A 72,089-nucleotide genomic window follows, 5' to 3' on the forward strand; every position below is an offset into this window, starting at 1 on the left:
CTGTAGACTGACGAAAGCGCCGCCATGTTGAAGACGATTGGAAACTTAACCGCCATTTTTTGCAGCATCATACTGGGTGATACTAGTTGCCTGCCAACACGGAAAATATGGTTTTGTTGCTGTTATACAGCATTTGCCGCTGCCTTGCCTGCACGATGTAATTCGGCAAATAATTCACAATATTAAGTGGTTTTTTCAAGCGTGATGTTCACGAAATGCGGGATCTGTATTACTTCAGGTGACTTAATTATAAATACGTGCATTTTTGCAACTGCCGGTGTATCGTTGCCTACAGACACTGGTGAATTTGTTTGTGACATTTACTTACGGTTGTCACGCATTTGCATTGAATGACGTTTCTCGTCTTTGATGTTCGGGAGTTGTGTTGTGACCAGGCGGAACTATACTACTGGCCATTAAAATTGTTACACCACGAAGATGACGTGCTACAGACGCGAAATTTAACTGACAGGAAGAAGATGCTGTGAAAGATGCTGTGATATGCAAATGATTAGCTTTTCAGAGCATTCACACAAAGTTGGCGCCGGTTGCGACGACCTACATCGTACTGACATGAGGAAAGTTTCCAACCGATTTCTCATACACAAGCAGCAGTTGACCGGCGTTGCCTGGTGAAACGTTGTTGTGATGCCTCGTGTAAGGAGGAGAAATGCGTACCATCACGTTTCCGGCTTTTATAAAGGTCGGATTGTAGCCTATCGCGATTGTGGTTTATCGTATCGCGACATTGCTGCTCGCGTTGGTCGAGATCCATTGACTGCTATCAGAACATGGAATAGGTGGCTTCATGAGGGTAATACGGAACGTCGTGCTGGATCGCAACGGCCTCGTATCGCTAGCAGTCGAGATGACAGGCATCTCATCCGCATGGCTGTAACGGACAGTGCAGTCGAAAGATGGGGACGTTTGCAAGACAACAACCATCTGCACGAACAGTTCGACGACGTTTGCAGCAGCATGGACTATCAGCTCGGAGACCATGCCTGCGGTTACCCTTGACGCTGCATCACAAACAGGAGCGCCTGCGATGGTGTTCTCAACGACGAACCTGGGTGCACTAATGGCAAAACGTCATTTTTTCGGATGAATCCAGGTTCTGTTTACAGTATCATGATGGTCCAATTCGTGTTTGGCAACATCGCGGTGAACGCACATTGGAAGCGTGTATTCGTCATCGTCATTCTGGCGTATCACCCGGTGTGATGGTATGGGGTCCCATTGGTTAGACGTCTCGGTCACCTCTTGTTCGCATTGACGCACTTCGAACAGTGGACGTTACATTTCATATGTGTTACGACCCTTCATTTGATCCCTGCGAAACCCTACATTTCTGCAGGATAATGCACGACCGCATGTTACAGGTCCTGTACGGGCCTTTCTGGATACAGAAAATGTTCGACTGCTGCCCTGGCCAGCACATTCTCCAGATCTCTCACCAATTGAAAACGTCTGGTCAATGGTGGCCGAGCAACTGGCTCGTCACAATACGCCAGTCACTATTCTTGACGAACTGTGGTATCATGTTGAAGCTGCATGGCCAGCTGTACCTGTACACGCCATCCAAGCTCTGACTCAATGCCCAGGCGTATCAAGGCCGTTATTACGGCCAGAGGTGGTTGTCCTGGGTACTGATTTCTCAGGATGTATGCACGCAAATTGCGTGGAAATGTAATCATATATCAGTTCTAGTGTGACATATTTGTCCAATGAATGCCCGTTTATCATCTGCATTTCTTCTTGGTGTAGCAATTTTAATGGCCAATAGTGTACTTTCGTCCTTCCACAACTGTGGGTTCGTTAACTGCGCTGCTAGCAGTCTCATCATACTAGAACACATGAATATTATTTCACTTTATTATACAGATGAATAAAAGATTTACTTAACTTTGACACAGTTCTTTGCCATAGGAGCAGTAGATAATTTACAACTGTCATGGACTAGCAAAGAGTCCGTTCATGCACTATTCTCTTACAGCACAAAATACAAAATTTACAGTACATTACATCAGAAACTTTACAGCTGTCACTGTCCCATTCGATGGTGTTGACTGCTGTAGCTGTGATCTCGAACTGTGGCTGAGCTCTTGGACGTTCAACACTATACTGACCTCGGTGCGACGGCGCTAGTGTTGCTGAGAGGGATGCGCGGTCTTCAGGAGCGCCTCCTGTACGTCGTTGCACATTGCAGCGAGCCCTTGCAAATGTCTGTGGAATCGATCCGCGTTGCCGACTTTAAAGTGACATCGGGATCGCTAGACAATACCACAAGTTCTGTCTTATACAGTCTATTTTTTCAAACAGATATATTTATTATGTCTTTGATATTAATAGAGAAAGGAAACGATAGTAGACATAAATAAAAATTTTTGTGGTATCGATAGCAACGATGCCACGGCTTAGGTGCAAGTTATTAAGTTTCCACTACTACAGACACCGACGACAGCGCCCTCTAGCCGGTGCCGTGGAGCTCTACGAGCTCCGCTGCAGATTCTGCCCATTTCATCGCTTCGACCTCAGCTTGCTATTGAGACTATGTACTACTTACAACGGGAATACGGTTTTGCACCTATGGGCTCTTCAGTTGTAAAGTTACGTATGTCATTGAGTAATAATTAAATGTACTTTCAAGTAAAAAGCTGTACCGAGGGTCTTACCTCACCTGTTGCTGTTCACTTCCTACATTCGGCCTACCCATTCAGTTTACAGGAACAGATCCATGCACCGCCTTCTAGGCGGGATACGAAAATTTTAATATCTGGTTCGAAGGCTCAATTATCGTTTCTTTTAGAAGAAATCCTAGCCACTTTTTTGCAGCTTTTAACGGCTCTAAAGGAACACAGGACTGTCGTGTTTCATGACATATTGCGTTAGGATATTTGCTGCTTGGAAAAGAGCAATTAGCAGAACCCCTAAGATGAGAAGAGTCGGTTTAACTATGCTGAGTAGGCCGCTACTTCTTCGTGCTTTATACTGGTTACCCATCATTGTGTTAGATCTTCAGTTTGCAATGAAATTCTCTCAAAAAAGACTACTTCAATTAAACCGTTTACATACATCCATAACCTATGAGCTTATTGTAGTTGTTTGACACACAATTTCACTCTGGACAAACAGATGTATTGAATACACATTGAAGAACACTAAATGAGAGATGGTTCAAATGGCTCTGAACACTATGGGACTTAACTGCAGAGGTCATCAGTCCCGTAGAACGTAGAACTACATAAACCTACCTAACCTAAGGACACATCCATGCCCCAGGCAGGATTCGAATCTGCGTCCGTAGCAGTCGCGCGGTGCTAGACTGAAGCGCCTAGAACCGCTCAGCCTAAATAAGAGAGCTATACTTTAATAAAGAGCTATACTCTAATAGTTGTGGATTTGACATTTCAGACTACCGTAAACATCCAGGAAATGCAATATAGAAATTGCCAAAGAAGACAGTTGGTGTAAGGATTGCTAAAAGTGAGCCGGCCAGAGTGGCCGATCGGTTCTAGGCGCTTCATTCTGGAAGCGCGCGACCTCTACGGTCGCAAGTTAGAATCCTGCCTCGGGCATGGATGTGTATGATGTCCTTAGGTTAGTTAGGTTTAAGTAGTTCCAAGTTCTAGGGGATTGATGACCTCAGATGTTAAGTCCCATAGTGCTCATAGCCATTTGAACAATTTTTTATAAAAGCGAAAACGCGCAGATTCTTAGCCAAAGTACAACATTACATCTGTATTTTTTCCACGATTAGTACAATTGAACCCTGAATACACACTGGGCTTGATTTATGATCAAGAAAAATATTTTTAAACTATATTTCGACCTCAAAAACAAATATTTTTCCAGCATCTGTTGCATCTGTTTGGATCTTACGCTTCACCCACTGTTGACACCTTCCCAACAAGATTTGCCGCCTTCAGCCTACTGGTCTTTATACAATGAGAAATAATACCAATGCTCACGCCACGGCATCTAGTTGTGCTTAGGAAATAACTTCACTCATTACTCCTAATAAAATACGAGAATCGTGCATCTCACAAATTTCACAGAACTTCCGTCACAGGAAAAATTCGTATCGCAACTGCAGGAATGTTTCATGGATTTTGTGTTCGTTGTTAACATCAAGATCTACAGCTGTAATAAGGTGATTACTCTTGGATTTTCTGAGAAGCTGAGCCTTCACAAAGGGTTTTAGTTCTTGAACTTGAGAGGATGTGATAAATTTCGTGTGGAACCTATTGCAATTGTTGATAAACTACAAGGAGAACTAAAAAAGCGGGAATCTTCATATTTTGCACTTCCTTTCGTCGTCGTATGCTTTTTATATGCTATTTTGCATATATTTGTTAGTTTTCTCGATTCGAGAGAACACATCACCCCAGAAAACAACCAGCATTGCTGTCTCCAGTTTTTTAGTTTTATTTTCTGAAGAGATTCTGCCTCGTTTCTCGTCGCTGCTGTTTCTTCTTTGTTGTCCACAATTTCTTCAAGTTACAAGTAAATGGCATCGAAATTCTGTCGAATTTGCCTCAGGACAGAATACGTTGACTTTATGACACCCTTCTCAACTGAAGAAGCGCATGCATCCAGGCCAGAGAGGGTGCAACGCCATATTGATAAGTGGGCTCTACCGCCCAGTTCTTTGTAAATTTGACTCGATTTTGTGACCACTGAAATAACATCATATACCTTCCCAACCTGTAAAAAGTTCCTTTCCTCGTCTCCGTTACGGTAAATCAACCTTTTTCATCAGGCAACGCATATATATCCCTGTCTATGAGATGCCAGTAATCCGTAACTTTCTTCATGTCTGCCATCTATCTTTTAAGAGGTCGATATCGTTTCTTTTTTCTTATGGGATTCGCTTCCATATCTTCTACAGCCATATAACCATGTATTATAACCCATTCGTTCTAAATGACCATGCCATGAAAACCTCTTCGATTCAACATCTGTGATGTTCCATTCCACACCCATAATTTTCTGGGTCTAATTTTGGTATTCCAACACTGCGTCTGCAACAACCCAGTTCCTGGAAAGCAGTTTTTCTCGCTTATCGAGTGGTCAGCATTTTAGACTCGCATTCAGGAGGACTACGGCTCCGGATACAGGTTTTCCCCCATGTCGCTAAATCCTTAGAAAAGTGCAGGGCCGAATTCCTTCCCCATCCTTTCGTAATCAGAGATTGTGCTCCGTCTCTAATGACCGCGTTGTCGACGGGACGTTAAATTCTATCTTCCTTTCTTCCTTCTTCTGTATTTCTTATTTTCTAAACTTCTGACTCATATATACATATGCTTCATATAACTTTTCGAATTTAATCTTTTCGATTTCATTTGTATTACTGTTATTCCAAAAGATTGAGTTTCATTGTGGGGTAACACGTTTCTCTTGTCTAACGTTATTTTTAATATCATATATACTCTTTCCATTTGCAGGTATAGTTACACCTTGATACTTCAAAATTCGCTTATACGCAATAAACGTGTCAGGAATTAAGAAATAACAATAATAAAATATTTTGAAAGGCTAAAATTAGGCAACATGATAGTCTTTTAAAATACAAGAGAAGTAGCTTGAACAAGAAATCTGAGCCAAAAGCACCACAACATGCAGTAAGCGAGCCAAAGTGAACAATCATGTCACGCTGAGCACTGTCGGATGGCACGTTCATCCAATTCAGTGTAAGCTTCAACAGACCTGAGGAGTATCCACGGAATAGGAGGGTTTCACTACGGCTGTCGCATGCTGAGGTCACACGAACCAATGCACAGACGGTGCCCGTCCACTCCAATCAGACGTTCCGCTGCTCCTGGCATGTCTCCACCAGGTACATCCCGTCGCTGCCTCTTGGACTCTGGTGGCGCTTGCTGCCCTCTCATCGGCAGCGATGAATCTGCCTCCTAGTTTAGCGCCATCTGCTGTGGGACGGAACCTCTACTCAGCTGCGATTGCTACGGCACAAAATGAGGAACAATATTCAATACTAAAATTCTTAGCATCTAAAGGATGCTGTTCGTCAGTACCATCATATAGCTCATATTTTTAATTCCTACTTATCCTCTTCCTCAGGTTCCTTAATGTATAGCTAAGTCGTCACTATTCTTTCAAGGCCGTTTTGTCAGAAATCTAACATGTAATGATTAAATTTCAAAAAATTAATAAATCCAGCTAATCTAAATTGACCCCAAGCTGGAAACGACTTTACAAGTATGACTTAAGTTAAGGTCAGTAATTTCCACTGCAGTTACTACTAAATTTCTGTATTAAATTCTTCTTCTGGAGGTCTTTCTAAATATAGGCGGATATCTTACTGCGCACGCGTTGGGAAGAGGCCTGCCAAGGACGGGAGGCAGCTAGTATCCAGTCATTAAGAGGAAGGAACACCACCAGGGAGAGGAGGAGGCAGGTACAGTTCGGAACAGAATAGCGTGTGTGAGCTTAACTCCACCAAAGAAGCACCGTCTGTGTTGTGTCCGAAACCAAAGCAGACCATTGTATCGTATCACATAGGCAGTTCACAGAGCCGGCCGCTTTTGCCGAGCGGTTTTAGGCGCTTCAGTCTGGAACAGCGCGCCGCTACGGTCGCAGGTTCGAACCCTGCCTCGGGCATGGATGTGTGTGATGTCCTTAGGTTAGTTAGGTTTAAGTAGTTCTAAGTTCTAGGGGACTGATGACAGATGTTAAGTCCCATAGACACTGATGAGATATGCAACAAGCAGACTACAGAAAGCAAGCAGTCTGGGGAACGCTAGACCAGAAACAATACAAAGATGCACTGAAGTGGAGTGAGATTGGGGATCATCCGGCACTTTTGTTTTTAAGAACGTGGGACCTGCAGCCGTCAAGGTGTTGCCAGGTCGTTGATATGTTGTTAATTCTGTTAAGAAATAGTAAGAGCATCCATTAAAATCAAGAGTGGTACAAGAGATGCCGCTATGTGTATGTCGATAAGACTCGTTGGATAAGATGCAAGGTAGGACATATGGTGGAAGTCAGGTGTTGCTTTTTTCTGAACTCCAGCACCACAAACTCACACTGATGACTAATTACGTTTGAATTGAGTATGGAAGGGTGACTGTTGCAATATTAGAATGGACCTGACTGATCGGCTCTAGGGACACTCTCTGTCATTCGTGCACAAAATCATGCAAACGTAAATGGTCAATCTAGTGTCCCGCCCGGGGGCGCACACAAGGTCTGCCGCGTCGACTTAACGCCGCCCCGGATCAGCTCAGACTCAGCTCGGACCTGACCTTTGCAAGGTGCTGTTATTATGATTGTAATCGTATTAATACTCTGTGAATGTAATGATTTCATGTCCATGTGTATTTGTATTTGATCTCAACTCCACAACATATGTAATAAATAGTGTTTCATAGTGACCATTGTTTCATTCACTACTTTGATGAAAATCCCTATTGTATCCTCTTGTGAGTTACTGCAACCATGTTTCACAAATTCTAGGGCCACTCCTGTTTAATAAATTAAACCCATTAAGTTACCCATAGCATTACACTTGCAGTTAAATTCGTATGTTTCTTTGGGAAACAAATTGGTAATCGAGAAGGACACCCGGTAAAACTCCTTGTGATATCCACAGGGGTATGTCGATCGCTCATCAGTAACCTAACACGATCTTCAGTAATTATCATTTGGTCGTCGGTAAATAGGAGAGAATATAGCTTATCATTTCCCTCTGACTTTCCAATATGACTACATTTACTTATCCATGCCTTTAATACTTCTGTTGCGTACATTTGAAACATCAGAGAAGCATTGAACAATGTTGTAGAAGTCCTTAGCTAATTTATAATTTCTCTGATAGCAAACTACCCACATTCACTGAGCTGGTGTGTCCACAACTTAAAGAATCTAACTGTATTAATTTTCGTTATTGTGACATAATTCATCACGCTCAGGAACAATTGACGAAATACGATTGGTCAACCGGACTGGAGAAAACTGTCCACAACGTGCGGCGCAAGACTACATTTCGTGCCCGATATGCTGAACAACTGGAAAATTCTAATGGAGTGACATGGCGCGTAGCTCTGTCTTCCTTTCAATGACAGATGCAAAGTCTCAGACTTGACTTGCGTTTAAGGACCAGAAAGTCACTCTAAACAACATTGTCGTGCCTCCTGCTAGTCGTGACAAGATGAGTAACTAACGGTGGCTGTGGGTAAATAAAAACCGGGAATGAGGGTTCTGAGGTGAAGGAGGGAGCTGTGCGTTGTGGCGGTGGATGGTACGTATAGAGAAGTCAATACGCAAGAGCAACGATTGGATTAGTAAGTGGGTATCGTGTCGTTTTGGGAAAGGATGTTCAGCTAAAAGTTCTGTATTTTTTTGTATTCACATCTGTACTTGGCAAGCCAGCTTATGGTGCGAAGAACGGACAGCAGGAAGAACGACTGTTGGCTGTTAGTAGCCGGCCGAAGTGGCCAATCCGTTCTAGGCGCAACAGTCTGGAACCGCGCGACCGCTATGGTCGCAGGTTCGAATCCTGTCTCGGGCATGGATGTGCGTGCCGTTCTTAGGTTAGTTAGGTTTAAGTAGTTCTAAGTTCTAGGGGACTGATGACCTCCGAAGTTAAGTCCCATAGTGCTCAGAACCATTTGAACCATTTGGCTGTTAGTAAAACACAGTATGTGCTCAAATATTTCTAACGTTACTTTTATGATCTATTTTTAAACTATATGTAGCAGGAAGAAAAAGGTTAGTTGTCTCTTATACAACCACATGGCGCCAATATAAAGTCGGATGAACATACCGTGACGCTTCGCATTAGCGAAACGGAGCCGTAACGGAAGAGCCTGCTTCTCTTTGGATTTGGTCTTAAGAGTCCCTGATTGAGCATCAACACCCAAGTTTCAAGCGAGCGAAGAGTACTCTTCCGTACAACTAGTTTTTTGAGCAGTTTTTGCGTGCATTATGTCACAGCTTCCCGAGAATCGTAATGGATTGAGTCATTCATTTTAAATCGATCCGAACGCAAATTCTCAGATATTTAATGGATGCAAATGTTTCCGTATAGTGCTCAAACAATAACGGTTGTTTCCACCTATTTATGCGCGGTATACACTGTGATAGAAAAATGAAATAAATAAAAAAATAAAAAATGACGCACCACAAAGGAATATCCGAATGGGATGGAAATCGGTAGATGTGATGCACATGTACAGATGATTCATTCAACAAAAAGAGCTTCACAAATTGAGCAAGTCAATAACGCTTCGGTCCATCTCTGGCCCTTATGCAAGCAGCTATTTGGTTTGGCGCTGATTCTTAGAGTTGTTAGATGTCCTCATGAGGGACGTCGTGACAAATTGTGTCCAATTTGAGCGTCAGATCGCCAAAAATCCCGAGATGGTTGCAAGGCCGTGCTCATAATGCTCCAAACGTTCACAACTGGGGAAAGATCCGGCGACCTTTGCTGAAATGTAAGTCCAGGATGTCTTGCCATGAAGGGCAGCTAAACAGGGCGTATAATATTGTCGTCGTACCGCTCTGCAGGTGTCCTGATGTGAAATGAAATGACACCCCAGACCATCACTCCTGGTTGTCAAGCCATATGGGGGTGACAGTTAGATTGGTATCTGACCGCTGTCCAGGGCGTCTCCAGACATGGCTTCGGCCTGGAATCACATGACTGAAGTAGAATTTTCCTCAGTGGCGAGTCCCGCTTCGAACTGAACTCCGATGACCAAAGAAGATATATCTGAAGACCCCACAGACAGCGGTGGGATATCAATCTATCGCTAGCCATGCGGCCAGACAACCAGGAGTGATACAATTTCTTCTTATAACAGGGCCCCTTTGGTTGCCACCCTTACAGCACAGCGGTACGTCGACGATATTCTACGCCCCGTTTCGTTGCCCTTCCTGGTAAACCATCCTGTGCTTACATTTCGGCAAGATAATGCCTGACCACATTCGACGAGGGTTTCTACTGCTGGTCTTCGTGCTTGCCAAACCGTGCATTGGACAGCAAGGTCGCCGGATCTCTGTCCCCAAATGAAAACGGTTGAAGCATTATTGACAGGACCCTCCAACCAGCTCTGGATTTTGACAATCTAACGCTGCAGTTCGACAGAATTTGACACGATATACCTCAGGAGGACGTCCAGTCAAGGACAAACCGAATAACTGTTTGCATAAGAGCCAGAGGGAGGCCACTGCGTTGCTCAATTTGTGAAGCCCTCTGTACTGAATATCACATTCACTACAGTTTTCTAGCGTCCTGACTTCTCTGTATGCAACAGCATCATTCGCAAAGCTCATGAAGCTTCAGGAGATATCCTCTAGGTCATTTATACGGGGTGACAACTGTTGAACTATATGAAGAAAAACGTGAAAACACTTTATTCAACTTGTAAACGTCACTACAGATATTCAGATTTAGGATGCGATATGTTCGATGTGCCTGCCGTCATTGGTGCAGGCGAATAGCAAAATTCTAGATCTTGAGGCGCTGAAGTGTCGGAATATCGATGCTGTCGATGACCTCCTGAATGACTGTTTTCAGCTCAGCAAAGGTTTTGGGGTTCTTACTGTACGCCTTGTCTTTAGTATAGCCCCCAAAAAAGGAGTCGCATGTGTTCAGACCTGGAGAATGCAGCGGTCAATCGAGGCCTATACTAGTGGCCTCTCGGCATCCCAGAACCAGAATGTGGTCGCCAAAGTTCTCCTCTAGGACATCAAATACCCTCCTGCTCGAACTCCGTCTTGTTGAAATCAGGCTCACTGGGCAATGCGGATGAAATCATCTTCCAATACCTTCATGTACCGTTCAGTAGTGACCGTGCCATCAAGGAATATCGCACCGATTATTCTGTGACTGGATGTTGCACACCACACCGTCACTCGTTGATGATGGAGAGACTTCTCGATCGCAAAATGTCAATTCTCAGTCACTCAAATGAGGCAATTTTGCTAATTGACGGATCCATCCAAATGAAAGTGGGCTACACTAAACAATGTGCACACTAATTCCCGTCATACTACCCAGCCCAACCGTGCAGTTTCAACGTCCTAATCCGAGCCGTTCAGAAATTATGACGATTTTATTTCATACTGTTCAATAATTGTCACACTGTATGTCTCATGAATGTAAATGGTCCTATAACATTCCCTTCAGGAAAACCCAAAGCTTTTTCTTTTTTACTCTGAGAGGACTCTATTTCAGATAGTCAAGGAAATTGGCATAAACCTGGGCATAGGTCTCTACTTTCCTCCGGGTCCCGTGGACGAAAGGTGAGCTGCGATTCCAGAAACTTCATAATACGCAAGCTTGATACATATTCCAAAATACTACGACAGATTTTCGTCAGCGGTATAGGTCGCGCTAGAGTTCATTTGTCTGACGTTTGTCGTTGAAAATGGGAGTGACCAGTGTGTGGTTCCAATCACATGGAACGATTCATTCCTCTCTCGACTGACGACAGATAGTCGCTAAAAGAGGACCAAATTCTTTCACATACTTTATCTACAATCGTGTAGGTATTCGATCTGGAGTGATTTTACACTACTGGTCACTGAAAAGCAACAAGACGGAAGATAGGAAATAACTTTTACGTTTTATGCATATACATTACGTGAGCCATGCACGCTTTCTATATATAATCAGAAGCGCGATTCGGTCTCCTTGCCTGTAGCTAAGCAACGGTCTGCTTAGTCCCACCAGACAACATGAGCGCGGCCTTTCACGTCGACTTCGCGCCGCTCCTGTTTAGATCACTCTCAGTTCTTGCCGACATATAACAGGAGGACGGCCATGTGACGTCAGCGGCCCTGCGCACATGGATGCTGCAAGGAACTGCTGGAATTGGATAGCGCTTTGAGCGAAAGTCTGTATGGCTAATCTGTCCAATTACATGCCTAAGAACAAGACGCTCGAATATGGTGGAAGACGGTCTTGTTATTAACATCTGCTGCTGGCTACCTAAGGAACTACTATGCAAATATTGCATGGACTTCCGTTCCTTCCTCTGTTCATCACGCCCTACAAATAATCGAACGCCATGGACTCCACCTAGGCTTTCGCATCCGCATAACCTCCCCCACCCGCATTCTCTACCAACTCATAAAATTCCCCTCCTTCGTCTTCCTCCTTGAACACTTTGGAATGTCTTACGTGTTCCGTAAATTCGACGCCATCCATCTCCAAGTTTTCTTCTTGCTCACTGCTCAAGGTACTCTGCCGCGCCTCTACCACCACATTCCTCCGACGCTGCACTTCCACTCTCTCCAGTCCCTCTCTCAAAGAAACTTAAATCACCATTCTTACCGGACCATGAAATCCGTTGTAATACACTCCTCGAAATTGAAATAAGAACACCGTGAATTCATTGTCCCAGGAAGGGGAAACTTTATTGACACATTCCTGGGGTCAGATACATCACATGATCACACTGACAGAACCACAGGCACATAGACACAGGCAACAGAGCATGCACAATGTCGGCACTAGTACAGTGTATATCCACCTTTCGCAGCAATGCAGGCTGCTATTCTCCCATGGAGACGATCGTAGAGATGCTGGATGTAGTCCTGTGGAACGGCTTGCCATGCCATTTCCACCTGGCGCCTCAGTTGGACCAGCGTTCGTGCTGGACGTGCAGACCGCGTGAGACGACGCTTCATCCAGTCCCAAACATGCTCAATGGGGGACAGATCCGGAGATCTTGCTGGCCAGCGTAGTTGACTTACACCTTCTAGAGCACGTTGGGTGGCACGGGATACATGCGGACGTGCATTGTCCTGTTGGAACAGCAAGTTCCCTTGCCGGTCTAGGAATGGTAGAACGATGGGTTCGATGACGGTTTGGATGTACCGTGCACTATTCAGTGTCCCCTCGACGATCACCAGTGGTGTACGGCCAGTGCAGGAGATCGCTCCCCACACCATGATGCCGGGTGTTGGCCCTGTGTGCCTCGGTCGTATGCAGGCCTGATTGTGGCGCTCACCTGCACGGCGCCAAACACGCATACGACCATCATTGGCACCAAGGCAGAAGCGACTCTCATCGCTGAAGACGACACGTCTCCATTCGTCCCTCCATTCACGCCTGTCGCGACACCACTGGAGGCGGGCTGCACGATGTTGGGGCGTGAGCGGAAGACGGCCTAACGGTGTGCGGGACCGTAGCCCAGCTTCATGGAGACGGTTGCGAATGGTCCTCGCCGATACCCCAGGAGCGACAGTGTCCCTAATTTGCTGGGAAGTGGCGGTGCGGTCCCCTACGGCACTGCGTAGGATCCTACGGTCTTGGCGTGCATCCGTGAGTCGCTGCGGTCCGGTCCCAGGTCGACGGGCACGTGCACCTTCCGCCGACCACTGGCGACAACATCGATGTACTGTGGAGACCTCACGCCCCACGTGTTGAGCAATTCGGCGGTACGTCCACCCGGCCTCCCGCATGCCCACTATACGCCCTCGCTCAGAGTCCGTCAACTGCACATACGGTGCACGTCCACGCTGTCGCGGCATGCTACCAGTGTTAAAGACTGCGATGGAGCTCCGTATGCCACGGCAAACTGGCTGACACTGACGGCGGCGGTGCACAAATGCTGCGCAGCTAGCGCCATTCGACGGCCAACACCGCGGTTACTGGTGGTCCGCTGTGCCGTGCGTGTGATCATTGCTTGTACAGCCCTCTCGCAGTGTCCGGAGCAAGTATGGTGGGTCTGACACACCGGTGTCAATGTGTTCTTTTTTCCATTTCCAGGAGTGTATATACCTATCATACCAGATCCAAACAGAACCTGCCTCACCTACCTCAGGCAGGATCCCGTCCTCTCCATTCCTTTCCACCCACATCCTAGGGCTTGAGCCAGAAAGACATCCATTTTCACTCTCCTCAATTCCTCCTGCAAACATCCGCCGGCGGGGGTGGCCGAGCGGTTCTAGGCGCTACAGTCTGGAACCGCGCGACCGCTACGGTCGCAGGTTCGAATCCTGCCTCGGGCATGGATGTGTGTGATGTCGTTAGGTTAGTTAGGTTCAAATAGTTCTAAGTTCTAGGGGACTGATGACCTCAGAAGTTAAGTCCCATAGTAGTCAGAGCCATTTGAACCATTTTGCAAACATCAGCCCACAGAAACACCCTCTTACGCACTGCCCCAACTGATATGTCCCCTTCGTGCTCCCTCTTGTCGGCACTCTAGGACCCCTCATCACTTCACTCATCTATGTATCTATTTTAATCACTCAACACGCTGGCTTTTTACTTTTTTAACTTATAAAACTGTCCCTTTGTATTTTATATTTTGTGAAACATTCATTTCCCATTTCTTATCTGTATCAATTTTTAATTAATCAGCAATACTGCATTTTATATTTTAAATTATGCAACTGAATCTATGTCTTTTTATCATGTCAAACATTCATTTTGTCAACTGTCGTGTCCAGTTTTAAAATATGTTTTGACCTTTCTATTCTGATATGGCTGAACAGCGGCGACTTGTACCCGCTGACAACCCACCCTTGCCCATATGGGGCGAGGGAAACGAAATAACACTAAAGAAGAAAGAAAATATACCTCAATCTACGGGAACAGCAGACAAACTGGAATGGCTAACGGATACAGACTTGCTTGGTGAGCATCGTAATGTGCAGACTGTATGAGAAGCCCGGTGAAGTTATCCTCTGTGTCGTGGGGGGCTCTTCTGCTGCGTTTTCTGTGCTTCAGTTAAGCCCAGTGTTGCTAAGAGGCGTTTTCTGGTAGCTACATTTGTAAATTTTATTTTGCTATTTATTTTCGTCTGTTGCCTTTTTCTCTGTGGATAGTTCTTGAATATTATTAATTGTGTCTGTAATGGGTACTCAGTATAAAGACAAGTTCAGTTTTCCTGTCGTAATTGAAACCGTGTCGGCGTTGTGATTCATGTTATATTTACGCATTTCTATATGAATTTTGTAAAGGGAAGAGCTGTGTACATTCCTGAAGGTTTCTGTCTGTTTATGTGACAAATACTATTATTTATTGGGTTTGAGCCCGATCTACATCTACATCTACGTGATTACTCTGCTATTCACAATAAAGTGCCTGGCAGAGGGTTCAAAGAAGCACCTTCAAGCTGTCTCTCCACCGTTCCACTACTCTCGAACGGCACGTGGGAAAAACGAGCACGTAAAATTCTCTGTGCGAGCCCTGATTTCTCTTATATTATCGTGATGATCATTTCTTGATATGTAGGTGGGTGCCAACATAATGTTTTCGCAATCGGAGGAGAAAACTGGTGATTGAAATTTCATGAGAAGATCCCGTCGAAACGAGAAACGCCTTTGTTTTAATGATTGCCACTCCAATTCATTTATCATGTCTGTGACACTATCTCCCATATTTCGCGATAATACAAAACGAGCTATACTCCAGAATAGGGCGGACAAACGTGGTGTAAGCAGTCTCTTTAGTAGACTTATTGCACCTTCTAAGTGCTCTGCCAATGAATTGCTGTCTTTGGTTTGCTCTACCCACAATATTATCTATGTGACCGTTCCAATTTAGGTTATTTGTAATTGTAATTCCTAAGTATTTAGCTGAATTTACCGATATGTAATTTAGGAGTATTATTTGTGCTGACTTGGGTACACAGATCTGGGCATTACCGTAAATTTATTTGCACATCTTTTATCGTTGCTCATTTATTTTGTCAATTTTCTACTAGAAAGGAAAACAAAAAATGAATTGTGTTTGTAGTGTCTTATTGATAAAAGTTTCATTTCCACGTATTTGTGAAAACATATTTGAAATTAAGAAACAGTCGTACAGAGAAACATGCGTGATGTACAAATGTTTATGTACAGTATCTTGAACAGTTTCTGTACGCTGTGCGCAGTTGCTTCATGTCTCTACAACGCGATTTTGTGAACGTCTCTGTCCCTACACCTCACGCAGCTCTATAGACTGCAATTATTTTCGCCTACGGGCGTTTGCGCTTCAAAGTTGAAAGCTGTCAAAAGCGCTGCCAGGTGTCAGGGAGTCTCTTAAGGTGAGTCGATTCTAGGAATGTCTTAGTAGTAAAGACTATGTATTAAAACTTTGTGCATTATGTGGCATATTTTCACGCATCTCAGTGTTATCATACCTTCAGCGGCATATGTGGATACAGTCAGCAAAATATGTTACGAATAGCTTCAGTAGAAAAGAAATAATAAATATAAACTTCATGCATGATGTGGCAGTTTTTCTAACTCATCTCATTGTTTGTGACGTCATATTTCCTGAACTATGATGAGTAGATGGCTCTTACACTCCCAACGATTGTTGCCTGACGGAGGGGATACGTGTACCAAGTTGGGCAAAATCGCGCTAGTGGTTTAGGACGAAATGTGGAACGTAAGCACACACACACACACACACACACACACACACCATACACACGCATATACATACATATATTTTATAACACGTATTGATTTAATAGTGGCCTGCTCTGAGTTGATAACTAAATGTCCATTCATATTTGTTTATTAGTATACAACATCTGGTTATGGAAATGTTTTTCTCTCTGTTTTAGTTAATACTGTCCTTGTTTATGTTGAAACAGAACCACCAAGTCAGAAGAAGCTTAATAATTAACTGTCTTAAGTTAAATTGTTCGGTTTATAATTCTGAAATTGGGCTGTTCATTTGTCTGCCTTTATTATAGTTTCTCGAAATTACTAATGACCTGCTAAAGAAATAGATAAATATTTTAACTGTCATTTTAAAATAAACAAACAAATTCTCTTTTCTGGTCCATTTATTTTTGCATGTTTTTCTTTCTTTTTTATCCTGGCACTTTACCACTCCTCTCTCCTCGTTAGCTACAGCATATCGTTATAGCTGGAACGATGTATGACTGTAGGCGAGTTGGAGGATGTAGGCCACGATATCAGCACAAAGAGCTGCCGCTTCTGACAGCAGCAATGACTCTACCCCATCTGATTGTCGAGTAGAACTGAGCTATAATGACAGATGCCGTGGTAGGTGTGTCGTTCCACGCTACTTCAGTTCTTAAGCCAGAGTTCATTAATCACAGTGGTTGGTGGGAGATGGCGTTTCAGTCTCATGGCAACTTATCACAACGATATCAAATGATAAAGGATGCAGAGAACGTGATGGGCAGGGCAACAGCCGAACACCCTCTGTATTGTGGTGGGTCAGGAGAGCACAGGCAATATGCGGCCTTGCGTTTTCTTGTTGAAACCTAACTGCACGGATAAATCGAAGATAGGGCCAGTTACCGCCCTAAACACTCCAGGAATGAAATGGTCGTTGTCTAAATTATTAGTGACTACACGAACCAGAGGTGACTGTGTTGTTTATCCAATGACACTTTACACCACCATACGAAAATGAGGAAATCACTGTGCCACCATTCACTCTCCTCAGAGCTTTCGCAGATGAATGTGTCCATCACGACACTGTATTCAGGGACTCATCAATTTTGTGCGAGTCTTATGTTCAGTGTTGTCGTTTGGTGCCTGTCGCTGCTGCTGTATCGATATCGAGGGAGGTCAAATATTTGTAGCCATGCCAACAGCTCATGGTGCTCAAACATCATTATACTGTCCGCATGAATAGTTATCTTGATGCAAACAAGCCCGTTTCCTGACTCAAGATACGTTACTTGACAGTATAATCCTATGCAGCAGAGTGAAGAAGATATTAATATTTCTGTCCCCTTGGATGCCATGTGATTATCTCTACCCACGCAGGTGCTAAGTGAATATGTCTGTCCACTCGAATGCCGGCCGGGGTGGTCGAGCGGTTCTAGGCGCTACAGTGGGGAACCGCGCGAGCGCTACCGTCGCAGGTTCGAATCCTGCCTCGGGCATGGATATGTGTGATGTCCTTAGGTTAGTTAGGTTTAAGTAGTTCTGAGTTCTGGGGACTGATGACCATAGATGTTAAGTCCCATACAGCTCAGAGCCATTTTGAACCATTTTTTCACTCAGATGCTTGGTGAATATGTCTGTCCACTCGGGCACTATGTAAATATATCTGCCCACTCGGGCACTATGTGAATATGTCTGTTCACTAGCACGCTATGTGAATATATCTGTCCACTCAGACGCTACGTGGATACATCTGTCCACTCAGATGCTAGGTGAATACTTCTGTGCACTCGGACACTGTGTCCATATGTCTTTCCACTCGGGTACTAGCCAATATGTCTGTCCGCTCGGGTACTATATCAATATGTTTGTCACTTGGGTGGTATGTCAATATATCTGCCCAGTCGGGTGGTATGCCAATATATCTGTCCACTTGGACACTATGTCAATATGTCTGTCAATTCAGGCAGCATGTGAAAATGTCTGTCCACTCAGGTGGTATGTGGACATGTCTTTCCATTCGGATGTTATGTGAATATGTCTGTTCACTCAGGCGCTATGTAAATATGTATGTGCACTCAGACGCTATGTGAATTTGTCTATTCACTCGTTTGCTATGTGAACATGTCTGTCCGCAGTCATAGGATTCTGGGCAATGGGAACTGCAATAATCGGGAACGATAAACCGCAGGCCTCTGTCCTGACGCTTTTGGATTCTAACACGTCCTTATAGATCGTTATCCCTGTTACAAGAGGCATGACACGATTTTCTCACACATACCCAACATTCAAATTTGATTTCTGAAAGAGCAATTATAGTGCTGCCCAGGAGGAATGGTCAGTGTCCTGGGATATGACAGCAAAGATCATTCGAAGGAAACATGCCGGCCGCTGTGGTCGTGCGGTTCTAGGCGCTCCAGTCCGGAGCCGCGCTGCTGCTACGGCCGCAGGTTCGAATCCTGCCTCGGGCATGGATGTGTGTGATGTCCTTAGGTTAGTTAGGTTTAATTAGTTCTAAGTTCTAGGGGACTGATGACCACAGCAGTTGATTCCCATAGTGCTCAGAGCCATTTGAACCATTTTTTTTAAACATGTCTAGTAAATTTGGGGTCTAAGGCACATACCACAACAGCTACGGGCTCTTGTTCAGTAGCAGAGATGTGTTTTACAGTAGCCAAGATGAAAAACTGCGCACAGTTCTTACAGTAATCACTTTAGCGCCAGTGGTTACTGGACATTTTTTTCTTCTTTTGTTCCTTCCCAGCACTTCCCAGAATATGGAAAGCAAGGAGGTTGCTGTAGAAGAGATTTGTTTCACAGTATCGAAGACGATACTCATAGCTCTTAAGGTATGCGCACAGATCTTACAGTAATCACTTTAGCGGCAGTGTTTACTGGACATTTTTTCTTCTTTTGTTCCTTCCTAGCACTTCCAAAAATATGGAAAGCAAGGAGCTCGCTGTAGAAGAGATTTGTTTCACAGTATCGAAGACGATACTCATAGCTCTTAAGGTAAGCATTTTAGAGCCCATGTTTACCAGACTATTTTCCTTCGAGGTCGTTCCTGTCATATCCCTCACTACAGAGCATTCGTTCTGGGACACCCTGTGTGGAGAATGTAAATGACAGTTATTACTACCTACTTTGTGTAGTCAGGCTGAAGTACTAATCAGTTGCATGTCCAAGCATGCCAACTTGGCGTTTGAGGTTTGACACACGCCTCCTTCATGGTGTTGCGGTTTTAATGGGCAACACTGTACTGTAGTTGCTTTTGTGTCAAGTTATTTTTTGAAAACTGACATACAAAGTACTGAGGATACGGAGCGTTAATTCTGCAGAGTTACGAGCGCAAAGGGAGAACGGAAGGGTGAAAGAATTTGTCGTGAAACTGCAAACGCGCATCGGCGCGTTATTGGAATATTTGACGAACTAGAAAAAAAGAGTGGTCCAGAAGAGTAGACATGAAAGAGTTTCTTCCGTAGACTAATGAGTGAGCTTGTGCGATTGGAGAGGAGAACGTAATTAGTGCAGCGCCCCCGGAGACGGCTGCGGAGCGATTTCCCTCTGCGGTATCGAACCGCGGCCCTGGGCGCTCAGACCTCGCGCGAGGGAGCCCGCAGTGCGGCATAACGAGCGGCGGAGCCCTTCGGGGCCAGCGGAGCGCGCGCTGCACCTCGTTAATACGGCCGCTCCCCTGTCCCTGGGCCCTACCCAGTCCCAGGTCCCTAGTTCCTAGTCCCTTCCGCCCTGCTGGCTTTCTCCCGCTCTGCTGCAGCCTACACGTCGGGCCGCGCTCCAAACGCGTCTGTGAGGGAAGACGAGGAAATGAAAGAGGGAACTAAAAGTACACCGCAGACTGCAGTGAGTGGCGAAAGTGAAAGAGTGAGACAGATGGGGGGGGGGGGGGGGGGGCGTGGAGGGGAGGGAGGGTGAGAGGAACGCGAGTAACTTGGGCGTGCGGCTGCGATATCGACTTATGTTCGTGAATAACGACGACGAACAGAAAATTCCTCTGCCTGGCGTCGTAAACAACTGAATTTTGAACTGTGTCGAATTCCGCTTATAGCTACATAAGCCTTTATTCTGCTACAGAAATTTCAGCGTTACGCTGTTGTAAGGCATCTAGAAGTATACAGCACATCGTATCAGGAAAATACGAGGCGTTTTCGATAAGTAACCGAACACATTTCTTTCTCGGCCAATTTCGGTTGAAGAAAAAGTTCAATTTGATGTGCGACGTGGTGGAATATTCTCACTTCAGCCCCTATACTTTCATGAAGTTCTGACAGGTGGTGGCGCTATACGTAGCTTTTAAAATGACGTCTGCGTTCCAAGCAGAGAGCTGTCATTGGGTAACTTTTGTCGGAAAATCAGAACATCGTAGATTTTCATATGCGCTTGCAGAATGTCTACGAACTCCTGGCAGTGAATATAAACATGATGAGTCGTTGGCCGACGCGTCTGTCACCATAGTAACAAGATCTCGCAGAAACGTCCGATCTTCTCCGTACTGGCCGACCGTACAAGGCTGAGACTCCTGCGATGATGGAACGTGCAAACACTCTCATTCGCGGTGGTCGACGGATCAACCACCAATTAGGGTTCCCAAAGGTGTTCGCCCGCTGGGTTCGTAGCCGCCTTACAAGAGGAGAACCATCTATACGGAACTGCCTGAGCCTTATGAGGCTGATTGAGACTTTTTTTGTCGGACATCGTCACAAGTGATGAAACATGGGTTCATCACTTAGAACCGCAAACAAAACGGCAATCCATCGAGTGGTGTCACACCACCTGTCCCCTGCAAAAAAAAGATCAAAGCCACAGCCTCAGCCGGTAACGTCACGGCAACGCTCTTTTGAGTCTGTGAAGGGGTTTTTCTGTTTCGTGTTCTCTCTCACTGTCCCATGATCAACCCTGAACTGTGTTGTGCTACCCTCTGGAAATAAAAAAAACGGCTTCATCGTGTCCGTCGCCACAAAAATGCAAACGAATTTCCCACATGACCGAGTAAAGCATCACACAATCTGTGCGCCCGAGGGCTCACAATAATCCATTGTTCATTGGACCGTTGTCCTCATCCATACAGCTCGAGTCTCGCAACTCCCGTCTTTCATCTGTTTGGACAGGACATTGTCTCCGACGTCGAACATTAGAGTGGTACCACACGGGCGTTCAGTTCCTCCCAGTAAGACGGCGGAAAGGCCGTCGTTTTGAACGGCGATTTTCTTGAAAATCAGGGTTTTGTAACGAAACGAGTGGGCAACAATATAGCGTATTGGAATCCTCTATAAAATCAAAGTACTTTCAGAGAAACAGAAGTGTTTCATTACTTACTGAACGCCACTCGTATAGTGGGGGGATAAGAAAAGTGTGAACAATAAATTAGGTATCTGCTAACATGCACGTACTTACGTACAGTTCGTGCCATGTTACGGCTCATAAGTTGTAAGTGACGATACTACTGTAGGGTCGTATCGCACTTTAAAGCCTGTTAACAAATCTTAGGTACACTATCTGATCGAGAGCACCGGGATACCTATTACACTACTGGCCATTAAAATTGCTACACCACGAAGATGACGTGCTACAGATTTCTCATACATAAACAACAGTTGGCCGGCGTTGCCTGGTGAAACGTTGTTGTGATGCCTCGTGTAAGGAGGAGAAATCCGTACCATCACGTTTCCGACTTTGATAAAGGTCGGATTGTAGCCTATCGCGATTGCAGTTTATCGTATCGCGACATTGCTGCTCGTGTTCGTCGAGATCCAATGATTGTTAGCAGAATATGGAATCGGTGGGTCCATGAGGGTAATACGGAACGCCGTGCTGGATCCCAACGGCCTCGTATCACTAGCAGTCGAGATGACAGGCATCTTATCACCAGGGCTGTAACGGATCGTGCAGCCACGTCTCGATCCCTGAGTCAACAGATGGGGACGTTTGCAAGACAACAGCCATCTGCACGAACAGTTCGATGACGTTTGCAGCAGCATGGACTATCAGCTTGGAAACCATGGCTACGGTTACCCTTGACACTGCATCACAGACAGGAGCGCCTGCGATGGTGTTCTCAACGACGAACCTGGGTGCATGAATGGCAAAACGTCATTTTTTCGGATGAATCCAGGTTCTGTTTACAGCATCATGATGGCCGCATCCGTGTTTGGCGACATCGCAGTGAACGCACATTGGAAGCGTGTATTCGTCGTCGCCATACTGGCTTATCACCCGGCATGATGGTATGGGGTTCCATTGGTTACACGTCTCGGTCACCTCTTGTTCGCATTGACGGCACTTCGAACAGTGGGCGTTACATTTCAGATGTGTTACGACCTGTGGCTCCACTCTTCATTCGATCCCTGCGAAACCCTACATTTCAGCAGGATAATGCACGACCGGATGTTGCAGGTCCTGTACGGGCCTTTCTGGATACAGAAAATGTTCACTGCTGCCCTGGCCAGCAAATTCTCCAGATCTGTCATCAATTGAAAACATCTGGTCGATGGTGGCCGAGCAACTGGCTCGTCACAATACGCCAGTCACTACTCTTGATGAACTGTGGTATCGTGTTGAACCTGCATGGGCAGCTGTCCCTGTATACGCCATTCAAGCTCTGTTTAACTCAATACCCAGGCGTATCAAGACCGTTACTACGGCCAGGGGTGGTTGGCCTGGGTACTGATTTCTCAGGATCTATGCACGCAAATTGCGTGAAAATGTAATCACATGTCAGTTCTAGTATAATATATTTGTCCAATGAATACCCGTTTATCATCTGCATTTCTTCTTGGTCTAGCAATTTTTATGGCCAGTAGTATAGTTGACATTAATATGCAGTGCGGAAATCCTTCGCCTATTTTGACAGCTTGATCTGTGTTGGCGACACTTTTGATGTGTCGGAGTATCTACGGAGGAATGGACAATTCGGAACTCTGGTCAGGCCGCTCCATTTAAGAAATGTTACTGTGGTGTCGTCCGAAGAACGAGGTCACCCGACAAAGTTAGTGTCCCTCCATAGAACCATAAGTAAGGACAGTCGCTGCCTGATGCAGCAATGAATGACAAGCGTCCCCAATAGGTTCAACGCGCCGCCGCTGTTGGTAAAGTACTTCCGTCAGAGCGCAGTGACACTCAGCCCATTCTCTCATTGCAGCTGCTATCTGTATGAGAATGCTATGAGACGAAGTAGCCATTTGGATGAATTGTACTAACATTCAGGTGTCTTAACGACACCTTTTTATTATCTCCACAATCGCCATAAGTGTCTCAACATTGTCACTTTCAAAGGCTAGTAATAAAACGAAAAACTACTATCAAAAGATATGAAAATATATTTCACTGTTGATTAGAGACATAGTATAATGTGTAGAATATGGTTACCTAACTTACCGATGTTACAACAATCGTATAAAATTGTTCAGTAGATACATTGTATCTCGACAATATTCTGAATCACGACACAAGTGCAAACTGGTACCAAGGAACAAACTGGCAACCAAGTGGATTAAACCGCTAAAGGCAATGGATACGTGGTACACGCTGCATTTGTTTTTTCACAGCCACATTTTCACCGTTATAACGTATAAAACAAGTTCAGCGGTTAACAATTCATGGACCCCACTTTCCAATGTTTTGCTAAAAGATATTTACCTTTTTACCTTACAGTGTTTTATGAAAAGATATTTGCCTTTTTACCTTTTAGTAAAACACTGTAGACTTATTTCCATGACTTGTTAACGGATGAAATTGTTTTACACCATATAACGACGAAAGTGTGGTTGTGGAAAAGTAAATGCAACGTGTACCACGTATCCAGCGCCGCCTAACCGTTTAATCCACTTGGTTTGCAATTCGTTCCTTGGTAGCAGTTGGCAGTTGTCTCGTGATTAAGAATATTGTCGAGATACAATGTATTTATTGAACAATTTTGTACGATTGACATAACACTGATGAGCTACAAACAATATTCTACTCATTATACTATGTCTCTAATAAATGGTGAAATGCAACATACACTGTGTGATCAAAAGTGTCCGACACCCCCAAAAACATACGTTTTTCATATTAGCTGCATTGTGCTGCTACCTGCTGCCAGGTATTCCATATCAGGGACCTCAGTAGTCATTAGACATCGTGAGAGGGCAGAATGGGACGCTCCGCGGAACTGACGGACTTCGAACGTGCTCAGGTGATTGGGTGTCGCCGAACGGGATTAGCCGAGCGGTCCGGGGCACTGCAGTCATGGAGTGTACGGCTGGTCCCGACGGAGGTTCGAGTCCTCCCTCGGGCATGGGTGTGTGTGTTTGTCCTTAGGATAATTTAGGTTAAGTAGTGTGTAAGCTTAGGGACTGATGACCTTAGCATAATATTTCACACACATTTGAACATTTTTGATTGGGTGTCACTTGTGTCATACGTCTGTAGGCGAGATTCTCACACTTCTGATCACCCCTAGGTCCAATGTTTCCGATGTGACAGTGAAGTGGAAACATGAAGGGACGCGTACAACACAAAAGCGTACACTTCTGTTGATTGACGGAGGCCGCCGACAGTTGAATTTGTCGTAATGTGTAATAGACAGACATCTATCCAGGCTATCACACAGGAATTCCAAACTGCATCAGAATCCACTGAAAGTATTATGACAGTTAGGCGGGAGGTGAGAAAACTTGGATTTCATGGTCGAGCGGCTGCTCATAAGGCACACGTCACGCTGGTAAATGTCAACGACGCCTCGCTTGGTGTAAGAACCGTAAACATTGGACGATTGAGCAGTGAAAAAACGTTGTGTGGAGTGACGAATCACGGTACACAATCTGGCGATCCGATGGCTGGGTGTAGGTATGGCGAATGCCCGGAAAACGTCATCTGCCAGCGCGTGTAGTGCCAACAGTAAAATTCAGAGGCGGCGGTGTTATGGTGTGGTCGTGTTTTTCACGGAGGGGGCTTTGTTTGGCGTGGCACTATCACAGCACAGGCCTACATTAATGTTTTAAGCACCTTCTTGCTTCCCTCTGTTGAAGAGTAATTCGGGGATGGCGATTGCATCTTGCAACACGATCGAGCACTATTCATAATGCACGGCCTGTGTCGGAGTTGTTACATGACAATAACATCACTGTAATGGACTGGCGTGCACAGAGTCCTGACCTGAATCATTCAGAACACCTTTGGGATGTTTTGGAACGCCGACTTCATGCCAGGCCTCACCTACTGACATCGATGCCTCTCCTGAATGCAGCACTGCGTGAAGAATGGGCTGCCATTCCCCAAGAAACCTTCCAGCACCTGACTGAACGTATGCCTGCGTGAGTGGAAGCTGTAATCAAGGGAATGGGTGGACTAACACCATATTGAATTCCAGCATTCCCGATGGAGGGCGCCACGAACTTGTAAGTTATTTTCAGCCAGGTAGTGTATTTTCGTATCTTTTGAAAGCAGTTTTTGTTATATTAGTAGCGTCTGAAAATGCCGAAATGTCGAAATGCGGGTGGCAATTTGGAAGTAACAAAAAGTGTGGTTAAGACATCTGAAAGTTTATTAGTGTCTCTTAATCATAACCTGAGATAACAGCATCGTCTTACTTCAGATCCGGCAGCGCGAGTTATATTAGATGTCAGAACTCTGTCGAAGTTTATGGTTAATTGTAGATTGAGGGAAAAGACTTACCATTCTGAACTGTAATAAGCTGTAGTGTTCAGCGACAGTAACAAATGCGTAGACATTCCTTTGTGTCTGGATATTTTCCTGGTTAAGTACTTTTACTAAAGCGATCTAATATATTGTGCGTATTGTACTGCTCGACCTTCTCTAGAAGTAAATTAAGGCCTAAGATGGTCCACCACAGTGCTGAAGCGAAGCACACGTGTCTTCATTCAGGACACTTACTGTTCACTGAACAATGTTGTACGTCATAGAAGGTGTTAAAAATAGCTTGCTCCACATTCAATAAAAGCATGACACCTTCGTAAAATAGCTGGCGCCCTTTATAAAGTACACCAGGCATCGCACGAAGCTCATGAGATGCTGCAAGTATCCCGCAGGGAAGTGCTTTGTCGTCAGATGTTGGATAGAAGGGCAGATCCAGTTGCATAGCCACCACGATCCCCTTATCTGACGCTTCTTTACTTTATTTTTTGTTTATTTTTTATTTTTTTGTGTTGGTTTCTTGTCGTATTGTATTGTATCTGCGGTACTTCATAATTCCAAATAGTGTATTCCAGTCAACAATGTCCAAAGCTTTTTGCTAAATCTATAAACGCTATAAACTTGGATTCGCCTTTCTTCGGCTTGTCTTCTATGAGTTGTAGGGTCAGCATTGCTTTGCGTGTTTAGAAATTGTTCTAGCAACCAAACTGATTATCCCCCAGGTCAGATTCTACGAGTCGTTTCATCTTCCTTTAAATAATTCCTATTGGTAAAGAAAGAAAGATTCCTATGGCATAGTTTGCTGGCAGGCCGAGCCGTTTTTCTTTCAGCTACCTAATTGGAAACAGTTTTTTCACTCCGCAAGCAACGACCTCAGTCCACACGATTTATGGAAGATGGTATATCCTTTGAATATACACTCCTGGAAATGGAAAAAAGAACACATTGACACCGGTGTGTCAGACCCACCATACTTGCTCCGGACACTGCGAGAGGGCTGTACAAGCAATGATCACACGCACAGCACAGCGGACACACCAGGAACCGCGGTGTTGGCCGTCGAATGGCGCTAGCTGCGCAGCATTTGTGCACCGCCGCCGTCAGTGTCAGCCAGTTTGCCGTGGCATACGGAGCTCCATCGCAGTCTTTAACACTGGTAGCATGCCGCGACAGCGTGGACGTGAACCGTATGTGCAGTTGAGGGACTTTGAGCGAGGGCGTATAGTGGGCATGCGGGAGGCCGGGTGGACGTACCGCCGAATTGCTCAACACGTGGGGCGTGAGGTCTCCACAGTACATCGATGTTGTCGCCAGTGGTCAGCGGAAGGTGCACGTGCCCGTCGACCTGGGACCGGACCGCAGCGACGCACGGATGCACGCCAAGACCGTAGGATCCTACGCAGTGCCGTAGGGGACCGCACCGCCACTTCCCAGCAAATTAGGGACACTGTTGCTCCTGGGGTATCGGCGAGGACCATTCGCAACCGTCTCCATGAAGCTGGGCTACGGTCCCGCACACCGTTAGGCCGTCTTCCGCTCACGCCCCAACATCGTGCAGCCCGCCTCCAGTGGTGTCGCGATAGGCGTGAATGGAGGGACGAATGGAGACGTGTCGTCTTCAGCGATGAGAGTCGCTTCTGCCTTGGTGCCAATGATGGTCGTATGCGTGTTTGGCGCCGTGCAGGTGAGCGCCACAATCAGGACTGCATACGACCGAGGCACACAGGGCCAACACCCGGCATCATGGTGTGAGGAGCGATCTCCTACACTGGCCGTACACCACTGGTGATCGTCGAGGGGACACTGAATAGTGCACGGTACATCCAAACCGTCATCGAACCCATCGTTCTACCATTCCTAGACCGGCAAGGGAACTTGCTGTTCCAACAGGACAATGCACGTCCGCATGTATCCCGTGCCACCCAACGTGCTCTAGAAGGTGTAAATCAACTACCCTGGCCAGCAAGATCTCCGGATCTGTCCCCCATTGAGCATGTTTGGGACTGGATGAAGCGTCGTCTCACGCGGTCTGCACGTCCAGCACGAACGCTGGTCCAACTGAGGCGCCAGGTGGAAATGGCATGGCAAGCCGTTCCACAGGACTACATCCAGCATCTCTACGATCGTCTCCATGGGAGAATAGCAGCCTGCATTGCTGCGAAAGGTGGATATACACTGTACTAGTGCCGACATTGTGCATGCTCTGTTGCCTGTGTCTATGTGCCTGTGGTTCTGTCAGTGTGATCATGTGATGTATCTGACCCCAGGAATGTGTCAATAAAGTTTCCCCTTCCTGGGACAATGAATTCACGGTGTTCTTATTTCAATCTCCAGGAGTGTAGATGACTGTAAAATGTGTGTGTGTGTATGTGTGTGTGTGTGTGTGTGTGTGTGTGTGTGTGTGTGTATAATTGTGTTATGCTAGGTTTGTCTGGCGATGAAAAAACGGAGAGAGTGAAACCCACTGCCAGCACGTAGCCTGCTTCTCTGGAATAGTTTCTAACCATACTGCGGGATTAACGTCCTCATTCGGCGAATGTATCACCATCAAGTGTCACATGCATTGGCTTCATGAGGCACTGTGCATAGGTTTGGAATTTAATTCAGAACATTGGCGTAAATTCAGGTCATTCTCTTACATACTGGTGATGGAGATTTCTACCACCACCTGAATTCGAACCTGCTAGTTTCATTCGAGTGTCACGGCATAGGTGTGCATTAACGACCTCGAGTATAGAAGCGTGTACTGGAGTAAATGCTATACACCATGACAAGGTTCGATAATGCACCTACTGCTGCTGTTGAAAATCCTACATTTTACAGAAATACAGAGGTTCGACAACAAAAGGAAACACTATGTGAAATTCATGCTTGAACATAAACACACTGGTCAAAACACTTAGGGAATCAGTTGAGATATCTAGGTTCTGAAGTATTGTCATCGACAGAATGAACTAAAATAGTTTGACGTCTTTCTGTCGGTTCTACAGAGTGGAGGCAACAACATTACGGTCACAGAGATAGTGGTAATAACGGAAACTTGCTGCAGAGGGGTTTGGTGTTGGCTTGTATTTACTCTACCAAACGAATCACACAAGCAGTTGACTTCAGATAATGTATTGAGCAGATAGCGCAATGCAACAACAATGTGACTTAGACGAAGCTATGGCATGGAGAGCCATAGGACGGTTGGAAGCGGGACAGACACAGTGGGATGTGGCTGTAGCTATTGGAGTGTCCCAAAGTGTAATTTCCAGGACCTGAACCCGATTTCAGACAACAGGAACCGTTAAAAGAAGGCAAGGTTAAGGTCGTCCACATGCAACATCAGCAAGAGATGACCGTTATCTCCGGTTAACAGCCCGTCGAGACAGGAGGCTGCATGCAACTCAGCTGCAACGCACCCTCCAGGCAGAAACAGGACTCGCAATATAAACACAAACAGACCGAAATCGCCTTCGGCAATGTGGCCTCTACGCACGGAGGCCTATGGTGTGTGTTCCATTAAAACCATCACACCGTTTAGCCTGCAGAAACTGGGCGGAGGAACATCAGGATTCGAGTCGTAACGAACGGCGCCGGGTACTCTCCACAGATGAGTCAGGATTTTGTGTTCAGCTGGACAATCGTCGGTCCCTTGTCTGGACAGAAAGTGGAACTCGGAACAATACTGCTTATGTGCAAGAAATATCACCGTATCATGATGGTGGACGAATGGTGTGGGCAGGAGTCAGTATTGGCGGACGTACGGACCTCTATGCCGTTCAGAATTGCGCTTTGACTGCTCAGAGGTATAGACACGAGATCCTTCGACCTTTTGTTGTGCGCTACACTGGTGCCATAGGAGATGGGTTCCTTTGGGTAGACGACAGCGCTCGTCCCCACAGAGCTGCACTGGTGGACAACATGCTTGAAGCTGAGGGATGTGAAGGAATGGAATGGCCAGCTCGTTCACCGCACTTAAACCCGATTGAGCATGTCTGGGATGCACTTGGGAGACGCACTGCAGCCAGACCAACACCTCCCACAACGGTTGCAGAGCAGGATATCGCACTCATGGAAGAATGGCCAAATATCCCTCAAGACCTCATACTGTCCACGTCATGCATGTGTGCAAGTGTACTGGCCGTCCGAGGTGATAACACGCCATATTAGAGGGCAACGAAAATGACTGTTTCACTAATACGGTAGCACCATGGTACCTCGCTCTACGTAAAACCATGTAAATCTCAAGTAAAGAGTTGAGACAGCAAAATATCTTACTGTATCATAAACAAATTACAATTGTAACCGATATATGAATAAAATACCTTACCATATGTGTACTGTGTATGATATCTCATCTGATCCCCTAATTATTTTGAGCAGTGTACATATGCTATTCAAACCAACAAGTTGCAGTTATGTATTTGACCGTGGACGGCACCTGAGTAATGTCTTCAAAAAGTTGCAAGTTCTGTGTAGCTGTGAGTGCTTTACGTCGGAGTTAAGTGACGTCGAAACTGGGCGAAATGTTGGTGCTCGTATGATGGATGCCCCCATAAGTCCTTGGTATCTCAAGAGGCACCATATCGAAGATTTATACGGCATACATCTACATCTAGAGACATATCCCACAAGCCACCGTACGGTATCACTACTAATCATTTCGTTTCCTGTTCCACTCTCAAACAGAGCGAGAGAAAAACAACTGTCTATAGGCCTCCGTATGAGCCCTAATTTCTCTCACCTTCTCTTCGTGGTCCTTGCGCGAAATGTACCTTCGCGGCAGTAGAATTTTTCTGATGCCGGTATCAACTTAGTTCTCTAAATTTCCATAATAGAGCCTCGCGAAAAGAGCGTCGTTTTCCCTCCAGGGACTTCCATCTGATTTTACGAATCATGTCCATAATCTATCGGTAACAAATCTAACAGCACGTCTCTGAATTGCTTCGATGTCTTCCTTTAATCAGACCTGGTGGGGATCCCAAGTACTCGAGCAGTACTCAAGAAGGGGTTGTACTAGCATTCCTTTACAGATGAGCTGCATGTTCCCAAAATTCTCCTAGTAAAACAAAGTCGAGCATTCGCCTTCCCTGCTACCAACCTGAAGTTCTCATTCCATTGTATACAGCTTTTCATTGTTACGCCTGGATATTTAACTGATGTGATTGTATCAAGCAGCACATAATTAATGCAGTTTTTGAACGTTGTTGGATAGTTTTCTAACTCATCTACATTTAGAGCAAGCTGTCATTCATCACACCAACTAGAAATTTTATCTAAGTTACCTTGTATCCTCCTACAGGCACTCAGCGACAGACAAAGCCGAAAAACATCATCCGGTAAGTCACACGCGGACGGAAGTGTCTGTTGAGTGATTGTGACAGACGGTCATTGAAGAAGATTTTGACGATAAGTAAGGCTATGACAGTTGCAAAAATCACTGCAGAACTAAATGTCGCGCTCGCGCAGCACGTCAGCAACAGAACACGAATGTTGCCGAAACCACAAAACCTGGCCTATTGAGCACAGGAAGATAGTCATTTCGTCGCGTGAGTCTTGTTTCACACCGTTGGCAACTTCTGGCGGAGTTTACATCGCAAGACTGAAAAACGACGAGGGTTCGATGATGATTTCAGCAGCGATATCGTGGTAATCGATGGGCTAGATGCACTGAAGCGCCAAAGAAACTGGTGTAGACATGAGTACTCAAATACAGAGATATATTATGTGATCAAAAGTAGCTAGTCACCCCCAAAAACATAAGCTTCTCATATTAGGTGCATTGTGCTGCTACCTACTGCCAGGTACTCCATATCAGGGACCTCAGTAGTCATTAGACATCGTGAGAGAGCAGAATGGGGCGCTCCGCGGAACTCACGGACTTCGAACGTGGTCAGGTGATTGGGTGTCACTTGTGTCATACGTCTGTACGCGAGATTTCCACACTCTTAAACATCCTTAGGTCCACTCTTATCGATGTGATAGTGAAGTGGAAACGTGAAGGGACACGTACAGCACAAAAGCGTACCGGCCGATCTCATCTGTTGACTGACAGGGACCGCCGACAGTTGAAGAAGGTCGTAAGGTGTAGTAGGCAGACATCTATCCAGACCATCACACAGGAATTCCAAACTGCATCAGAATCCACTGCAAATACTATGACAGTTAGCGGGAGGTGAGAAAACTTGGATTTCATGGTCGATCGGCTGCTCATAAGCCACACCACACCGTTAAATGCCAAACGATCCTTGGTGTAAGGAGCGTAAATATTGGACGATTGAACGGTGAAAAAACGTTGTGTGGAGTGACGAATCACGGTACACAACTTGGCGATCCGATGGTTGGGTGTGGCTATGGCGAACGCCAGCTGAACGTCATCTGCCAGTGTGTGTTGTGCCAACAGTAAAATTCGGAGGCGGTGGTGTTAAGGTGTGGCCGTGTTTTTCATGGGTCGGGCTTGCACCCCTTACGGTTTGGCGTGGCATTATCACAGCACAGGCCTAAACTGATGTTTTAAGCATCTTCTTGCTTCCTCAATAAGATCGATCACCTGTTCATAATGCATGATCTGTGTCGGAGTGGTTACACGACTGTAACATCCCTATAATGGACTGGCGTGCACAGAGTCCTGAACTGAATCCTATAGAACAGCTCTGGGATGTTTTGGAACGCCGTCTTCGTGCCAGGCCTCACCGACCGACATCGATACCTCTCCTGAGGGCAGCACTCCGTGAAGAAGGGGCTGCCATTCCCCAAGAAACCTTCCAGGACCTGATTGAACATACGCCTGCGATGGTGGAAGCTGTCATCTAGGCTAAGGATGTGTCTACACCATATTGAATTCCAGCATTCTAAGTCATTTTCATCCAGAAGTCCGCAAACTTTTGATCACAAAGTGTATGTAAACAGGCAGAACACAGGATGTGTCTACACCATATTGAATTCCAGCATTGTAAGTCATTTTCATCCAGAAGTCAGCACACTTTTGATCAAATAGTGTATGTAAACAGGCAGAACACGGCGCTGCAGTTGGCACAAAAAGTGTCTGGCGCAGTTGTTAGATCGCTTACTGCTGCTACAGTGGCAGGTTATCAAGTGAGTTCGAATGTGATGTTATATTCGACGCACGGGCGATGAGACATAGCGTCTCCGAGGTAGCTATGAAATGAGGATTTTCCCGTACGACCGTTTCACGAGATACCAGGAATGTCGCAGCTGCTGGAAAAAGATCCTGCAAGAACGAGACCAACGATGACTGAAGAGAATCGTTCAACTTGACAGAAGCGCAACCCTTCCGCAAATTTATGTGGATTTGAATGCTGGGCCATCATCAAGTGTCAGCGTGCGAACCATTCAACGAAACATCATCGATATGGGCTTTCGGAGCCGAAGGCCCACTCGTGCACCCTTCGACACCAAGCTTTACGCCTCGCCTGGGCCCCTGAGCATTGACATTGGACTATTGATGACTGGAAACATGTTACCTGGTCGGACGAGTCTCGTTTCAAATTGTATCGAACGGATGGACGTGTGCAGGTATGGAGACAACATCATGAATCATGGACCCTGTTCAAGCTGGCGAAGGATCTGTAACGATGTGGAGTGATATGTAACTCCTGATACGTCTAGATACGATTATGTCAGGTGACACGTATCCTGTCTCATCACCTGTATCCATTCATGTCCACTGCACATTCCGACGGACTTGAGCAATTCAAGCAGGACCATGCGACATCCCACACGTCCATAATTGCTACAGAGTGGCTCCAGGAACACTCTTCTGAGTTTAAACAATTCCACTAGCCACCAAACCCCCCAGACATGACCATTATTGAGTATATCTGGGATGTTTGCAACGTGTTGTTCAGAAGTGATCTCCACCCCTTCGTACTCTTACGGATGACAGCCCTGCCGGATTCATGGTGTCATTTCCCTTCATCATTAGTTGAGAAATTAGTCGAGTCCATGCCACGTCATGTAGCGGCACTTCCGCTAGCTCGCGGGGGCCTTACACGATACTAGGCAGGTGTACCAGTTTCTTTGGCTCTTCTGTGTAGTAACACTTCAAGGTCGCTTCACTGCCATGGGTTATGTGATCAGGTCCATCCCAAGGTACGATGTTCTTTCCCAAGTGGTGATGCTGTATTCGAAGAAGACTGGACCCCTGTTCACATAACTCGTTCGATCAGGACTGATTTTGTGAGCACGAAGATGAACTGTCGCGTCTCCCATCGCCACTACAGTCACCATATTTCAGTATTATTGAACTTTGTGGTGTACTTTGGAGAGGGGTGTGCCTGGCACTGTCCACCATCATACTTATCAGAACTTTCTACTATTTTTTATTTACTATTAAAAATAGTCTTGATCACAATGTAGTTAGTACGGTGACCGGTTTCAACCACTACTGTGGTCATCTTCAGACCTACAAGTCGTGTACAAAGCTTTAATTAGAGGTCTACATCCATACATAAAGTTATAAAGCTATAAAACGATGAATTACCAATGAGTAAGAACCTCCTTCTGCTAGAGAATCACTACTGGAGAAACCAGTGTACATCTTACTATATATAATGGAGGCTCCGCCCACTTCTGACGGTATGATGTCATTACTAACCAATGAGTTATAAGTCGAATAACAATGTAAAATTTCTTAGTTAAAAGAACATTGTCAAGAAATAAAAATAAACACAAACTGGACTTAGCTTATTTAAGGGCTATTGTCAATTAAGAAGCGTTAAAAATGCAGGGTGATTCAAAAAGAATACCACAACTTTAGGAATTTAAAACTCTGCAACGACAAAAGGCAGAGCTAAGCACTGTCTGTCGGCGAATTAAGGGAGCTATAAAGTTTCATTTAGTTGTACATTTGTTCGCTTGAGGCGCTGTTGACTAGGCGTCAGCGTCAGTTGATGCTAAAGTGGCGACCGCTCAACAGAAAGCTTTCTGTGTTATTGAGTACGGCAGAAGTGAATCGACGACAGTTGTTCAGCGTGCATTTCGAACGAAGTATGGTGTTAAACCTGCTGATGGATGGAGCGCCACCACATTGGCACTTATCTGTCCGTAACTACCCGAGGCGATGGATCGGCCGCCAGGCAGCCCGTGACAGAGCACTTCATCACTGGCCTCCAAGAAGCCCTGATCTTACCCCCTGCGATTTTTTCTTATGGGGGTATGTTAAGGATATGGTGTTTCGGCCACCTCTCCCAGCCACCATTGATGATTTGAAACGAGAAATAACAGCAGCTATCCAAACTGTTACGCCTGATATGCTACAGAGAGTGTGGAACGAGTTGGAGTATCGGGTTGATATTGCTCGAGTGTCTGGAGGGGGCCATATTGAACATCTCTGAACTTGTTTTTGAGTGAAAAAAAACCTTTTTAAATACTCTTTGTAATGATGTATAACAGAAGGTTATATTATGTTTCTTTCATTAAATACACATTTTTAAAGCTGTGATATTCTTTTTGAATCACCCTGTATTTAAACATGTGGGATAAATGAACTTCGTTTTGACAGAACATGAGTTGCCCTCTCAAGGCCTGTTAGTGAACCATTTGGAACCACTGGTTGCCATGGTGAAGTTGGACGCCGTTCAAAAGATGAGGCTTCAGGCTTCTTTCCACTATTTTGCAGGAAGAATGGCCTAAGATTAAAAAAGTGGTTCAAATTGCTCTGAGCACTATGGGACTTAACATCTTAGGTCATCAGTCCCCTAGAACTTAGAACTACTTAAAGCTAAATAACCTAAGGACATCACACACATCCATGCCCGAGGCAGGATTCGAATCTGCGACCTTAGCGGTCGCGCGGTTCCAGACTGAAGCGCCTAGAACAGCTCGGCCATTTCGGCCGGCGCCTAAGTTTCCATTGATTACCATGCAGGACTTGTATTCATCCATTCCGAGGCTATTCAAAGCTGTTTTCAATCCCGGCGATTTTCCTACACCGTATTAGGCATGGTAATGTGTTGTCTTTCTGATGTTTCCACATTTTTTTCAAACCCCTGTATGAGAATATAGAGCCTGCCTCATACATCCAGTACACTTCGGATCTTTTCATCTTACTTCCTGAGCTCTTGGCCACTCGTGCATTACTTTTTAAAGCACTATCTTGGGATAAATAGCTATATTAATTACCCTCATCAGTATTGCTCTTATCTGGATAAGATGTCACTGCCAGGAGCGTTGCAGCACTGGGAGTTCGAATGCTGCACGCATCAGCGGCGACCAAGGCCGCAGCAGATGAAGGACGGATTGAGCGCTGCAGCCTGATTTCCCTGCAAGGAAAGTGGGACAGCCAGCCAGGGGGCCGCGGGTCGCACCTAACCGGCACCTGCCCACAGCAGGCAGCCGACACCTCGAGGGAAAGACCCTTTCACGGCAGCCGAGGAAAGCGCCCACCACCCGCTCATCGGGGTTACACAGCAACAAGAAATACTCTATGAATCACTTTGTATTAGTAAACGATGTCACGAATTAGCACATGCGATATCCACTTACTAAACTGTTCAAAAGAGTTACGCACCATCTGTATACCCGTAAACTTGTATTGGCTTAGATTCAAGGGCAACGGGGAATGAAAGACTAAGCCTTATGAAATTAAGAAAAAACCAGACAAGAGCGAGCAGGGCTCGCCCTCTCAGGGCTCCGAACAAACTTGTTTACCCATATACCAGGTGTACCGGTATGAAATGAACGCTAAGATACAAATGTGTCGATAGGGAACATTTGTTGTGAACGAGCCTTAATTTTTTTGTTTGGTTGGTATGACATCTGTCAGAGAAATTTAGAATACATCAAGTCATGGAACAAACAACATCATATGTTTTCATCGTGTTAACAATGTCGAATTTTTTTACCAGAAAGCCGGCCGGTGTGGCCGAGCGGTTCTAGGCGCTACAGTCTGGAAACGCGCGACCGCTACGGTCGCAGGTTCGAATCCTACCTCGGGCATGGATGTGTGTGATGTCGTTACGTTAGTTAGGTTTAAGTAGTTCTAAGTTCAAGGGAACTGATGACCTCAGATGTTAAGTCCCATAGTGCTCAGAGCCGTTTGAACCATTTGTACCAGAAAGTGATGATTCGCGGAAAGCATTAATTTTTTGTTTTCATTTGAAAAAAAGTGTTGCAGAGTCGCATCGATTGCTTGTCGAGGCATATGGTGATCATGTTCTCTCAGAAGCAACATGTAAAAGATTGTTTCAATGGTTCAGAAATAATGATTTTGCTGTAAGAAATGAAGAACGTGGAAGACCACCAAAAAAGTTCGAAGACGCCAAATTGCAAGCAATATCGGATGAAGACGATACTTTGAGTCAGAAGCAAATGGCAGCAATGCTAAATGTTGCACAACAAACAATTTCTGACCGTTTGAAAGCTGTGGGAAAGATCCAAAAGCGTGGAAAATGGGTGCCACATGAATTGAATGAAAGATGGAAAACCGAAAAATAATTTGTCAAATTTTGCTTCAAAGACATGAAAGAAAATCAATTTTGCATCGAATTGTTACTGGCGATGAAAAATGGATTTATTTTAAGAATCCTAAACGGGAAAAATCATGGGTCAATCCGGGACAACCATCAACATCGACTGCAAATCGAGATCGATTCGGCAAGAAGACAATGCTCTGTGTTTGGTGGGATCAGAAAGGTGTGGTGTATCATGAGCTTCTAAAATCCGGTGAAACTGTGAATACTAATCACTACAGACAACAAATGATCAATTTGAACTATGCATTGATCGAAAAAAGATCAGAGTGGGCCAGAAGACATGGCAAAGTAATTTTTTACACGACAATGCACCTGCACACAAAGCAAAATTGGTTCAGGATACAACCAAAACACTTGGCTGGAAACTGCTACACCACCTGCCGTATTCACCAGACTTGGCCCCTTCTGACTATCATTTGTTTTCATCAATGGGACACGCATTGGCTGAGGAACACTTCGATTCCTACGAAGAAGTCGAAAATTGTGTGTCTGATTGGTTTGCTTCAAAAGACGAACATTTCTATTAGCGTGGTGTCCACAAACTGCCAGAAAGGTGGTCAAAATGTATAGAAAGCAATGGTCAGTACTTTGAATAAAATGTTTTTACTTTTCAGTTCAAAATTAGTGTTTCATTTTCACAAAAAAAACGCTCATTTTATACCGGTACACCTGGTAGATCACCTATACGTAGGTTTTGAAGAATGAGTTTGCGAGTATAAAAATACGCGACATAAACAAGTCGTATCTTTTGATTGCATTTACTTAGAAGTTTAAATCTTTTACACCATCAAGGGACTGTAACCTTATAATTTGACATGTACAGGGCATTCAAACAGAAGAAACAGATGCAAACATTCATTTCCTCCAAATTACAAAAGATAGCACCATAATCACAGCGTTTGTGGAGAAACAACCGTTTAACGTTTGAACAGTCAGGTTCCAAGCACGGCCGCATCGGAGCTGTTGCTTTCTTCTTCAAGGAGAAAACTGTGACAGTACTAACCTATTTATACTTGCTTCAAAACTGAACACGAAGATGATTTAGATGACTTCATCCAACATGGTGCCCCGCCTCTTTTCTCTAAGCACGTCCGACGTTACCTGAACGACACCATCCCAGGACGTTGGATTCGAAGAGGAGCAGAAGATGAACTTCATCGACGGTGGCTTCCCACGTCTCCAGACCTCACACCTTGTGACTTTTATCTGTGGTGTCACGCAAAAGAACGCGTTTTTATCCCCTCTATGCCTGACATTCCTGAAAGTCTGTGACATCGCATTGTTGAAGCTGTGAATTCGGTAACGAAAGACCAGCTGCTTCTTACGTGGCAGGAAATGAGCCACCGTTTTGCTGTCTGTAGTGTCATTCATGGTGCTCACAGTTAATGCGTAAAAATTTGAACTTTTCTCTTTTCAGGAAAGTTGGAACTGTGTTCCTATCTTTTATAGTTTAGAAGCAATAAATGCCTGAAATCTGTCACTTCTTTTTGAACAGCCCTGTATATCATCCTGACATGGTTGCTAAGGATTTCAAACCTCTTGAAGAATGGAAAGGTCGGTGGGAAGCAGTGACAGATGTGCACCTACGTAACATCTTCTCAGGCGCTAAACTTCCAAGTGTATTCGACCTACCACGCAAGACCTGGACTACTCTCAACAGAATCCGCACCGGCCATGGCCGAGGCAGAGATGCTCTCTTTAAGTGGAAGGAGCTGCCTGTTCCACTCTGTGACTGCGGGGTTCCATACCAGACCGTTCACCATACTGTCAGTGAATGCAGGATTCGAGCCTATCACGGCGTCAAAGAGGACTTCCTGCTAGCAACTCCAGATGCAGTGCGCTGGATTGAAGGACTGGATATTCAGCTGTAAAGACCAACTTAAGTTTCTTGTGTGTCAATATGTACATATGTATATGTAATTTAATTTCATGGTATGTCTGTATTAGTCATACGCTGAATAATAATCATCCTGATAACTCTAACCGTTCCTGAGGCAAAGAGGGCCTTAACAGACGGACAAAAAAATGTAAAAAAATATTTTTATCTGTTATAATTACAACTTAATACTTTTACCATTTTTTCCTTTACGTGTGCTGTAAAAGCTTACTACTCGCCAAATATCATCAGGAAGTACTCAATAGGTTCTGATGAGTAAGGTCGCGATCAAACTAGGTGACTGCATTAATTTAGAAGCTTAAATTTTTTACATCGTCAAGGGATCGAAAATTTTAGGATTTCACATAAATTTCCGCTTGATTCCTCCTCCTGTTCCGAAGAAAAAGTGCTCTTAACAAACAGACCAACAACAGTGGTCTAACGTTTCATTTCGATGGTAATTTCTAGTCTGGAGCATAGAGGAATTTATGGTGGAAACGTTGCTTACTAGCGCTCCTTGGGGCAATATTTCTTTGCACTCTTTTTCTGCTTTATACATGGTGTAGACGATAACTGTTTTTAACGTACCATAGTGTTGTGGGTGAATTCGAGACGAACAAATTGATACAGGACATGTTTACTCTATCAACCGGGAAACCTCAAATTGGCCTTCAAAAGCCACCTAGGCTAGCACATAAGCGCTGCGCTAGATTTTGCCTAAAATCTTCCTTGAGTATTGAAAATCTCTTGTTCTTATCCTTGAAAATGTAAAATTGACTTTTTCTAAATATTTTCTAAATATTACTTCAAAATAATTTGATTTTAACAGGATGAAATTAACAATTGAATCGTTTCGTTTGTCTGGCGTAACTACTGTGCTTGTAAGGGATAACTTTAGATGTAGCTGTAAACGTAATTAGTTTTTGCATAACGTTTACAAAAGTATTTTTTTTCTTTCGTTATCCTAATGGGAAAGCTAAATTTAATAATGTTGACCAAATAGCCTAGTAAGTCGATGGCGTAAAAGAGCGGGAGGGTATTGATTTTCTCGGCCAATCTGAGGTTATTTCCCGACTTAATACGCCGCAAGTGTCTGATAAACAAATTGTTTGTCTTGACTTCCCTTATACCATTGTGTAAACAGGTATCGTTTCACTTGTCTGTGACCACGCAGTGTTACAGTTTTTGTTGAAACTAACTCGTGGACGTTTAGCCAGATACACTTTACAATTACAAGAAATTGAGTTCACTGTTGTTTACATTTCTCGTATGGGTAATCTTTTTGGAGATGCTTGCGCTAGATCAGATGTTGGTTGAATAATAAAACTAAACTCTGTCCGGACAAGTTTTGTAGGCCCAACGGTACCGACCAACCGCCGTGTCATCCTCAGGCCATAGGCATCACTGTATGCGGATATGGAGGAGAATGTGGTCAGCACTCCGCTCTTTCGGCCGCTACATCCCAGACAAATAGCTCCCCAACTGGCCTCACAAGGGATCAATGCCTCCAGCTTGCCAACAGGCCTGGCAGTCACCCACCTAAGTGCTGGCCAAGCCCGACAGTGACTAACTTTGTTGATCTGACGGGAACCTGTGTTACCACTGCTGCGACGCCATCGGCAGGGTTGAATAATGGGAGAGTGGAAGTCGTAATGACAATAATTTTAGCATTTTGTATTTGAAAGGCATTGCTTTTGAGAATTTCACAGTAAGTCCACTTGCAGATAAAGACACCTCCTTGAGAGAAGTCAAACTGAAGTGGAAGGACAACTCAAAGATTACAAACAGACGTTATTACTTGAATGAGATTTTCACTCTGCAGCGGAGTGAGCGCTGATATGAAACTTCCTGGCAGAATAAAACTGTGTACCGGACAGAGACTCGAACTCGGGACCTTTGCCTTTCGCGGGCATGTGCCCTACCATCTGAGCTACCCAAGCACGACTCACGCCCGCCCTCACAGCTTCTGTCAGGTAGGAGACGAGGTACTGGCAGAAGTAAAGCTGTGAGGGCGGGGCGTGAGTTGTGCTTGGGTAGCACAGATGGTAGGGCACTTGCCCGCGAAAACCAAAGGTCCCGAGTTCGAGTCTCGGTCCTGGACACAGTTTTAATCTACCAGGAAGGTTCAGGCATTATTACTTGCTTAAAAATAATATTTTTTTAGAAGGAAGTTCACATTAGACTGTACTAACAGGTTAGGGCGTGATGGTCGTATGTTGTTGTGGTCTTCAGTCCTGAGACTGGTTTGATGCAGCTCTCCATGCTACTCTATCCTGTGTAAGCTTCTTCAACTCCCAGTACTTACTGCAACATACATCCTTCTGAATCTGCTTAGTGTATTTATCTCTTGGTCTCCCTCTTCGATTTTTACCCTCCACACTGCCTTCAAATGCTAAATTTGTGATCCCTTGATGCCTCAGGACATGTCCTACCAACCGGTCCCTACTTCTTGTCAAGTTGTGCCACAAACTCCTCTTCTCCCCAATTCTATTCAATACCTCCTCATTAGTTATGTGATCTACTCATCTAATCTTCAGCATTCTTCTGTAGCACCACATATCGAAAGCTTCTATTCTCTTCTTGTACAAACTATTTATCGTCGATGTTTCACTTCCATACATGGCTACACTCCATGAAAATACTTTCAGAAACGACTTCCTGACACTTAAATCTATACTAGATGTTAACAAATTTTTCTTCTTCAGAAACGCTTTCCTTGCCATTGTCAGTCTACATTTTATATCCTCTCTACTTCGACCATCATCAGTTATTTTGCTCCCCAAATAGCAAAACTCCTTTACTACTTTAAGTGTCTCATTTCCTAATCTAATTCCCTCAGCATCACCCGACTTAATTCGACTACATTCCATTATCCTCGTTTTGCTTTTGTTGATGTTCATCTTATACCCTCCTTTCAAGACACTGTCCGTTCCGTTCAATTGCTCTTCCAAGTCCTTTGCTGTCTCTGACAGAATTACAATGTCATCGGCGAACCTCAAAGTTTTTATTTCTTCTCCATGGATTTTGATACCTACTCCGAACTTTTCTTTTGTTTCCTTTATTGATTGCTCAATATACAGATTGAATAACATCGGGGAGAGGCTACAACCCTGTCTCACTCCCTTCCCAACCACTGCTTCCCTTTCATACCCCTCGACTCTTATAACTGCCATCTGGTTTCTGTACAAATTGTAAATAGCCTTTCGCTCCCTGTACTTTACCCCTGCCACCTTCAGAAGTTGAAAGAGTGTATTCCAGTCAACATTGTCAAAAGCTATCTCTAAGTCTACAAATGCTAGAAACGTAGGTTTGCCTTTCCTTAATCTTTCTTCTAAGATAAATCGTAAGGTCAGTATGGCCTCACGTGTTCCAACATTTCTACGGAATCCAAACTGATCTTCCCCGAGGTCGGCTTCTACCAGTTTTTCCATTCGTCTGTAAAGAGTTCGTGTTAGTGTTTTGCAGCTGTGACTTATTAAACTGATGGTTCGGTAATTTTCATATCTGTCAACACCTCCTTTCTTTGGGATTGGAATTATTATATTCTTCCTAAAGTATGAGGGAATTTCGCCCGTCTCATACATCTTCCTCACCAGAAGATAGAGTTTTGTCAGGACTGGCTCTCCCAAAGCTGTCAGTAGTTCTAATGGAATGTTGTCTACTCCTGGGGCCTTGTTTCGACTTAGGTCATTCAGTGCTCTGTCAAACTCTTCACGCAGTATCATATCTCCCATTTCATCTTTATTACATCCTCTTCCATTTCTATAATATTGTCCTCAAGTACATCGCCCTTGTATAGACCTTCTACATACTCCTTCCACCCTTCTGCTTTCCCTTCTTTGGTTAGAACTGGGTTTCCATCTGAGCTCTTGATATTCATACAAGTGGCTCTCTTTTCTCCAAAGGTCTCTTTAATTTTCCTGTAGGCAGTATCTATCCTACCCCTAGTGAGATAAGCCTCTACATCCTTACATTTGTCCTCTATCCATCCCTGCTTAGCCATTTTGCACTTCCTGTCGATCTCATTTTTGAGACGTTTGTATTCATTTTTGTCTGCTTCATTTACTGCATTTTTATATTTTCTCCTTTCATGAATGAAATTCAATATTTCTTCTGTTACCCAAGGATTTCCACTAGCCCTCGTCTTTTTACCTACTTGATCCTCTGCTGCCTTCACTACTTCATCCCTCAGCGCTACCCATTCTTATTCTACTGTATTTATTTCCCCCATTCCTGTCAGTTGTTCCCTTATGCTCTCCCTGAACCTCTGTACAACCTCTGGTTTAGTCAGTTTATCCAGGTCCCATCTCCTTAAATTCCCACCTTTTTGCAGTTTCTTCAATTTTCATCTACAGTTCATAACCAATAGATTGTGGTCAGAGACCACATCTGCCCCTGGAAAAGTCTTACAATTTAAAACCTGGTTTCTAAATCTCTGTCGTACCATTATATAATCTATCTGATACCTACTAGTATCTCCAGGATTCTTCCATGTATACTGTGGTGTCACCGCCAGACACCACACTTGCTAGGTGGTAGCTTTAAATCGGCCGCGGTCCATTAGTACATTTCGGACCCGCGTGTCGCCACTTTCAGTGATAGTAGACCGAGCGCCACCACACGGCAGGTCTAGAGAGACGTACTAGCACTCGCCCCAGTTGTACGGACGACGTAGCTAGCGATGCACACTGACGAAGCCTCGCTCATTTGCAGAGCAGATAGTTAGAATAGCCTTCAGCTAAGTCAATGGCTACGACCTAGCATGGCGCCATTAGCCTTACATAGCTTGCATCTAAAGAGTCTCACTTGTCTCGTCAATAGCGATGTACCAAGGATGGATTAAAGTTAAGTATTCCAGAAGCTACGTACTTTTCTTTATAGCATTCATTACGTATCCTTTTACAGATCTATCTCTTGCCTGCGTGAGCTAAACGCGTACCTTCCGGCTACTTCCTCTCATTGTGTCTAGGCTGTCTTGTCTAGACACAACATATACAACCTTCTTTTATGATTCTTGAACGAAGTGTTAGCTATGATTAAGTTATTCTCTGTGCAAAATTCTACCAGGCAGCTTCCTCTTTCATTTCACCTACTATGTTTCCTTCTCTCCCTTTTCCTACTCTCGAATTCCAGTCACCCATGACTATGATGGTCGTAATCAAATATTATTTACAAATATGTTTTTGACCCCCTGTCTTTTCTCTTGCGCTATGAAGTCTTTCGTGTCTCTGAATACCTCATGTGTCAAAATCTTCTATAAGTAGCGTTTTCAGGGCATTGACACTGATGTCACATCAGTTATGTAGTGAGGTTAAATGTGGAAGGAGAAGGAGGCTTACTCCATGCCGTGCAATGTAACATGTGGGATCCTCTTCGGCGTGCTATTGCCAAGGAGCTCGAGACACTGCTGGCTAAAGCCGTCCCCATTGGTCGACTGTGGCCCTCCTCAGGTGGTCCAGTGTATGAGTAGGGTTCCTGCGGCGACGCAATGGAAATCCAGCAGGTCTCAACTATGCACAGTCGGGTACGAGTCAGACAGATAGCGCACAGCCTCAGATTAGAGTCAACAGCGATGAGAAGCGTCAGACATCTGTACGTGACACTGGCCCAAAACATCGCAGACCAACCTCGCTGCCTAACAGTGTGCATGCCCGAGACTGACCACCTCCACGCCCTTCTGCGACGGTCATCACGTGTCATACAACCACACACTGCTGAAGAGATCCCTATATCTATTCTCTCCACTGGAAATCTCCCACCATTATTCAAAAAAAGCAAGCTAATAGCAACCCTTAAACCAAACAAAGACCCAACAAAAGTAGAAACTTACCGCCCAATAGCCCTGTTAAGCATTATTTGCAAACTACTTGAACGACACATCTACAACAGGACCTATTAAACGATTAATAAACAAATAACCATAGAGAAAGCTGGATTCAGGGCTGGTAGAAGCTGTAATGACCAAGTGTTTGCATTAACAACCCATATTGAAAATGGATATGAGAAGAAATGCGTAAGCATAGCTGCTTTCTTGGATCTATCCGCCGGCTACGACACTTTATGGCGAGAAGGCCTTCTCTTAAAATTTGTGAACATCATTCAGTGTCGGAAACTCACAAACCTACTTAGCAACATGCTAAGCAATAGACTTTTCCAGATTTACTCTGATAACGACAGAAGCAAATTCTTCAAAGGAAGTGATGGACTAGCTCAAGGATCTGTATTGGCCCCTCTCCTTTTCAATTTATACATTTATGACCTGCCAACCACAACCTAAAGGGAAATTCATATATGCTGATGACATCTGTTTGGTAACCCAGAGCTCCAGTTTCACCACAGCTGAAAGCACATTAACTGCCGACATGGAAACCCTGGACACGTACTTCAGGAAATGGTGCCTCTGCCTAGACCCTCAGAAAACTGTTACTCCAGCATTCCACCTACGGAACAGACTGACTATAAACCAGAAGTTAAACTCCGAGGACAAACCTTGCAGTACTGCAGCACACCGAAGTACCTCGGAGTAACACTCGATAAGTCCGACAACCTCTCCCCAACGTGGCCGCAAAAGTGAAGAAATATCATTCAGAAGCTTGCTGGTGCCTCCTGGGGTTGCAGCGCTCAAACCCTAAGATCAACTGCTTTGGCACTATCATACACTGTCGCTGAATTCTGTTGTCCAACTTGGATGAACAGTGCTCACTGTAGCAAAATAGATGCACAACTCAACCAGACAATGCAACTTATCACAGGCTGTATACGTAGCACTCAAACTGAATGGCTACCAGTTTTAAGTAACATCCAACCTCCACCTCTACGAAGATCAGATGCTCTCCTGAAGACCTGGAGAAACATTCAGAAGAACCCCTAGCTACCCGTACACAACGATATATTAATAGCAGAACATCAGCGTCTGAAGTCAAGAAAACCACCTTGGCGAACTGCACGACATCTTGAAGCCTCCGACTTTAACATCAACGAAATATAGAGAAGTGAGTGGGAAGAATCGTCAGTGTTCAACGGTCATCTGTTTGAAAAGCCTTCCATGCTAATTACAGGTTTCACACTCTCCAGACGCCAGTGGAGAACCATCAACCTCATCCGAAAAGGACAAGGGAACTGCGGATATCTAAAGCACAATTGGGGCTGGGCAACATCTCCAGATTGTGACTGTGGTGCTGCCCTGCAAACAATTAATCACATTGTTGGTGAATGCCCGAAACGGGCCTTTGGGGGTTCAGTAAATGACTTCACCCTGCATCACCTGAAGGGCTCAACTGGATCAACAAATTGGACTTAGAAATCTAAGAACTTGTGTCATGTGTAGATAATTTAGCATTATACTTTGAACATTTGATTCTGTACATGTATTCTGCTTGTTATTTCTTACACTGTATACTCTTAAATTATGTATTTGATCCAAACTCTGTATCATCATATGATAAATAATAAAAAGTAAAATTACTTTACAGCTATTCCCTCGTCCGCCAGCCTCGCGCATTAACGTGTTGGAGACAGAGGAGGTGTGTGCCGTACTTCTGATCGTAATAGACGCCTAGGGGCCAGTTTTATGGCGTGGAGGCGGTTGCATATTGCCTACGTCGTCACAGCCCACCCAGATGCCTCCATAATGGATGGGCGTAGTTACCTTGCTTTCTACTCAGGGTATATATGAGCCATAACAGGCAGCCTGCGGGCAACTGGTGATGTCGACCGTAGGCAACTGTCTTGAGTTTCGTTCTCCGCTTAGTTTTTGGCGATTTTCCTCGGGAATTTCTTGATTTTCGTAAATGAGGATGACCTGGTAGGGCTTCAAATAGATTTCATTCAAATTTCCCTATTTCTGATAACAAAAACGACTTGTTTGAAAGACTGGTCACAGATAACGATGGAAGGAGGAAATTTCTAAGTACTGACGGTTCTCTAAGTTAAATGTTTATTTGACATTACAATAGTCAAGCCATAGTCACAGTACACAGAATATTTTCTTCAGAAAAAAGGGTTACATTACCGGTTTGGACGAACTACGCCACCATTTTCAAATGTAAAACATCAGTTGCAGAATATATAATGGGAATTATGACCAGGCAACCGAGGCAGTGGTGGCACAAACAAGTCACCATTGCCTCTCTTGCCTGGTCTCATTATTTCTCGTAATTTTTGTAATATTTATGGTCATAATTCCCACTTTATATTCTGCAACCGGTGTTTTACATTTGAAAATGACGACGTTGTTCATTCAAACCGGTAATGCAACCCCTTTTTTTTAAGAAAAAAATTATGTACTGTGACTATGGTTTCACTATTCTAGTGTCAAATAAACACCCGGCCGGGGTGGCCGAGCGGTTCTAGGCGCTACAGTTTGGAACCCCGCCCAGGTTCGAATCCTGCCTCGGGCATGGATGTGTGTGATGTCCTTAGGTTAGTTAGGTTTAAGTAGTTCTAAGTTCTAGGGGACTGATGACCTCAGTAGTTAAGTCCTATAGTGCTCAGAGCCATTTGAAACATTTTTTGTCAAATAAACATTTAAGTCACGCTCCTTACGATAGTTATGTGGGAATTTAGGTTCTCTAAGTGATGTAGCTGTCACATGCTCGATACTGACTTCAACTTACCGTTCGACTTTCCAAGTAAGGCAATTGCGAAATACTTTGAATACTTTGGAACGATATCTTCGTCAAACAATGAAAACTAGCTTGTTGCATCCTCTCTTCTCTATCTATTCTCTCTCTCTCTCTCTCTCTCTCTCTCTCTCTCTCTCTCTCTCTCTCTTTGTGTGTAAACTGAAGTTCCCTGATCACTTTTATTTGTATGTTCGGGGTAATCTCAGGAACTACCGCACAAATTTTGATCCGGTTTTTATTAATAGATAGTTTGATCCATGAGGAAGGTCGCGCGTATAAATTTTATAAAAATTTGATGGACATTTGGTGGACTATCATGAATTAAAGTCCGCTGCCACTGTGAAAACTGTGTCATTGGCAACTAGTTGTACTGCTGCCGCAACTCCAGACAATAGCGAAGCTTGAAAAGAATCCACTTCGCGCCTGGTGGTCTACCGTGAAAGCGCATGCCTGAATACTGTCGGACCACGGGTTTTTTCACTGTCTTTTAAGCTAGCATTTACCTCTCAGTGATGCAGACATTCTTCAGAACCAGAACGTTGTTCGGAGGCTACAACTGGAGCACGAACGTTTTGTGTTTCTTTTTTTAAAAGAGCAATCATTTCTCAATGATATGGAAGTTCGCTACAAACGAAACACGTTTCGGATCCCACGTCAAACTGTAGGTCGCTTTTTCGTGGTTGGATAACGGGCTAGGGACACGATATTTGCCGAAGTGACCTCCTACTGAAACACTTACACAGGACATTGAGCTACGCGAAAGAATGCATGCGTATACACGTATGTTCTGTTTGTATTCGTGCTTCAAATTAAAACCCTCGCCACCTTGTTGTGCCTATATATACACTACTGGCCAGTAAAATTGCTACACCACGAAGATGACGTGCTACAGACGCGAAATTTAACTGACAGGAAGAAGATGCTGTGATATGCAAATGATTAGCTTTTCTTTGCATTCACACAAGGTTGGCGTCGATGGTGACACCTACAACGTGCTCACATGAGGAAAGTTTCCTACCGATTTCTCATACACAAACAGCAGTTGACCGGCGTTGTCTGGTGAAACGTTGTTGTGATGCCTCGTGTAAGGAGGAGAAATGCGAATCATCACGTTTCCGACTTTGATAAAGGTCGGATTATAGCCTATCGCGATTGCGGTTTATCGTATCGCGACATATCTGCTCGCGTTGGTCGAGATCCAATGACTGTTTGCAGAATATGGAATCGGTGAGTTCAGGAGGGTAATACGGAACGCCGTGCTGGATCCCAACGGCGTCGTATCACTAGCAGTCGAGATGACAGGCATATAATCCGCATCGCTGTAACGGATCGTGCAGCCACGTCTCGATCCGCGAGTCAACAGATGGGGACGTTTGCAAGACAACAACCAGCTGCACGAACAGTTCGACGACGTTTGCAGCAGCATGGAATATCAGCACGGAGACCACGGCTGCGGTTACCCTTGACGCTGCCATCACAGACAGGAGCGCCTACGATGATGTACTCAACGACGAACCTGGGTGCACGATTGGCAAAGTGTCGGGTTCTGTTTACAGCATCATGATGGTCGCATCCGTGTTTGGCGACATCACAGTGAACGCACACTGGAAGCGTGTATTCGTCTTCGCCATACTGGCGTATCACCCAGCGTGATGGTATGGGGTGCCATTGGATACACGTCTCGGTCACCTCTTGTTCGCACAGTGAACGTTACATTTCAGGTGTGTTACGACCCGTGGCTCTACCCTTCATTCGATCCCTGTGAAACCCTACATTTCAGCAGGATAATGAACGACCACATGTTGCAGGTCCTGTACGGGCCTTTCTGGATACAGAAAAATGTTCGACTGCTGCCCTGGCCAGCACATTCTCCAGATCTCTCACCAACTGAAAACGTCTGGTCAACGGTGGCCAAGCAACTGGCTCGCCACAATACGCCAGTCACTACTCTTGATGATCTGTGGTATCGTGTTGAAGCTGCTTGGGCAGCTGTACCTGTACACGTCATCCAAGCTCTGTTTGACGCAATGCCCAGGCGTATCAAGGCTGTTATTACGGCCAGAGATGGTTGTTCTGGGTACTGATTTCTCAGGATTTATAGACCCAAATTGCGTGAAAATGTAATCACATGTCAGTTCTAGTATAATATATTTGTCCAATGAATACCCGTTTATCATCTGCATTTCTTCTTGGTGTAGCAATTTTAATGGCCAGTAGTGTATGAATCTTAATCTCAGGATCTACTGTAGGGATTTTGATAAGATTTGTGCAAATAGTTACGTTGATTCACTAGCAAGGTTCGTTTATACATTTTATAAACATCTGAGGCAAATTTTCTGAATTATGATGAATCACAGTCCCACGCTGCGTTTTTCTGTGTGTATGCGAAGGTTGCTTTCAGCAATTACTGTACGGATTTTGATACTCGCGGCCCATTGGGGCCACCCTCCCGTCGACAAACTAGCGGTTATCTAACGTTGTTCTCTGATTTGGAGTCACAGTTGTACACAGCGGCACAAACAAAATTACCGCTACGCCAGAACAAGCCATCCGGTCGTAGTGCTACACGTGCGAAGGCGAGACAGGTTGCTAGTTCAGCTGTATAGTAGACAACGGTGTCAGAGACATAGTACAGCCACAAACATGTGCAATCTGCAATTCGTTCTACCATATACGTGCAAATTGCCTAAAATGAAGTACAGCTTCCTCGCGGCATAGCAGGCAATTGAGTGAGAACATACGCGGCAGTGGCTCCGAAGCCTGTGGCATCCGTCCCGGAAATCATATCCATCGCAGATAGGCGGCCATCCGAGACAGCGAGGACTGCAAGAAAATCCGGACCTATCCCGCGAAGCGCTCTGATAACGATGTGCGCAACAACAGACACTGTACTGCAAAAGCGGCTGGTAGTGAAATTGGGTGCTTATGGAATATCGTCTCAGTTATGTGACTGGATTTATGATTTCCTGTCAGAGTGGTCACAGTTCGTAGTAATTAACGGAAAATCATCGAGTAAAACAAAAGTGATTTCTGACGTTCCCCAAGGTAGTGTTATAGGCCCTTTGCTGTTCCTTATCTATATAAACGATTTTGGAGACAATCTGAGCAGCCGTCTTCGGTTGTTTGCAGCTGACGCTGTCGCTTGTCAACTAATGAAGTCATCAGAAGACCAAAAAAACTGCAAAATGATTTAGAAAAGATATGTGAAAGGTGCGAAAAGTGGCAGTCGAACCTAAATAACGAACAATTTAAATTGCAAGGAATACACAGAAAATGTTGTGGGGAAGGCTAACCAAAGACTGCGTTTTATTGGGGGGACACTTAGAAAATGTAACAGATCTACTAAGGAGACTGCCTACGCTACACTTGTCAGTCCTCTTTTAGAATACTGTTGCGCATTGTGGGATCCTCACCAGATAGGACTAACGGAGTACATCCAAAAACTTCAAAGAAAGGCAGCACGTTTTGTATTATCGCGAAATATGGGAGAGAGTCTCACAGAAATGATACAGGATTTGGGCTGGATATCATTAAAGGAAAGGCGTTTTTCGTTGTGACGGAATCTTCTCACGAAATTACAATCATCAACTTTCTCTTCCGAATGCGAAAATATTTTGTTGATACCGACCTATATAGGGAGGAACGATCACCTCGATAAAAGAAGGGAAATCGAAGCTCGTACGGAAAGATATAGGCGCTATACGAGATTGAAATAATAGAGAATTGTGAAGGTGGTATGATGAACCCTCTGCCGGGCACTTAAACGTGATTTGCAGAGTATCCATGTAGATGTAGATGTAGATGTAGACAAGACGGCAAATCAACTGCACCACTATGAGAAAACGAGCGCTCAGTCACGCAGCGTCCAAACCTTCGGATTTTGTTAAAGCTGTAGAAAGCCACGAAGTGTCTGACTAACAGCAAATCTATGTCACACCCTAACACGGTCAACGGGAAACTGCACGCGTCAAAAGAAAGACGAGAGCAAAATATTAACCACGCAACACCAGGCAGCATCGCAGACTACGTAAAGCGAGCTCGCCGGTGCATGCCCCAGACGAATACAGACGGGCGCCTCCGAGCAAGTAGGGGGAAGACTTTTACGACCGGGCTCAGTAGACAGACCTCCCGACAACATAAAGAACGTCAGAGGATGTAAATGGCACACTGACAATGCAGCTCGTAAAAATTATGGCTGAACAGACGGTTAAGAATTTTAATCGAAAATTCAAACGTAATGCCATTTTAAAATTTATAGTTGTAATTGTATTATACACGGTCCAGTCATAGTTATGTGACGACCGTAAGTGTTCAACGTCAACGTGCAATAACCACACACAGACGGCAGGTAGCAGCACTAGCAGTGGAGATACATACGTAAATCATGTCGAGGGAGAGAGGGGGGCGGGGGGTGGGGGGAGGGAGGAGAGGACGCAAAAACAGTGCAATCTTTGTCGTAATGCGGAAACGGAACAATTTATCTGGCGTCAAAAATAGCACGCTCATTATCTTTCGGGCCAAGTGTGGAAGTATTTCCATAACGGCTGAGTTAATTTTCGCGTGCCGCCGTTGCTACAGCGCACCATGTATGGCAGGAAGGCGCAAACGAAAAACGGCACCAAGGCAACTGCGGTGCACACGAGCCATAGATCACAGACGTGAACGACGGCTATAGAGATGTGTACTGGTGAAGAGATGTGCAACTGTTGAGCAACTGATGGCCCAGATGAACTAAGGAGCTGCCAACAGTGTCTCCTCAACAGACTGTTCAGCAAACGTTGCTGTGTTTGGGCCCCCACTGAAAGCGCCTGCTTCACGTACCCTTGCTGACTGCTGTTCATAGGCGACAATGGCTGGAAATAGCACGTCAGGACTGCAAAGGGTGCCGCGCGGGATTAGCCAAGCGGTCTGAGACGCTGCAGTCATGGACTGTGCGGCTGGTCCCGGCGGAGGTTCGAGTCCTCCCTCGGGCATGGGTGTGTGTGTTTGTCCTTAGGATAATTTAGGTTAAGTAATGTGTAAGCTTAGGGACTGATGACCTTAGCAGTTAAGTCCCATAAGATTTCAGACACATTTGAACATTTTTTGAACTGCAAAGGGCGTCCACTAAGTGGCTACAAGTGGCCTTTTCAGATGAAACAAGTTTCATACTCTATCGGACAAATAGCCTTTGGCTTGTACGGCACGAAACTGTAAGGATATGGTTAGGTGGTTTCTTATTCTATGACTGAAAACAAGTGTGAGTATAGACCTATATCTCTAACTTCGATCAGTTGTAGAATTTTGGAACACGTATTATGTTAGAGTATAATTACTTTTCTGGAGACTAGAAATCTACTCTGTAGGAATCAGCATGGGTTTCGAAAAAGATGGTCGTGTGAAAACCAGCCCGCGCTATTCGTCCACGAGACTCAGAGGGCCACAGACACGGGTTCCCAGGTAGATGCCGAGTTTCTTGACTTCCGCAAGGCGTTAGATACAGTTCCCCACAGTCGTTTAATGAACAAAATAAGAGCATATGGACTATCAGACCAATTGTGTGATTGGATTGAAGAGTTCCTAGATAACAGAACGCAGCATGTCATTCTCAATGGAGAGAAGTCTTCCGAAGTAAGAGTGATTTCAGGTGTGACGCAGGGGAGTGTCGTAGGACCGTTGCTATTCACAATATACATGAATGACCTTGTGGATGACATCGGAAGTTACTGAGGCTTTTGCGAATGATGCTGTAGTATATCGAGAGGTTGTAACAATGGAAAATTGTACTGAAATGTAGGAGGATCTGCAACGAAATGATGCATGGTGCAGGGAATGGCAATTAAATCTCAATGTAGACAAGTGTAATGTGCTGCGAATACATAGAAAGAAAGATCCTTTATCATTTAGCTAGAATATAGCAGGTCACCAATTGGAAGCAGTTAATTCCATAAATCATCTGGGAGTAGGCATTAGGAGTGATCTAAAATGGAATGATCATATAAAGTTGATCGTCGGTAAAGCAGATGCCAGACTGAGATTCATTGGAAGAATCCTAAGGAAATGCAATCCTAAAACAAAGGAAGTAGGTTACAGTACACTTGTTCGGCCACTGCTTGAATATTGCTCACCAGTGTGGGATCCGTACCAGATAGGATTGATAGAAGAGATAGAGAAGATCCAACGGAGAGCAGCGCGCTTCGTTACAGGATCATTTAGTAATTGCGAAAGCGTTACGGAGATGATAGATAAACTCCAGTGGAAGACTCTGCAGGAGAGAAGCTCAGTAGCCTGGTACGAGCTTTTGTTGAAGTTTCGAGAACAGTATGTTGCTCCCTCCTACGTATGTCTCGCGAAGAGTCCATGAGGATAAAATCAGAGAGATTAGAGCCCACACAGAGGCATACCGACAATGTTTCTTTCCACCAACAATACGAGACTGGAATAGAAGGGAGAACAGATAGAGCTACTCAAAGTACCCTCCGCCACACATCGTCAGGTGGCTTGCGGAGTATGGATGTAGATGTAGATGTAGATGTAGATGTAAATTGGAACTCTCAGAAACTTAAATAATCCGAAACACAACAATATTAAATTTTAACTAGAAGTTTCTTTACACAATTATTCTTACGATTACTTTAGGATATTGGCCAGTACTAGGACTAATCATCCGATTCCGGCTCAAAGTTCGTTACTATTTTTAGGATGATAATCAAGTCTGTGGAGAATGGCTAGTTTTGTGACAAGTTGAGCAAAAGATTACCCAAGGTTTCTCGAGTTTACAGTGCACGCAAGCTGGTGAACCAACAAGTTTACACCTCTGCACACCCTTAGCTGCGATGAGTTGTCATCTGCACGGCTGCTCTCGCCCATTGAAATCCCTATAAAACCTAATTAAACCTTTGCTGAATTTTCCAGCAGAAACTCTCCCTATGTTTCTCGATATGTGAGAAAACACGAACTAATCCCTAGTCTCAGACTATGGCGATATACACGCGCATGGCTGGAGCAGAGTGCATATTATAATGCCCTCTCAGTTCTCACAAGAACAATTAATTAACTGGCTGGTTCGTTTCTCCACAGTTGAAGATCAACCATGCTACAGCTAATTTCTAGCTGGAGGTCAGCCGCTGTGAACGCAATGTTCCCACAAATTTCTCCTCTGCGTTCTACAGAGCGTTAGGACCTCCAGTCTGCACTTGACGCCACTTCAGAGAAGAGTCCACGAAAATTTCTCTGTCGGCTTTCTTGTAGCAGAACTCTCTCCCCACCTGGGTTCTTTTGTTCTCCACGTCAAGGCTTTTCTCAACCAACAGGAGCGTTTGTCTCTACCAATCGCAAGGGTCCTACCATTAAACTGCGTCGAAATCTCGGCACTTTACTCATTCCCAGTGCGCTTCCGCCAATCGGAAGTTTGTGCCTACTCCAGATGCCTTAAAAGTTATATATGTGTCTATAACGTGTGTACCACCTGCAGTTCACGTGATCGAATGCGTCACTGGTTTTGTTCATATCCGTTTGGAACGCCAAAATGCATTTTTCTAAAGCTTCTTTCTGTCCTACTTCTGGTGTCCGTTACTCACCCTGCGGTATGCGTCACCTGTCTAGGAAGCACCCGCTTAAAAGTTTTCTGTAGTGCCTCCCGTGTTGTAGCCTCTGTGTCTGCCCACAGTGGCTTCCACACAAAACATTTCCTCTCACTGCTTGTTTCACCTTCTGCTCATTGACATGCATTATATAGGAGTGGTGTGTTAATACCGTCGATTGAGTGTCATCCCTTTTCCATTACATACTTATAAGCAAATCTGCAAATCTGCTCATTAACGCAGAAGTAAGTGTCATATTCACCTTCCCATAACGATGTATAAAATTCTTATGTAAGGTACGAAATTGACCTTCATTTATTCTGCCACCTTACAAAACTTCTGAAAGCAAACATGCTGCAACACTCATTGTAAGGTTCCAGGCCGGAAGCATTCCCTCAGTGACCTGACCCCATCATTCTGGAAGGCATGCTGGATCAACACAAGCATACTGATATTCTTGGGAACCATCTTCATCCATATATGCTGTTTGTTTGTCCCCAGCACAATAGCATCTACCAGCAGCAGAATGCAACGTCTCACACAGCTCACAGCGTACACCATGCGTGGTTCGAAGAGCACCAGTATTTGTTTACCGTTTTCCCTTGCCACCAAATGCCCCGGATTAAAACCAAATGGAGAATCTGCGGGATTACCTCCATCACGCTGTTTGCGCCTTGGATCTTCATCCGAGAAGCCCAGCGCAGATGGCCACGGGAATGAAACTGGCAAGTCTCCACATCCCTGTCTGCACCTTCCTTAACCTCAATAACATCTTTATGATGCGGCCAAATACCTAAAATTATTTTCTCCAAAATGATACCGGCCGTGGAAGCCTGCGAACATATGTCTTCCTGCTCGCCTCACAGTAGTCCGCGCTGCAGAATGTGATTACGCACGTTTTTTTTTTACAGGTGGTCACACTGATGCCAGTAGACAGTGCATATAAGAACACGCAAGGTGCTATTGGCGTTACGACCTATCTTAGTGTCTGAAGTTATCAGGGATCAAATTCAGGGAGCAAAAGAAGACTGCAGTTATAGGAGTCGAAAGATTCGCTAGATATGTCGAATGGAAAGGATATTTTATGGACAAGGGTTTGCAAGATGATTAGGAATTGAGACCCTAAAGGTAGTTGACAGGTTTTGTTGTTTGGGTAGCAAAATAAATGATGGTCAAAATAGACAAGATACAAAACATACGTTGGTAAAAAAACATGTTCTGAAAACGAGAAATATAACATCTCATACTGAGTGTTAGCAACTTTTTCTGAAGGTATTATTCTGTTGGGGGTGTGAAATTTGGAGAATAAAGTGTACAGACAATATCGATATTGAAGGTATTTTAATGTGGCGTTACACAAAAATCCTGAACGTAGGGGTACTGAATCGAGTCGGAATGCAACGTCATTTATTGAACAAAAAGACTGAACGAGGTTGATACAACACATCCCGAGGCATCAAGAAATCATTAATTTGGTACTGGATGGTAGTATTGCGGATGAAAATAGTAGAAATAGAAAATAGTCTACAGTAAACAAGTTCAGTTCAATGCTGGCTACAGCAGCGATGCAGAGATGCAGGGGTTTGTGCAGGGCAGACTAGTGATAAGAGCTGCATCACACCTGTCATCGGACTGAGGACCAAAACTAACTACAACAACAGCGTCGTATGTTTACCAAGTTTCGTTCAGACTGTTCCGAACGTGACTCAGAGTCTCACTTTACATGTCAACGTAGCCTGCACCCACAGGGGTTACACGTTAGTACGAGTAGTTCTAGAAGCAGTAGTTGTAACAGCACTTTTATTCACCTGTGTATCACTATATATGTGAACACAGACGGCTCACGCTTATTTCAGTGAGGATTCGTACAGAGTCCGAACACTTGCTGGTTTCAGCATAAAAGCTGCAATGATAAATGACTCAGGTTGACGCGGCGGTCGGTAGACTATTGTGGTCCTTGGGCTTGGGGTTTCCTTCATGTACTACACACACTTTCAGCTGACATCAGGACCATAGTAGTTTTTTTCATTTGCTAGGCTGAAATAGTGAGTCTGCATTCCTTTCTAATGTCCTCCGCCGTAGCTCAGAGGTCAAAGACCTGGTTTCGATTCCCGTTTCTGCCAGCAATTTTTCCTTAGTCGGAGTAGCGGTATCGGGTGTACTCAGCCTCCTCAGGCAAATTGAGGAGCTTCTTGAATGATAGGTAGAGGCTCGAATGTCAAGGTCAAAGACGGTAGAGCAGTGCGCTGATTCCATGGACGCCATTGGCAGAGGGTGACACGGCAGTCGGTCGGTTCCGATTGTTATTCCTTTTACTGGGTGTGACGTTGAGCTCAAAAACACTCATCACTCTAATGTTATAAAACGCATTACAAGCAAATTATTTCGCATATCGAGTTGCCATTGACTTACGTTATTATTCAGCATATACCAACAAACCAAAAGGAAAATTTCACTGTTCCAGAACGATATAGTCACTCTGCAGCGGAGCGTGCGCTGGTATGAAACTTCCTCTCAGATTAAGACTGTGTGCCGGATCGAGAGGCGAACTCAGGACTCAACGCACCTCTGTGCGAGATTCAGAAAGTTTCTCCTTGTGTTAACGTCGGAAGTAGCGCGTAAATGTGCGTTATCATGTGATCGGTTGAGAATTGGGGTCAGATGGGAAGCGTGTCCGGATGGCCGATGCGATTAAGGAGACCGCTCGCGTAAGGCAGAAAATCCAAGTTCGATTCCCAGTTCGGCATACATTTTCACTTTTCATCGTTGAATTTATTTCAGTGCCCAGTTGCGGCCGGTGTCTTCGTTACTCATAACATCTGTATATCTGATTTGGAAGGATATTATATTATAATTATTTAAGAGCAACAAAAATCCTCACCTAGAGGCAATTACATATTTAAAGGTGTAGTTAGAGAAGAATGACCCTGACTTTATTGTGGGAACTGTCCCAGAATTTGCCAGAAGTAGTTAAGGACACCACGGGAAACGTAGATCGGGGTGGTCGGATGAATAACGGAGCTTCCATCCTTTGCAATACAAGGCCATTCTGTTCAAAGCAGCGCAACCTCATTTGGTTCAACCCTAGTGTAATACTGTTCCGCGAGGAAGTTATTTAATACTGTAAAGCGCTTGTAGTACCAGTTCATGCATTTCACACTACCAATCTCTACATGCACTAGACACAGTTGTTGTTGTTGTGGTCATCAGTTCAAAGACTGGTTTGATGCAGCTGTCCATGTTACCTCTTCATCTCTGAGTAACTACTGCGATCTTCATCCTTCTGAATCTGCTTACTGTATTCATCCCTTGGTCTCCCTCTACGATTTTTGCCACCCCACGCTTCCCTCCAGTGATCCCTTCTTGCCTCAGAACGTGTCCTAGCAACCGATCCTTTTCTTCTAGTCAGGTTGTGCCACAAACTCCTCTTCTCCCCAATTCTCTTCAGTACCTTCTCATTACTTACTGATCCACCCATCTAATTTTCAACATTCTTCTGTAGCACCACATTTCGATAGCTTCTATTCTCTTTTTGTCTAAACTATCGTTCATGTTTAGCTTCCGTACTTGGTTTCCTGCTCCAACCATCATCCGTTATTCAGTAAAGCTCACTTCGTTTCCTAATCTACACACACCAAATACACATTATTTCATAATGTAACACAACTCGCACACTTTCCCATCCGGTACACGGTTTTATTAACCGAATGGCCAAGGCGAAAGATCCTCACGTGATGGGCCTGGTTAAGATTCCCAGCCGCCCTCCGACCATCTGCTGTCTTCGACTTCTCTGGTGTAAGATATTGATGTTCTTATCTACTGTATATGCCTGACTTTCGTTTATATCTACATATCAGATGGAGCAACCATAAATATCTTCAATGTAACGGTGACTAAATTTCGGATTTTCATAGTAATAATTAATGTTGACATTTTGCAGTCGATCACCCTTCATTTGTTGCTGCGTTACCGAAGACAAGAAAGTTAATAACGTCTTTGGATGTCAGTTGTTATTTCAACTTCCTATTTCCGACTTTACTACTTATCTGAACTGTTTCTGATTTTGTATTATTTCTGTCCGATTGGAAATGAAATGTTAATAGCTTTAAAGTCACAATTTGCGCTTCGTAATATTCCATAATCGAACATTCCGTCATCCAGAGATAATGTTTGCCACTTGCCTGTCATTATCGTTGACTAATACACACGCTATTGTGGAAATCACTTTAGTTTCTTATTAACAACATTTAATAATAATTAAATGATCATGAACGATTGGGTTTTGTATTTAGAGAAAAGGAGGGTTGATCCTACAATTACTCTCAGTAATTTCGGCAACTAAAATGCCCGTAATTTTTATAGTTCGTCACTCGAAGATATTATAGCAAGTACCACGGTCCTTTCATATACATTGATACAATCATTCAAACTTCGTACGCTCTAATTTTCACAAAGCTAAGTGTCCAGTTCCGTTCTTATATTCAATTCCACGTCCCTTAGTATAGCCCACAGATCCTATTACCAGTTATTCGGCATGTAATAGGGTTTAATATTGAGCGCTACTTTCTCTCGCGCTTATCACACAGAAATGCAAGTTATATCGCACGCCACAGATACGTAGACTTATTCAGAGCGCAGAAAACAGGACAAGAGAGCTAACAAACCCCGCACATGATTTATATAGTAGAGTTTAGAAACAAAAGTAGCCTCGGTAAACCCTCTTTGATTTCCTTGAGGCACTACTTTGCTGCGGGCGTTATTCTTATGAGAGATTATATATCGATAATTTGAATTCAAACTTTTTCAATGCTAGTAATTATTTCCGATATTATCGATCACCTCTCCCCCATATGAGAAAAAGCCTGATAATATTTTTCTCAATTAAAAGGAGGTTTCAACTGTCAGAGATTTTTCCTTTGTGGGAGGACTGGACGGGGGTGCATCCAGCCTCCTGACCCCCACTGAGGGGCTACCTGATTGAGAGGTAGCTGCTCCTAGGTCGGAACATTGAAAACCGCCAGCAGTGCGTTGTGCTGAACCCATGCCCCTCCATACCACGTGCGAATATGAATGACTGAGGATGATACGTCGATCGGTAGATTATTGTGGTCCTTGGGGCTTGATCACGAAGTTTCCTTTTAACACCACACACACTGTCAGCTGGCATCAGGACCATAGCAATTTTTTTTTTCACTTTGTGTACCACAACTTTTCATTTGCTAGCCTGAAAAGACTGAGTCAGCATTCCATTCCAATGTCCGCCTCCATAGCTCGAGATCAGAGTATGTGGCTAATATGCAGAGGACCCGGTTTCGATTCCTGGTACTCCCAGGGATTTTTCCTTTGTCGGAGTAGCGGTACTGGGAGTATTCAGACTCATGATGCGAACTGAGGAGCTTCTTGAATGAGAAGTAGCGGTTTCAGTGTCCAGTTCTAAATCCGGGAGAGCGGTGTGTTCAGTGACGCCATTGGCAGTGGATGACACGGCAGTCGGTCGGCTCCGATTGTTAGTCCTCTGTAATGAGTGTGACGCTGAGCTCAGAAAGAGTCATTACCCGACTGTTATAAAACGCATTACAAACAGATTATTTCGCATATAGAGTTGCCATTTGACTTACCTTATTGTGAAACATAAGCCAACGTACTAAAAAGAAAATATCATTGACTTTAGCGCTATCTCCGTGTGAGATTCAGGAAGTTTCGCCTTGTGTTAACGTGAGACGTTGCGTGTAAATGTGCGTAGCATGTGGATAGTCGTGATACAGCTTCACAGTTTCCTTCTTCTTCAGCAATCGTGTGAAACCCATCTAGCTCTATTCGCCCGTGACATACAGAAGGCGACAGATACCGGCGTCTAGGAAGATGCGTTGTTGGTTGATTTCCGTAAGGCATTCGATGCAGTTGCAACGTACAAAATACAAGTGTACGGAAAATCGAGCAACTGTGCGACTGGGTTGAAGAGTTTCTAGCAAACAGAACACAGCACGTTATTCTAAGTAGAGAGAGGCCTTCAGATATAAAAGTGACTTCGGCGTATACCAAAGGAATGTTTTAGGCCCATTACTAAATGACATAACAGACAACATCGGAATTTCCATGAGGCTTTTCGCGTATTACGCTGTTTACACAGGAAGACCTGCAAAGGATCGACGCATAGTGCAGAGAGTGGCAATTGGCCCTCATCATAAACGAAACATGTTGTGTACACATAGATTGGAAGGCCCATATTTGTATGATTACGTGATTCCACAAGAATCCCTGAAAGCAGTCACAAAATACAGGGCTATTACAAATGATTGAAGCGATTTCATAAATTCACTGTAGCTCCATTCATTGACATATGGTCACGACACACTACAGATACGTAGAAAACCTCATAAAGTTTTGTTCGACTGAAGCCGCACTTCAGGTTTCTGCCGCCAGAGCGCTCGAGAGCGCAGTGAGACAAAATGGCGACAGGAGCCGAGAAAGCGTATGTCGTGCTTGAAATGCACTCACATCAGTCGGTCATAACAGTGCAACGACACTTCAGGACGAAGTTCAACAAAGATCCACCAACTGCTAACTCCATTTGGCGATGGTATGCGCAGTTTAAAGCTTCTGAATGCCTCTGTAAGGGGAAATCAACGGGTGGGCCTGCAGTTAGCGAAGAAACGTTTGAACGCGTAGCCCGCGGAAGTCGACGAATAAAGCAAGCAGGGAGCTAAACGTACCACAGCCGACGGTTTGGAAAATCTTACGGAAAAGGCTAAAGCAGAAGCCTTACCGTTTACAATTGCTACAAGCCCTGACACCCGATGACAAAGTCAAACGCTTTGAATTTTCGGCGCGGTTGCAACAGCTCCTGGAAGAGGATGCGTTCAGTGCGAAACTTGTTTTCAGTGATGAAGCAACATTTTTTCTTAATGGTGAAGTGAACAGACACAATGTGCCAGAACTGCGAGCTCGCATCAACGATGCTTTCGAACTCATTGATGGGGACATGCTCCGCCGAGTGTGGGAGGAACTTGATTATCAGCTTGATGTCTGCCGAATCACTAAAAGGGCACATATCGAACATTTGTGAATGCCTAAAAAAAGTTTTTGAGTTTTTGTATGTGTGTGCAAAGCATTGTGAAAATATCTCAAATAATAAAGTTATTGTAGAGCTGTGAAATCGCTTCAATCATTTGTAATAACCCTGTACATACAGAGTGACACCTTTTCTTCTCCAGGAGTATACAATGTTGAAATAACTTGCAGGAATGCAGCCGGGTGATGTCGTCGACAACCGCTGATATTTCTACAAGAGCACACCCTTCCATTTGCAACGCAAGACTGCAGCAAGTAAGCGCTATGCAAGCGAATTTAATACCTCAGTTTTCACAGAAACTCCTTAAAGATAACACACACACACACACACACACACACACACACACACACACACACACTGTAAACATTAGCGCCATCACAAACCAAAGATGATTGACGTCAAAAGTTACAAATAGTGAAATTAATAATCAACGGTGATACATAAACTATTTCCCTCTGTTCTTTGAAAGGCGAGAGAGCAGCATTCCATGCAGAATGTAAACAAAAACTACCATCTCTATTTAAAAGGTTACTTGCTAATTAAATTTCAACAGCTTACTGAATGACACTATCCCAATCGCTGGAAGTGCACGCCGGAATCCCAGTTTTGTTATATTCCATAGGATAACCGGTGCCAAGACAATGTTCTGCAATAGCCGATTTGCTCGGCTGTTGTCAGCGTGTGTGGCACTTATGCTCAGTACAGCGGTCCTCCACAGGCCTGATAGTCTGATCAATATATGCCATGCCACAACTGCAAGGAATACGGTACACACCCGCCTTGCGCGAACCAAGATTATGCTTTACAGAAGCTGAAAGGACGCTGATCTTATATGGTGGACGAAAAACACACTTCACATAATATTTACGCAAAATACGACCAATCATGTTCGAATGCTCCCTGTGTAAGCCAAAAACGCAGTAGATTACGGTGCCACTTCCGTATTACCTTCATTCACCCGGTGCACAGTTGGCCGCTAGCGCAAAGAACGTCTAATATATCATTCATTATAATCATTCTGACGAAAAGTGTCTTCGAGATAGACGAACTCGGCTGACAAACTCTCAGGGTCTGATATGATATGTACAGTGTTAACCAAAGTAAGAAGTACCCCTACACATTGAGCCAGATGCTGACAACTATCAGCCTGCAGATACAAGTCAGTGTGAGTAGGCTTCTTGTAAAAGGAATGTCGCAGCCTTCCTCCTGACCAACACATCAAGTAAGGGAAGGTAGCCATCTTTTCTACCTGCATCGTGAAACAAATATTCGGGTGGATTGATTTCACACTGGCCTAGTACAGTGCTCAACCGGATAGCAAGGTGTTTTGCTACACGATATGTCGGAGCAACAATGTTACTCACAACTGGACGAAGAGGAACCCTCCTGATGGTCTCCTGCGAAAAGAAATTGTGATTTAAAGTGGAACTTTGACTTCAAGTGGAACGACAGCACAGAACTAATCGTAAGGAAGACAAATGCCAGACTAGGCCTTACGGGTGGAATCTTCTGGTTGGGCATGCATGTCCATCAATATTTCTAGTAAGTGGAAGGCTAGTTGAACTGGGTGAGACATATTATTTAGAAACTTTTTGTATTACAAAGTTTTGAAACGCAGAAATCCCTAGTAGATATTACTTGCTGATGAGCTCACATACAATTATAATGAAACGATACAAATGGCTTCCTACACAATTATAATAAATCAGAGTATAAATGACTCCCCACAAAATTATAATAAAACATAACTAATCTCTTAATTCCAATTAACAGTCGGGCGTAATTTAATGACCTGGATGTCAGGCTAGAAATAACATCAGCAGCCTTAGAGAGTACGCCCCTTTCAACCATGAAATATTTTGACTGAACGATGTATTGCAATATACTCAAACAACAAACAACACAATCTTATGCATGTGCATCAACTAGTTCAAATAGTGACACAAATCATACTATAACTCTACACTGTTCTTATTCTTCAGAACCTCAGACAACAACAAACCGGTCAATTTGGCTTACAAAAACATACCATGGTCCCCTATTCGTGTGCAGTAACCTGCCACAGCAGTGACATGAAAACATCAGACCATCCACGCAGCGATAACCGCCAAAATGGAAGTCCAGAGTGCAAGATTTCTCCAATATCGGCCCGAGCTAATACACAAAATAAGAATAATGTTTGATGGTGACAGCCACTGTTACTGATAAGGACCAAGCAATCGCTCTGCAGTGGTACAGCGAGCAACGACCTGCATGGAGAGCAAGACGATTTTTTGTTACTTGTAGGCCGAGGGCTCAACGCAAAATGGATGGTAGCTTACGAAACCCTCGTTCTACCAATATTTTAATATTCCTAGTCTCTGATCCATATCAGATAGGACTGATACAAGAAATAGAGAAGATCCAAAGAAGAGCAGCACGTTTCGTTACAGTTCAATTAGTAAGCGGGGAATCGTCACGGAGATTTTCAGCCAGCCCCAGTGGCAGGCGCTGGTAGAGATTGCATCATCTTGTAGTTCACTGTTAAAATTTAGAGAGCTTACGTTCCCAGAAGAGTCCACCAGTGTACTGCCTCCTCTACGTATACCACGGGAAAAGATGAAGATAAACTCAGAGATATTAGAGCCCATGCGGAGGCTTACTGGCAATCGTTGTTCCTGCTAACCATTCGCTACTTGAAAAGGAAAACGGGAAAGTGTCAATGATACACAAAGTATCCTCCATCATACACCGCAAACTGGCTTGTGGAGTATACAGGGTGTTACAAAAAGGTACGGCCAAACTATCAGGAAACATTCCTCACACACAAATAAAGAAAAGATATTATGTGGACATTTGTCCGGAAACGCTTAATTTCCATGTTAGAGCTCCATGTTGCGTAATGGTGACTTCGGTGCTTGTGCTGACATGGGACTCACTGCTCTACAGTACTAGCATCAAGTACAACAATGTGTCAATCCTCATTTCAGCGCAAATGTTCTCTTTACGGAAGAGGCTACATTCCAACGTGATCAAATTGTAAATTTTCACAATCAGCATGTGTGGGCTGACGAGAATCCGCACGCAATTGTGCAATCACGTCATCTACATAGATTTTCTGTCAACGTTTGGGCAGGCATTGTTGGTGATGTCTTGATTGGGCCCCATGTTCTTCCACCTACGCTCAATGGAGCACGTTGTTATGATTTCGTACGGGATACTCTACCTGTGCTGCTAGAACATGTGCCTTTACAAGTATGACACAACATGTGGTTCATGCACGATGGAGCTCCTGCACATTTCAGTCGAAGTGCTCGTACGCTTCTCAACAACAGATTCGGTGACCGATGTATTGGTAGAGGCGGACCAATTCCATGGCCTCCACGCTCTCCTGACCTCAACCATCTTGACTTTCATTTATGGGGGCATTTGAAAGCTCTTGTCTACGCAACCACGGTACCAAATGTAGAGACTCTTCGTGCTCGTACTGTGGACGGCTGTGATACAATACGCCATTCTCCAGGGCTGATTCAGCGCATCAGGGATTCCATGCGACGGAGGGTGGATGCATGTATCCTCGCTAACGGAGAACATTTTGAACATTTCCTGTAACAAAGCGTTTGAAGTCACGCTGGTACTTTCTGTTGCTGTGTGTTTCCATTCCATGATTAATGTGATTTGAAGAGAAGTAATAAAATGAGCTCTAACATGGAAAGTTTTCTTTCTTTGTGTGTGAGGAATGTTTCCTGAAAGTTTGGTCGTACCTTTTTGTAACAAGCTGTAGATGTAGATGCAGACTTAGGAAGGAGATGCTATTGCGGTCGGTAGTGAGACACTGTGGACTGTGAAGTAACGAGTGCTTTATGCAAATGCCAATGGAGTTTGTCAGAGCCACTCAGTGCAGCAATTTGCAGTCGCCCAGCAAGCTGTTATTTCGTTGATTAGGCACAGCGCCATGAGTCAACGAGAAAGGGAGGAACAACACACTGCGCTCAGTGAAACCAGCCACAAGTAAGCGACACAATTCCCTACAGCCTCGAGCCCACAGGAATTTATTTCTCATCCACCAACGACAAGAACGATTTTCTTTAACTGGTAGAATTGTTCGCCAAAACGAAAACGACAAAAACTGGCAAGAATGATAGATCACATGCGATCCTGCAAAAAGGAAATGCATTGTTGTGGGAACTGGTCATGAGCATATACATTTGCAAACATATTTCTCATGCCACTATACATACAATGCATGGCGCTGGGTACTTTGCACCAACAGTCGTGATTTTCTGTCATTTTCCATTCGCCTATTTAGTGCAAGAAAAATGTCCATCTATATGCTTCAGTACGTACCCTAGTGTCGCTAATCTTATTTCACAATCCCTACTCAAGATAAATTAAGGTGGCAGCACGATGGTTGCATGTCTTCTTCCAATAAGGTTTCTCTAAATTTACGCAACAGGGTTACGCGCAGACTGTGTCGTATCTCTTCCAAGGATTCCGACTTAAGAGTAGGGGGGCTGTGGCAGTCGTGGGACGAAGGCCTCATTGTTCTCCTTAGGTACAGAAACTGGCTACTTGACTCAACTCCCTGTATGTAAGCCAACTGCTCGCTTGTGATGTTGTTTAAACTGCTCGCTTGTGATCCCGTTTTGTTTACTTAGGATTTCAATAATGGGCAATAAATGATTACAATTGCAAATGATGATCCATAACTGTCATTAAAATCACCGTAATTTACATCCAGAACGGCGGCCGAGTAGTGCACTTTCACTCATATTTACCCAGGTGTCAGTTAATAATCAAAAGCTTTTAGCCTAAAGTGATAACTGTCACCATAGTGAAGGTAATTTATTGCCCAAAAACGGTGTGTCCCTGCCCCACTGAAGCGGTGTTCTCCTGTTGGTCCAGCCCCCGCCACCGCCAGCCTTATTGTCCCAAGCAGCCTGAGAGGGGTCTTGGCATTTATAGTCTGTACCTCGCTCGAGCAGCAGCAACAGCAGCAGCAGCAAATTTAGGTGATTTTCACAAATTCTCAGAAGAGTATCAAACCCAGTGGTATTGGATTCATTTTCACAAATTTTATGGCATCCAATGCTGTTTTCTGCAACGTATGACGATATTTACGGTTTTGGGGTAAAGTTACCGAAATTTTATATAAAAGCTGAACTTAGGTCTTAACGGCGTCTTGGAGACTACTTCCATTTAAAATTTTTTGTGACATTTTCGTCAAGCAGCGATCTTGTAATCTATATAAAATCAGTGAAAAAGCAGTCTACATCGCGATGGTACTTCATTAAAATGACCGGTTTCGGTCTATGCTTAGGACATCTTCAAATAGCTCCATCAGCTGGAGTTGACAATGCGTACAGCAGCTAGTTGACCTCAGTCGCTGAAGCAGTTTCAGCAACTGAGGTCAACTGGCTGTTGTACGCATCGTCAACTTCAGCTGATGGTGCTGTCTGAAGATTGGCTAAGCATAGACCGAAACCGGTCATTTTAATATGGTACCATTACGATCTAGACTGGTTTCTCACTGATTTTATGCTTCCATTTAACTTTTTGAGGTGCGTATTAAGACAGCAGTGTGGCAACTGGAGCGAATTATTAACTGCCTTCAGTGTCAGGTGACCAAATACAGGATTAAAGGCGTATTTGTTGCGCGACTGGGCAGCTCAGGTTATTACATAGAAAATAATTGATAAAAAATCGTGATTTTAATGGAGTCATGCAAATAAATACGCTAAGGATAGGTACCGTGTAAGATGCAATATTTTTTGTTTACTTATTCTAGGATTGAAGACAACTGTGTAAGTTGAAATGACATGTTTAATGTCGCAATATTAGCACAAAAATACACGCTTTTACACAATTTTCAATGTGACAACAAAAAACAGTTGTTAGGATAACATAACATAAAAAAGTGAAATAAAAAAGTGAAATAATCCTAACATAACATAAAAAAGTGAAATAATCCTAAACACAACAATATTAAATATTAACTCTTAGAAGGTTAAATTACCCTTACCACGACAATATTAAAGTTTAACTAGAAGTTTCTTTACAAAATTGTTCCTACACTTACGTTATGATGTTGGTCAGTACTATGAAAATCGTCCGATTCCGGTTCAAAGTTCGATATTATTTTTAGGATGACAATCAAGTCTATGGTGGATGGTTAGTTATGTAACAAATTGAGCAAAAGATTACCCAAGGTCGTTCGAGTTTACAGAGGACGCAAGCTTGTGAACCAACAAGTTTACACCTCTGCATGTGATATTTAGCATAAGCTGCGATTAGCTGTCGTCCGCTAGGCTGCTCTCTTCCGCTGAAATTCTTGTAAAACTAATTACACCTTTGCTGAATTTTCCAGCAGAAACTTTCCCTATGTTTCTCGTTATGCGAGATAATATGTATTCATCCCTAGTCTTAGAATGTGGTGATATACATGCACATGGCCGAGGCAGCGTGCATATTATAATGGCCTCTCAGTTCTCGCAACAACAATTAACTAATTGACTGGTTCGTTTCTCCACAGTTGGAGCTAAACAATGCTACAGCTAATTTCTAGCCGGATATCAGCCACTGTGAACGCAGTGTTCACACAAATTACTCCTCTGCGTCGTACAGAGTCTTATGCGCTCCGCTCTGCACTTGACGCAAGTTCAGAGAAGAGTCCCTGAAAATTTCCGTCTTGTCTTACTCATAGCCGAACTGTCTCCCCAGCTGGGTTCTTTCGTTCTTCACGTCATGGCTTTTTTAGACCAATAGGAGTGTTCCTCTATTTTGTGGAAACTCTCTCTACCAATCGCAAGGTCCCTACCATTAAATTGCGTCCAAACGTTGGCTCTTTTCTCCTTCCTAGAGCGTTTTCGCCAATCGGACGTTTTGTGCCCGTTCCAGATGCCTAAATGCGTACATTGACTATCTCAAGTGTATACCACTCGCTGGACATGTGATCGAAAATGCGTCACTGGTCTTGTTTCGTTTTCATTTTGAATTCCGAAACGCTGTTTTCTAAAAGCTTTCTTACCTGTCCTTCCTCAGATGGGCCATTATACTCGCTCTCCCCGTCTGAGTCACCTGCTCTGTCGTTGACTTTCCACCTGCGGCACCCCTTTATGTGGTTTTCGTGCTACCCCCTGTAGTACGGCCTTGCCTCTGCCCTCGTCCCTCTGAATTCCAAATTAAAACGCCTCTCGCTGCTTGTTTCACCTTCTGCTCAAACATGCATTATAGGAATGGTGTGTTAATTACCGTCGATTGAGTGTCATCCCTTTTGCATTACATACTGATAGGCAAATTTGCTCATAACTGCCGAATGGTCCGCCTGCTTAGCTGGGTGGTGCCGTGCTCGCCTCCCATAGAAGCTGGCCTGGGTTCGATTCCCGTCCGGGTTGGAGGTTTTCTCCATTCGGGGACTGGGCGTTGTATTGCCATCATCATCATTTCATCCTCATCACCGGCGCGCAAGTCGCCCAATGTGGCGTCGAATGTAATAAGACTTGCACTTGGCTAACAATGCCATCTGCTCATTTCATTTCCATACCGCCGAATTAAGTTAGGTGTTATATTCACCTTCTCGTTGCGATGTATGAAACTCTCATGTAAGGTGTGCATCTGACCTTCATTTATTCTGCCACCTTACAACCTCAACAGAGTTATATGGGAAAGTCAAAAGATATCTGCACAATTTATTACAACAGTGAAAACTTGCAGTATCATTGTTAGGTTTCCGTATCACAGTCGATGAAAACGGAACCCTCAGTCGATGAAAATGGAACCATTATATGATCGCTTTGTTGTTTTCTGTCTGTCCCACTGTTCAAAATGGTTCAAATGGCTCTGAGCACTATGGGACTTAACATCTATGGTCATCAGTCCCCTAGAACTTAGAACTAGTTAAACCTAACTAACCTAAGGACAGCACACAACACCCAGTCATCACGTGGCAGAGAAAATCCCTGACCCCGCCGGGAATCGAACCCGGGAACCCGGGCGTGGGAAGCGAGAACGCTACCGCACGACCACGAGCTGCGGACTGTCCCACTGTTAATAACTCTTTCTTCTCGGGTACATGTTGATGTATCAAGTTGAAAATTATGTCACACACTACGATCTATGGTCCGCTATCGGTGTAAAAACTTGGCTTCTAACTCACTGCAATGAAATGATATGGCAATTTAACTTACATATTTTGATACCCGCAAACTCACTCATCAAAATTTACAGGGTACTTCCCATTCACCTAGAACTTGCAAGAAGCAAGGTTTCACAGTACAAGTGAAGGAAAAAATCCTAAAATGGTTAATTTGAAGTTATATCACATGGAAAATTTTCTTTGTTCGTTTGTCATCTCTCTGTTAAGATCCCTTTCACCAGGAACTGGTAGACGTATCAAGTTGAAATTTATGTCACATACTAAGGCGATGTAAAACATTTAAGGTCTAAGGTCAATGCAATCAGAGGATACGGCCATTTATGTCGCGTATTCTGATACTCGCAAACTAATTCATCAGAACAGATAGGGTACTTCTCGTTGACATAAAATCGTGAAGTATGGCAAGATATATTTTTCACAATACAAGTAAGGAAAAAAAGCCGAAAACTGTTCATTTTTAATTACATCACACGGAATAAGTCTTGGAGTTCCCGAAGCCGATATCTTGCCAGTATCGATATCGATAACAGACAATTACCATCTAGATTGTCTATTCCATGGTTGGATGAACTATATACGTACAGACATAAATTCTTACGGAACCCTCAGGAAGTGAGTTCTGTCGCACTTGGCCTATCACCCTGCCTTCCAACGCACTTGGACCATCGTTGCACAAACTCTACAATACCCTCAGGAAAAAAAAATGTTTTTCAGTTGAGCAGCAAGCCACGTAAGTGCCGCTTCCTTCGGTAATGTTGACTGTTGGCCCCTTCCCAGGGAATGTTCCAATTTGGCCCTTGTGCGTCCCGAAAACGGTGAGCCTGGACATTATCTCTCGAATCTCTTTTTGGGTAGAGATCCACGGTGTTCCAACTCCACGCTCTGGCGTTTGCTCTCTGGCTAAAGCGTTGATACCTGTATTTCATCTACAGTGATAATTCGTTTATAAAACTTTTCGCCATCATTATAATGATGGTCCGGTAGCTACTAACAGACTGCAACACAAAAGCGCTTGAGCAGCTCATTAGGTTGCTTTGAGACCCAGCTTTCACAGACTTTACGGAAGTTTGGCCTGAGATACATGATGTCATATGCAGAACCATGAATAATGTGAATTGGCTTGCTCTTCCATCAAAATTCAAGTTTCTTCAGGAATAAAAAATGTCCAAGGAATTTAAGAGAATGCAGTCGGGTGACCCTTTTTCCGGCCTCACATAAGTTCATTTCCAGCGGGGAAACAAGACATGACGTTTTGAGCACCATCTAAGATTACGGCCCTTTTAGGGTCTGCTAAAGATGATCTTGGTTTGCAGAAGGGGGATGTCTGTCGCATTCTTTCCAGTTGTTGTATG

The sequence above is a fragment of the Schistocerca piceifrons genome, chromosome 6 (assembly GCF_021461385.2).
Source record: "Schistocerca piceifrons isolate TAMUIC-IGC-003096 chromosome 6, iqSchPice1.1, whole genome shotgun sequence".
In the NCBI taxonomy this organism is placed as follows: Eukaryota; Metazoa; Arthropoda; class Insecta; order Orthoptera; family Acrididae; genus Schistocerca; species Schistocerca piceifrons.